This window comes from Nelumbo lutea, chromosome 3 (assembly GCF_056320005.1).
Source record: "Nelumbo lutea isolate HS-2025 chromosome 3, American lotus-T2T, whole genome shotgun sequence".
NCBI classification, from domain to species: Eukaryota; Viridiplantae; Streptophyta; class Magnoliopsida; order Proteales; family Nelumbonaceae; genus Nelumbo; species Nelumbo lutea.
The window spans coordinates 9,553,397-9,624,262 of NC_142686.1; the positions used below are offsets into that span (position 1 = coordinate 9,553,397).

Here is a 70,866-nt window from a genome sequence, read left to right on the forward strand (position 1 = left end):
TGTCATCCTCAAACAATTGTCGTTTGATATTATTTATGCCATGTAAGCTGATTTTTGAGAAAAATTCTTTGAATCTGTTTGGTTCTGATTTTCAAGGGCTGATTATTTTTGTATAAATTATTATTCAATACCATGTTGTATGCCATGTCGTCCGTAAACAATCGGAATCAGCTAGAAATCAAGAAATCACCAAAAAAGGTGACCCCTGGAAAGGGATAATTTCAATAATCAATTTCTGGCCAATTTCCTGAAAATCACCAAAATCAGTCGATTTTTCAAGGATTCGTCATCTTGCCAAACATTACCTTAATTACCTCAAATGCGCAGACCCCCCCCCCCCCAATTCACATCGCATGCATTTCAATCGTATTGGGTCCCATTAATTTGAGTACTTATATGCAAGGTTCATTGATACGCCCCTGTGTATCGGCGAGGCATATTGGTACTTAAAACATATGCTTTTATGTTTTTTTTTTTCCAAAATTTGGCTTTTGAGAAGCTTTTTAAGCATATTTTTTATTAAAAAAAGAGGGGTCTTGACTGTAAACAGCTGTATTGGAACCCAAAGATACGATATAATATGTTTGATACAAAGCGTATCATATCGGTACTTTGAACCTTGCTTATATGCTATAAAAAGCCCTAAGTTTGTGGTTTAAAACCGAGGTTCAAAGTATTGAGACGTATTGGCCCTTATTGGCTGATACGTATTGTTTTGGGACCCCTCCGATATGTCCTTACACTGGGTGTGTTGGAGGTCTGATCGGTTCAGGGGGTGGAAGAGCCTTAAACTGATTCCCCTGAACCGATTGCAAAAAAAAAGCAATAAAAATGAGTATCAATTCATCCGATACACCCCTACCAGTGTATCGGACGGATAGATATTTTGAAGCTTATTTGAAACCCTCTTGTTGCTCTACTTGAAGAAGGACGTGAATGATCAATTAGGGATAAAGTCCTCAAAAGAAGAAAATAAGAGAAAGAGAGGAGCAAGAGAGGAGCTCCTCTCTATAAATAATGTACAACTATCCTCCCCTCGCTTGGCTGTAATCTTTCCCTTAAAAATACATGTGCAATTTATTTTATCAAAAAAAAATCATCTAATTATTCATTTTTGTCATATTCATACCCTGTATTTATGATGGTATATGCTACTTCCACACATGTACCCAAAAAAAGTGTAAATAAGATATACCAAAATATCAATTAAAACTAGTGAATGGAAAACAAATTGCATAAATAGAGTTATTTCATCTGGATTAAGTTATAAATATACTTATAATTCAAAATAGAAAATATCGACAGCCTCACATACAAGCATTTCGTCTCTCTCTCTCTCTCTCTCTGAGTGGCTTCTCGAACTCTCACACTACCTATCAATTGACAATTGGCTACACGTTCTGTGGTTTCTCTCTCTTAGCCGTCAAGGTATACATTAATTTTCAATAGGTTCAATGTAATGCATGATAATTTGTTGTGATCAGTTCATGCGTATTTCACTTAATATATAAATATTTTATTTTATATAAATTATTTTCAGTATAATATAAATGTATACGTTATAGTGTGTCTATGGCATTTTTTTTAGCCTAATACGTCTCTTGAAATTGCCTAAGATTCAAAAGTGTTAAATAGAGACATGAATAAGGTTAAAGTGGAACATTTGCCACATGGAAAAGAAGCCGTAAAATCACCAAGTAGCAATTCCAACATAAACACAACCTTATCATGGAATGGTCTAACTTTCACCATATTCTTTGACCTATTCTCCAAAGATAATTCATCTCAGCTCAAGCTTAAACCCCAAATATTTGGGAGTCTCCTACACGAATCCTCATACTCCATGGATGATAATATACATAATACTATCCGGGGCAGGCATTTGCCCAATGCCCGAAGCTCCCGCCAATGCAGGGTCTGGGGAGAGAATTCATTAATATAAATTGTTCACAAAGTAGATGGCTCAGTTAACAATGGCGACCTTAGACAGCTCTTGTGACGTTTTGCATGTCTCCTTCGCCAGGCCCATCTTTCTTTGACATCTCGCAGTGCATCCACAGTATGCAGATCAGTTGCAGCTGGGGAAAAATCTACTTGTTGACTACACTTTGCCTTGTCAGGATCTCCCCTAATTCTAGCAGCCTCTTCTTGCAGATCGGTTATCAACATCTCTGTGGTCCTTGCAGTGATACCTCGTAAATACCAAGAAATTGGTGGAGGAGGAACAAGAGATGGCTGGACTAACTGCTCTAAGCTCACAATTGACCCAACTCTTCCTTTGCCTCCAGTACATGAGTTGTACTCCGCCAAAGTTTTGGGCTTGAAAGGAAAGCAGGATTTTTCATCAACCAATAGGGGCTGTAATGTCCAGCAGCCCTCGAACCTTTTCATAAATCCCGTCTTCCCTTGCTTGAACTTCACCTGAAAAATTAGCAGCTTCTTAAGGATGATGTACAGTGTTTGTCTTGTAGCCATTTAATGGGGATTCTATAACCACTTTCTCTGAATATATGTGGTTGTGCACACCGAAAATCTGGAACCAATGATCATATGGGTAACTCTAGTGGACTAAGGTTTATCCACTAGCAATTTGTAGAGCTCAATTTACCTTATAGTCCATCTGAAATCGACAAGTAACATCCACTCTTTCCAGGTTGATGCATTTTCAAACTTAAGGGGCAGTGGTCATCTCTAAGCCTCGTCAGCTTAGTCATGAAAAGTGAAAGTGGTGATTTTGAGAGAAACCAGGTTAGGGAGGAAAAACTTTAGTGCAAACAGTCAGCACAACATGACACTCACTGTAGGTTGGTGTGGACTATTCAGTTGGTTCACACTGAAGTGAACCAAATGGATGAGGTGAGGGCGGGGGGAGGACTACTAAAAAGTATCAATTATAAAGGAAACTACAGCTTTTCTTACCGAGTGATCTTTTCTATTCTGATCCACGATAACATGAACTGAAATGGTCCCCGACCACCAAAGAAACTTCCACAAAGCCGCTTGTTCCACCTCAACCACCTGTCTTAAGCCTTCATCAACCAAGACTCTCCTGGATATAACTTCCTGATAAAGGGATGAGCTTTTGTTAGGATGGGAAGTGGAAATTCCTTTCTAGTCTTTCTAATACATCAATAAATGATGTATATAAGGCGGAGTTTGGAAGGAGTACAAATACAAATATGTAGAGTGCAAAACCTTGTATTTTGTACTTTTTTGTATGTATTTGCACTCTACATATTTGTATTTTTACTCCTTCCAAACTGAGCTTAAATTCATCAAGGATAAAATGCTCATTTCTGATACTAAAAGCATATGACTATTAGAAAGATAGACTATCCAAACAGAGGAAAAAAACGCAATAATAGGTGTCAAATGCAAGAGAAAAACAGCATGAGGAAAGAAAATGCTTTTGCATATATAACACACGAAGAACGCATCTAACAGGAATGCACATTCATATCACCATCAGTGTCTTTGCATCTGGGCATTCATGTGTGTTGTGTGCGCACTAAGATGTCTTTTTAAATTTATTTAACTATGGAAAAAAAAAATTAATTGAAGAAGGTTTCTTCTCTCAGTTCATCATCACCAACCTGTCGTAGTCAAAGCATTTAGCCATTTAGTGAGGAAACCTGATTTTTGAAATGTGATGTAAACTCCCAGTCTTTGACTCTTGCAATCATTTCCCCTCATGGATGAATAGTCTCTCTAACAGTGTATACATATAATGTTTTCATTATTCCCAAATATATGTGATGTGGCTGTACAATCATTTCCCCTTAAAAAACAATGCACAGTGTTCCTTAGAACAGAAGTTGGAATACCCCTGCCCCACCTACACATGTATATAGCCAACTCCGAATAGTCGGGATTATGTCCAAGTTGAGTTGAGTTCAACACACAAATACATATTCTCTGTATAATAAAATTTTAATTTTTATCCAAGCATGAAGACAATGTCAAAATCAATATTGGAATATGAAGATATTGGTTACCTTGATATTTTTGAAGACTCTTTTATTGTCCGGATCAATAACAATATTGTATATTGCATCTGGGGGCAAGCCAACATTGAATTTTACATCAAGGTTGCAAAGAGAACCTTTTGGTACGCTTACCTGCCAAGAATCAACATCAGATTCCTTTCTTCCTGAATGAAAGCAGCTTTATGTTTCTGTCTTTCAAATCAAATAACTGGATAAGTAATATCAACCCAAAGAGGAATTTGAGAAAATGTTAGGGTTCATTGTGAGGATGTATCACAGATTAGTTAAGCACAGGAAGCATATGCAAGGGAGTGGACGTAATCCATGGGGCTACTGTGACTAACTCTGTGATTATCTTAACCATGTTGTACATGGGCTTTCTTTTGGAGCATTTAGAAGAGCACCAAGAGGTTCAGTGGTTAAACATCAAAATTCACCTATAATAGTCAGTTTTCAGCCAATAGAAATCTCTTAGGCTCAGTTTAGGGAGAGTGCAAATACAAATATGTACAGTGCAAAACCTTGTATTTGCTTGCATTCTACATATTTGTATTTGCACTCTTCCCAAACTGAAACTTAGGCTCAGTTTGGTAGAAGTACAAATACAAATATGTACTGTGCAAATACTTACAAAATAATACAGAAGGAGTACAAATGCAAATATGTAGAGCGCAAAACCTTGTATTTTGTATGTATTTGCACTGTACATATTTGTATTTTTTGTATTCCTTCCAAACTGAGCCTTAATCCATACTTTGAAGATATAGTTGAACTCACATTTATACTAATTCAAAGAAGAATACTAAATGGGTTAATTACTTAAACAAATCCTGTGGTTTGACTAAACTACTTAAAATATATTCTGTGGTTTCCAAAACTACGTAAATATACCTAGTTAAATGGCACCATGCCACCACTTGACACAACTAGGCCCTTCATTAGTAAAACTTTTAGGACCGTTCACATGTGATATTATATTTTATCATCATTCCAGTTTTACCCCTCCATGGTTGATAATACGCTTCTTCTTCTTCTTCAAAATGTGAAACCCAAACCTCCATGGCCAAAACTTATTCATCCTTTTCCTCTCAAAAGTCAAAACTGGCCCACCTTCTCTCTTTCCAACTAACTGCAGTTACAACACCCTTCAGATTCACCTCAGCTCTGTCTCTTCAAAGTCTTCAACTCTACTCACAGACAATGATTATTGAAAATCTGTGCATCTCCGATTGTTGAAATTTTCTTTCATCCATTTTCAATTTATTGAACTTGATCTTAAAAAACAGTATCCAGGGTTGCATATTCATTTATGAATCTCTCTTAACAGTGCACTTAGATATGTCCATCTTTTGCATTCACCCGGGACCCTTTTATTTAATTATTCCAGTCAGACCATCTCTGAACATTGGAAACAGCATATCTGTATGTGCAGGGTTAAGGTTGCGTACATCTGTCCCTCCCCAGACCCTGCATTGGCGGGAGCCTCACACACTGGACTGCCCTAGACTATCTCTAAATGGTCAGATCTGCTGCACATTTTCCATTTTCTTTTGCCACTGGGAAAAAAAATAATCTTTACTCCAACTATCTTTTTACCACATTAGCTGTTTTTTCCGCTAAATACTTCACAAATCCACTACATTTTACTAGAATTACGTTGATCCTTGTTTTTTCATCCCACCTTTAACGTCTTTGGAGTCTTTCCTGGGTTACTGCCCCAAATCAGGTAGCAAACCTGATAGAGGAGTGGGCGATGCATGTCCTTTAACAAAAGCACTTAGTTTCTAGAATCAAGTGTGTGTTTGAAAATTAAAAGAACAGTTCAGAACATTTTTGTCCTTTAATTTTTTCCACAAATCTTAATGGTTAAATGCTTTAACAAGGTAGATTTAAGTAATTAGCCCAAACCAGAAATAGATTCCAATAAGAGAACAGAAGAAAAGAAAGAAAGAAGGAAAAAGAGCTTTTCATTTAAACTTATTTAAGGAAGAACAATAAATAAAATAAATCAGCATCAGGTTCTATCATGGAAAAGCAAAAGAGAGAAAAATCAACCTTTCACTTTCCTGAATTGTTTTCTTGAGAAAATTCCTCAACTTAATTCTTTTGTACCTTTAAATGTGGAGGTTGATCAACCCAAGTTGGATTTTCTTTCCAAGCCTGCAGTTGCTTCTCCAAGTTGATGTTCAAAGCAGCATATGACTCTGGGTCCTTCTGTACACCAGAACTTAGAAAATCTGCTTCCTCCTCAGATTTCACATTCTTCTTGAGATGCATCTACAACCAGCATAAAAGAAATCCCCTCTAATCAACAGCTAGAAAATAATTATTTCTGATGAGGTTGACAGAACTGGCTGACCTTTAAACAATTTTGAAGCTTCTGAGGAATCTGCACCAAGAAATTGGGAAATTCTGGCTTGAAGACTTTCAGTTTCCCATTTTGTTTCTTGTTGTGAATATCCAGGCTTATCCTGGTCACCTTGTTGTGGTCCATTAAAGCTTGGATTGATTCCAAATTTTATTTTGGAAACAAACTGATTTTATGCTTTTCCTGCAAATATAAGCACAATTAACTACTTTCACTTTTAATCATTAAGAATTTTTCCAAAGTCATAACCCCCCCCCCCCAAAAAAAAAAAAAAGAAAACGAAAATATAAAATAGACAAAAGAAAGGAAAAAGAAACAAAGAAAAAAAGTATGAAGTATAAGAAACAACATATGAAGGACTATTTCTTCTAGTTAATGAGTCGAAGAAATAGTTGCATCTCTAGGCATATATATAAGGGGAGAACATAAAAATCTAGGCAATCATAGTTTTTTTTTTGTTCTTTTTTCTTTCTGTTTTTAGTATTCTTCTTTATCCTTTAGTATGCAGTAGTCAGTGGTTAGTTGTTGGCAGAAAGTGGAAATAAGGGTGAAGATGGATTAGAACCCAACTCTCATGTATGACAAATAAGAGATTTATCAGATAGCCAATGGTGGCATCTTTTAGGAAATAAATACCAAAACTCCTCTGATATACCCTAGCCTACTTATTGAGGGTCAGCTGCACAGATTCCTTTCTTCCATTAAAGCACACAACTGCAAATCATTTCTTTACTATCTTATCCTTCTCCATGTCCTTTTATATGTTTTCTTACACTTATCTGCGACTATGCTTTTACTTTCTTTTTTTTTCTTTATTAAGTAGATTTTGATTTAGTGATCGGTTACAAGTTGAAGGAGCGAAAAGAACTAGGGGCAGACCAAAAAGGACTTGCGTGGAAGTAGTAAGAAATGATTTAAGCACCCATAATTTGACGATGGATATGGCACTGAACAAAATGAAATGGTGAAACAGGAGTTATGTAGTGGCAAGGCTTTGATGATGATGTAGATTTTGGTTCACCTAAAGGGTTCAATTATGATATCGGAAAAACTTGTAACCAATGAACCGGTATCATGAAAGTGGAAACCAATCAGGTGGTATTTATCAAAATTCACTGGGAGGGGGTTGATTGGTCAAAGCCCTTCTGGTACGATGTCTTTCTGGCATCATAAATTTTCCCTTACCTAAAAGTTCTATATATGAATTCCATCCATGAGTAGCCCATTAGGTGATATCGTCAGTCCTTGTACACAGTTAACAAAGATCTAGATACTTAATTCTTTCTCCAAACTAAGAATATGAAGTTTCCAACCATACCAAACCTTTCTTTCCTACTTATCTATTTATTAACCAAAAATAGAAAAAAATTGTATGCTACTGCAGACAAGAAGCATAAAAAATGTGGGGCATAATTTGCAGTAAAAAGACAACAAGAATCCTCAAATTTTAAACTAAACCCGAGATTTACCACTATCATACTGCATCAAATTGAACCAGTAATCAACAAAAACTGAGAGAACAACATTATTATATTAAAATGTACCAAATATACCAAATTGATTCCGAGAGCTACCAAAAACAAAAGAAAATCTTGCCAGTTTGGTGCTCAGAACCAAAGCACTCCGATCAACCAAATTATGTCGCAAATCACAAGCCCGAGGAAGGCCCATTTGAAAAAACCAAGAAGCTCGATAAGAAACACAAATCATAGGCCCTGCCCGTGAACAATGGCTAAGATTCAAAGCTAAAATTGCATACCAGATCATAAAACTAAGAAGAACTCACTAGGAAAAAAAACAGCATTTTTTTTCAGAGAAAAAACACCAAATTAAGCCCAAACAAATGCAACTTGAACAGACTTACAGCGTAACTGAAACCAAGAGTGATAGTGGAAATTTCAGAACCTTTAAATCCCCTCCCCCCCCCCCCCCTAACCGAGCTCCAGAGAATAGAAGAAAAAAACAGAATTAAAAGGACTAAGGAAAAGGGGGGTGGGATTCTGCTATGACATGTATACAACAGAGCAATTTACTTACAAAGGAATCAGATTTTTGAGATACCGAGAATATGAAGGCAGAGGTTGTTCAGTTTATCGTAGCAGTAACCCCTATCAATCTGAAACCGAAATTTGTTTCAAAAAATCTCTATTTTTCTTCGTCTTTTCTTCGATGCCTTTCTTCGTTTCCAACTTGTAAGCAATTAGAAAAGAAGAAGAAAAAACGTGATTGAGACATCAGTGCAACGCGGTCCATAGATATGTATACACGTGCTTTGGACATTTGACGCAGACTCCGTTTCAGAGGTAATGTGCAGTGGCTGGCTTTGGAAAGACTGGCTGTTTAGAAAAAACAGCCTAGGCTGTTTGAGAGTTTCTTACACATGACACTCTACCATGAAAACGGTTAATCTCATCTCATCTCATCTCCAATGTATCTCCGTGTAGCTTGTCCGTAGGAGCTCAAGTCAAAAACCGCAGTAGGAATGGCAACGGGGGCGGATAAGGAGCGGGGCACCCCTCCCCGTCCCCGCCCCGAAGTCAAGATGCTTTACCCCTTCCCTGCCCCGTACCTAGTGGCGGGGCAGGTTTGGAGTGCGGCATCCATTCTCTATTGGAGATGGTTTCTATTTTAATACAATTTCTTAAAATTTATTTATTTTGTGAATAATTTATACATATAATATAAGAATTTAGGGGTATCTTAGGAATTGAATCATAATATTTTAGGGGTATTTTGAAAATGGAATTATGGGATTTTAAGATTTTAAAAATTTAGGAAAAACTTAGAGATATTTTAAAAAGTCAATATTAAACCTAGAGATATTTTACTAATTTTACCTTTGGGTTCGGGGTAGGTTTGGAGAATTATATACAAAATCCATCCCCGCCTTGTCCTTGGTTTGGGGAAAAAGTATTTCCCATCCCTGCCTCATCCCCGTTTAGGGTCGGGGAAAACCTGCCCCGTTCAGGGCAAAACGAGGTGGAGCCCCGGTTTCAAGAAGAAAATTGCCATCCCTAAACCACAGTTCAATTAACCTAATTCATCTCTGATGTAACCGTTTTCGGCCACGTACCAATGTTTTGTGATGTAAAATTTTTTGGCAAAGTACCTCGTTATTCGACCTGGTGGTGGCGTGCCTTAGTGACGAGCTACTTGGTGGCGAACTCCCTGGGGGAGAACTGCTTGGTGACTAACTGCTTGGTGGCGAACTGCCTTTGTGGCGAATTGCCTGGGGGCGAACTGCCTTTGTGGTGAACTGCCTGGTGGCGAACTGCCTGGGGGTGAACTGCCTTGGTGGCGAACTGCCTGGGGGCGAACTACCTTGGTGGCGAACTGCCTGGTGGCGAACTCCCTGGTGGCGAATTGCCTGGGGGCGAACTGCCTGGGCCAACTGCCTTGGTGGCGAACTACCTGGGGCGAACTGCCTTGGTGGCGAACTACCTGGTGGCGAACTCCCTGGTGGCGAACTCCCTGGTGGCGAACTGCCTGAGGACGAACTACCTGGGGGCGAACTGCCTGGCGAACTCCCTACTAGGCGGCCGATGCCTTAGAGAATGTTGGAGCTCCCTAGTGCGGCGCAATCCGACTGCCCTCAGCATGAGGTGGTCTTCTTTCCTTTGTAGGTTGTGGGAGATGAGGGACCTGCGAGAACTTCATCTTTTCCACCTCTTTGTAGGTGGCGGGAGCTGAGAGACCTGCGAGAACTCCATCTTTTCCTCCTCTTTGTAGGTGGCGGGAGCTAAGGGACCTCCGAGAACTCCATTTTTTCCTCCTCCTTGTAGGTGGCGGGAGCTGAGGGACCTCCGAGAACTCCATCTCTTCCTCCTCCTTGTAGGTGGGGGGAGCTGAGGGACCTACGAGAACTCCATCTCTTCCTCCTCCTTGTAGGTGGGGGGAGCTGAGGGGCTTCCGAGAACTGCATCTTTTCCTCCTCTTTGTAGGCGGCGGGAGCTGAAGGACCTGCAAGAACTGAATCAGAGGTCCCGGGGGTACTTTCCCGGTGGGGGCTCTCTGATGCTTAAGTTAGCACTCTTATTGTAGAGAGCTTTGAAGATAATATGAGAGAGCTAGAGAGCAGGGTTACTTCCCTCCCTTTTTCCTCTTCCTCCCCTTTGGGGGGTGAGGTCTTTATATACCGGAGTCCTCGTGGGTTAGGTGGGTGAAAAGCCTCCAAACGGTAAGACTCATCGCATCCTGTTAGAACCGGGGTACGGTGGTGAACTCCTCGAGGTCGTCGGGCTGGTGCTTGTGTCAGGCGGCCAGGTCGGCGCCTGGGCCGGGTTGTCAAAGGGGTGCCTGCGTCAGTCGGCGGGTTAGTGTCTAGGCCAGGTCGTCAGGTCGGCGCCTGTGTCAGTCGGCGGGTCAGTGCCTAGATCAGGTCATCAAGCTGGCGCCTGTGTCAGTCGGTAGGTAAGTGTCTAGATCAGGTCGTCAAGCTGGCGCCTGGCCGGATCATGCGCTAGGCGCAGTTCGCGCAGGTGCGCGCGCGCCGCGCAGGTCGCGTGTGCCACGCGTAGGTCGCGCAGGTGCGCGTTAGGCCGCGCTCAGGTCGCGCCATGCCGGCCAGACTGGTGCCCAGGTGGGTCACCAACTTCATAAGTTTGTTGGCTGGGTGTTTTCCTAGTTGTCACGAGGTGCCACGTGTCACAATTTTACTGGAGGGACAAATCTGCCCTCATCAATCTCCGATTTAGAAACCCTCCCAAATGGCTCTTAATATAAATGGGGGCAAAAGAATAGTTACATACTTACGATTGTGTTTGGAAATGATACAAATAAGTGTGAATGTAAATATGTAGATAGGATGCCTACGGTTTGATGGGGCATTTTTTGTAACCGAACTGGTAGTACTGGCTTTTGAAAAACCGGTAACGGTAACCGAACCAAAACCTATCGGTTTATCGATTGACCGATTCAGTTAACCATCGACTTGGTTCATTGATTTTTGGTTTTTTAATTTTTACAATATATATTAGAAAAATATATATAAATATATAATAAAAAGTATAAATATATAAAATATTATTTTAAATAATAAATAATATATCATATATTATAAATATATATGTATATATAATACATATTTATTAATTTATAATATATAAATATATATATATATATATATACCGTTCGGTTTGGTTAATTGCCAGTTTTCTATATTGGTTAATTGAAACCGAACCGATACCTTTGGTTTTTAAAAATACCAAACTGACTAGTTCAGTTAACCAATTTTTCAGTTCACTTTTTTTAACCGTAATGGATGCAAACACGAATTCCAATAAAGCATATACCTTCTTTTGTCAAAATCCCACTTGAATACAAATTTACTTCTTTTTTATTGATGTACTTTTACATCTTATTATCAATGTAAATATGTATTGGAAAATATGTTTTTTTGTCATTTGTCAATGCACAAATGTAATATTGTCAAACACAGACATAATGCAAATTTACCCTGAACTGGGATTTACACTCCATTTGCATCATTTTCAAACGCAGCGGACGTTACAATCAATAGACCAACGAAAAAGGAATTAGGGAAGGCGGGCAGGCTGGCCTGTTGGGTAGTGCTTCAAAGCAATTAAACCAGCTAGCTTACTTGAATCTTCAGCTCATCCCTCCCAAAGGAGGTTGGATTAGCTGAATGCAATGGCTGGTTAATGATATTTCTCCATGCAGGCATTATAATTGGTTCAAAGGGTGTTAATTAGACTAGATTTGGTCCAATGAATCCATTACAGATGGACTAGGGCCAATTCAACCTGATGAATACTCTGAACCGTTTTGCACCAATCCAATTCAATATCTGAACCATCTAGTCTGTTCAAATTGATTTTAATTTACATTGGTTCCATATCAAACCTGATCGGTTGACAGATGCATTTTTATCTTCTATCAAAGAAGTAGATGTTGCTTCAATCTGATCCAATGCATTGAGAATGGATCAGATCCAATCCAATCCAATAAATACTTTGAGCAATTAAGTCTGAACGGGTCCAATTCAACATGTCTTATTGGTCCGTCCAAATTGATTTTGATTTATATGAGATCCAACCCAAAACCGGTCCACTAAGACCCCTAATTGGTTCCACAGTCTGATATACAACCATAAGTCCATAACGTTCAGCTAATAACTGAATTTCCAATTCTTTCAGCAAATGTGTCTCAAGTAAATCAGTTCACAGTTCACCCACTTCAATTGTTATCAAATGACAGCCAAAATAGCTCTCTTTCTCTCCATGGAGTGATAATGAGCTGGGTCCAGGTCGGGTTAATATACCTGCCCAGGCCTGAAAATTTGCGGGCTGGGCCACGCTAGAATGATCAGTTGATCAATGACATGGTGGCAATGAGGTACCATGTAAGCCGCCTTTGTGTCTTAATAGTGGGGTCTACAACGAACCTTTTATATACTTGCAAATTCAGGAGGTGTAGACGAAACCAAAGATGTAGAGATGTTACGTTCCACTTTGGTTAAAGTATGGGCCACACAATTGCCTCTACATCTACAATGGATAAAGGAGACAAGAGATGAGTAAAAGAGCATAAAAGTTCCTTACAATCTGCGATGATGGTATACAATCGTCAAAGAGCTTCAATGAGAGGGTCCGACAAGGAAGACACAATCTTTTGTGCGTCTCTTTCAAGGATAATATGAGAAAGAAAGAAATCTTTGGCCCTCTGTAATCCCACTCTAAAGCTGTGTTTGGTTTGAAAGAAAAGATAAGGAAAGGAAGAGAAAGATAAGAAAATTTATACAAGGTCTGCACAGGTTTTCCAGACTTTCCTTTTTTTTCTCTACCTATTCCTTCAAACCAAACATAGCCCAGGAGCTTTGGCCTCCATAACTTCCGAATCAATAAGTGGAAGACAAATAAAGCGTGGAAGTGGGCTGGTGATCAATGAGCTTTGGCCTCCAGAATTCTGAGGCCCAACTGCTCCATCAACATTAATTTTAATGATATGATGAAGAGGTGCATGCCAATGAGTGGAACTGGGCTGTTGGTGATCAATGAGTTGGAGAGGTAATCTTCTCTGCTCCTCTTTAAAGTGTGTCAATTCAGAAATTCGGACAAATACGGATACACACCATGCAGAATTCTGAATTCCAGCCCCCCTATAAACCACATCCTGTCCGAATTTGACATAAATTGATGGTCAAGATGCATTTCCCCTATATTTAGGGTTATAAAATTCTGATTTAGGCTGATTGGTCATTCTCCCTCAGAAATTTGAGTTTGGACAGCCACTGGTACGGAAAGGGGATTGAAAGAAAACTTATTCCATAATTAATTTACACCGAGCTTTTTGATAATGCCACATGATTGTGTATATTGAGGATTTGAGACCACCGATTTGCAAAGCTTGATGACTCCCAATGTATATTTATACTACTTATAAAAGTATGAATAAAGGTTTTGATTTCTAAAATTTTCATTGAACAGATTTAACCGTTTATCTTGACGTTTTTAGAGGGCATACATGTAATTATGATTTGATAAATGCTTCACACTAATTGACACAATTGAAGAATGAATATACTTGACTTTCGATTTTGGCTAGGAAACAACTAGCTAAAGAAGATAGATAGCCTAGATTTCCTACTAATCAAACTCTACTATCCTTTATGATGAAGGAAGATTTGGCCCGACCTCGTAATTACGCAACACGTGGCAAAGGCAACAGCTCGACACAACAGCACGCCTAAGGTGCGAGCACCAAAGGGAGGAACCAGCGGTCCGAACTCCCTACCAGTAGCCCGAACTCGCTACTGGGAACCCAGACTCTCCCTTGGGCCCCCAAGTCAAACCCGAACTGGCCTACTCTATGGCAGTTCGGAACACACCCCGTCAAACTGGCTTGCCTTATATCAGTTCGGGACTCACCTCACCGAACTGGCCTGCCTTATAGCAGTTCGGGACACACCTCACTGAACTGGCCTGCCTTAGCAGTTTGGGACTCACCTCACCGAACTGGCCTGCCTTATAGCAGTTCGGGACACACCTCACCGAACTGGCCCACCTTATGGCAGTTCGAGACTCACCTCACCGAACTGGCCTGCACTATGGCAATACAGGACATACCTCCGAACTCAACACTTCACCACACTCACCACTCCAGCACTTCGCCTCCAGGACGCCAAACTGAACAAACCGTACAATACCTGACACCGAGGAAGTTCGTACCCAAGGGTAGTGCACCCGACTGACTTGGGATCTAACGCTTGATGACCGCACTTCAAACGGCCACCTGCCACCGCCACCTGCCACTGCCATCTCCAGTTACAGAGACGGCCCCGACAAGGAGCAGTGGCGGTTCTGTCCCAGCAGAAAGGATGACACCCGAACAGGCAAAAACAGAGATAATCATACCCGACCTGATAGAGGCCTCGGAGTGAGTGCGCGAAGTGGTTATAAAAGGCCCCCTACCCCCAACAAGGTATGTGAACTTTGCGCCATCTAGTCTTTACTTTGCCTTTGAGAGAATACTAACTTGAGCTTCGGAGTTATCTCACAGGGTCCCCCCGGAGTTCCCTCGTCTTCTCTGTTTCAAGCTCCCCGTTGCTCCAGTCAGAGGCAAAATCATAGACAGCTAACACCGGTCGGATCACGCTCCATCAATTGGCGTCGTATGTGGGAACGCTTCTAAAAGTCTCCCTCTAAATCTCTCTTACCTACTCATCCAAAAAGCTCCAGCACCCATGGCTTCCTCCAACAATGCCGGACGTGGAATAGAAACAACCACCACCAGAGAGCAACTCCAAGTTCTCGTGGTGTGCATTGGGCAATTCACCATCCCTCTGTCAGTGGATGGGATCCCCAGTTTGAATGTGCCACAAGTAGTGGCACCCCTGAACCTTCCTTTGTTGACACCCCTCTTCAACTCCCTATTGAAACAAACTTCGCTGAACCAATTGTTGTCCCACTGGCGACCCGCCAGACTAGCTAGACGACCTAATGCAATGCATGCGGGGAATGCAAGCCCAAATGCAACAATTCCAGCAGCACCAACTCCAGCAACACCAGGTACTACACCACCTATCCCAACATCATTATCAGCAGCAGTTCCCTCAGCTACCCCCCGGCACCCTATTTCGTAGCCGGTTAAGGCCTCTCCTCAAGGTGGACGCCCTCACCGAGGAGAAGCTTCCTAACTTCAGAACCCCCCAATAGCCAGGCCTCATCCCCAAGCCGAAAGCAAAGAAAAATTACACCTGCCTCGCAGCCCGCAGGTGGATCGAGAACCTCGCCCACAAAGTCACTTCGGCGCTCCAAGCCTGAGTTCCCACTCACGGAGAACCGGTTCAGCGCCCTAGAATCAGACCAACATTTCGGGCCCATCGAGCTCGGCAACACGGAGGCCAGCAGCACCAGCACCAGGCCCGCTCAAAGAAGGCATCGGCGAAGTCGCCGAACTACTACCCGTGTCCTATTCGGGCTCAGAGGCAAGGAAGAGACGAGCTCGGAAGAGGTAAAAACTATCCCAATTCTCTCAGTTCCTTTCCCCCTCGCATCAGAACTTCTGGCAGTCCCCATAAACTTCAAACTTTCATCTCTGGACAAGTATGATGGGTCATTTGACCTCAACGACCACGTCGATGCATTCCAGTCACAAATGCACCTCGATAGGTCCAGTGAGCCCTGCATGTGCGTGGCCTTCACCACCACCTTCAAGGGGGTGGCCGCACCTGGTATCGGAACCTAGCTTTCGGGTCAATAATAAGTTGGGCCCAGTTCGTGCAGATCTTCACCGCACACTTTGTTACCAGCAAGCGGTGCCCCAGAACCGAGGAAAGTATTTTCGAGGTAATCCATAGGGAAGGAGAATCCATCCTGAGCTACATCAAGCGGTTCAATGAAGCATGTTTGTAGATACCGCGATTAGACCCCGCGGTACAGCTCACGGTGGCCAAAAGAGGGGTAACGCACAAAGAGTTCAAATGGCACATGGTGGCCAGCTAGCCAGCAATTGTGGCCGATTTCCTAAAACTCGCGGACAAGTTCATGAGTACAGAGGAAGAAATCAACCAAAGAACCGAAGGCGGGGTCGAGAAAAGAAAAAGAGAAGGTGAGCCCTCCAACCCAGGCGACAGAAAAAGCCGGGCCCGAGAGGCAAAGCCAAGCCAGCCGTTCCGAGCTCCCTTAGCAGTTCGGACGGATTAGATGCCGTTGAACACAAGACGGACCGAGATCTTGATGACGATCAAGGACGCTCCATACATAAAGTGGCCACCTCGCCTAAAGAGTAATCCAAACGAGAGAAATAAAAATCTGTACTATAGTTTTCATAAAGATCACGGTCATAGTACTGAACAATGTAATAATCTCTGGGATGAGATAGAAGGACTCATCCGTCGCAGATACTTGAGAAATTTTGTACATAATGACAGTAATAATAAAGTAGGTCGGCAAGGGGAGCATGAAAAAGATGCCCCCGAGTCCAGTAGCAGATCGGCGCGTACTTGTGGACTCAGGCAGTTCGGCGGACATCCTCTTCAAATCGGCGTTCGACCAACTACAGTTGCAAAGAAGTGAGTTGAAGCCCGCGCACACTCCTCTAGTGGGCTTCAGCGGAGAGGAAGACAGGCCCCTGGGAAAGATAACAGTACCCGTGGAAGTCGGCACATGGCCTTGTGTGGTAAGACTCAACCATGATGTCATGGTGGTCGCGACCCTCTCCCCATATAACGCCATAATAGGGTGGCCAATTACGCATATTCTACGAGCAGTGGTCTCCACCTACTATCTGGCAATGAAGTTCACCACGAACTTCGCTGTGGGGGTAGCGCGGGGCGACCAGCTTGAGTTCCGCAAATGTTATGTTGCCACCCTAAAGGGAAAAACCAAGGCAGCCGACAACCTCGAACTAGAGCGGCCTACGGAGCAGGGCGAGGAACGAGCTTCACCCACTGAGGAAACGGTCGCGATCCCGACCTCGGCTATAGATCCGACGTGAATGCTACAGATCGTTGCTTCCGTCAAGGAGCCTCTACGAACTGAACTGGTGAGTTTCTTACTTCAAAATTTAGATATTTTTGCATGGTCCGCGGCGAATATGCCCGGTATTGACCCTGGCCTTATAACTCACAAATTTAACACTGACCCTGTAGTCAGACCCATTAGACAAAAGAAACACAACTTAGCCCCGGAGTGCTGGAGGGCGGTCGACGAAGAAGTCGAAAAGCTCCTCGCAGCAGACTTCATAAAGGAAGTTCATTACCCAAGCTGGGTAGCCATCCCAGTGCTAGTGAAAAAAGCAAACGACAAGTGGTGCATGTGCGTCGACTACACCGACCTGAACCGAGCTTGCCCAGAAGACTGCTTCCCCTGCCCTGAATTGACCGCCTAGTAGACGCGACCTCGGGACATGAACTGCTAAGCTTCCTGGATGCCTACTCAGGCTAGAACCAAATCAAGATGGACCAGTCCGACGAGAAAAAAACCAGCTTCATAACCAAGTTCGTCCTGTACTGTTACAAGGTCATGCCCTTCAGACTAAAGAATGCTGGGGCGACCTTCCAAAGACTTGTAAATAAACTTTTTCAGCCCTTAGTTGGCACGAAAATAGAATGTTATGTAGACGACATGGTCGTCAAAACACAGTTCTCGTAGGAAATAATAAAAGACTTAGATTCTACCTTCCAAATTCTGCGTCAATATAGAATGAGACTTAACCCAAACAAGTGTGTCTTCGGTGTCACCTCAGGTAAGTTTCTAGGGTACATTGTCAACCGGCGCGGTATTGAGGCCAACCCAGACAAGATAAAGGTCATCCTAAATATGAGACCACCCCGAAAAGTAAAAGAGGTTCAGAGGCTAAACGGCTGCATAGCCGCTCTGAGCCACTTCATGTCCAAATCGGCAGACTGCTGTTTGCCTTTCTTCAAGGCAAACAAAGGCAAAGGGTTCAAATGGACCCGAGATTGTCAGCTCGCGTTCGACGAGCTAAAGACCTATCTCGCCAGTGTGCCAACCTTAGCCAGACCCAAGGAGGGCAAAGTCTTAGAACTATACCTCTCGACGAGCGATGAGGTGGTCAGTTCAATACTAATAAAGGAAGAAGATAGAGTCCAACGACCCGTCTATTGTGTTAGTAAAATTCTGCAGGGAGCAGAGACGAGAAACCCACAGATAGAAAAAATAGCGTACGCACTGGTGATTTCAGCTTGAAAACTCCACCCGTATTTCTAGGCTCACACCATCGTCGTCTTGACTGACAAACCTCTGAGACAAGTCTTGCTCAAGCCCGAGGTTTCCGATCGGTTGACGAAGTGGGCCATTGAGCTCAGCGAGTACGACCTCTAGTACAAACCACGGACCGCCATTAAGGCCCAAGCCTTAGCAGATTTTATCGTCGAGTGCACATTCAGCCTCGAAGCCCCCAAGCAAGTTGAGCCTGAGATCCCCAGTTCGGGTGAACCCGGAGCTCTCAAACCAATAAAGTCTGAACCCCGTGAAGTAGCAGCCAGTGTGGCATCTCTCCTGGTTAGGCCGAGTGTGAACTGGGATGAGGAGCCCTAGATCCTTCACGTAGATGGCTCCTCGAACCAGTAGGGCAGTGGGGCTGGAATAGTCTTATGCGGCCCGGGTGGCACAAAATTAGAATACGCACTACGCTTTGAGTTCGCGGCATCCAACAACGAGGCAGAGTACGAGGCACTGATAGCTGGGCTGAACCTAGCGCAAAAGGTAAGAGCAAAGCACATAGTCATCTGCAGCGATTCTCAGCTCGTGGTCAACCAGGTTACGGGTGAGTCCGAAGCGCGCGAGCTCTCCATGATCGCATACTTAGCTAAAGTAAAAGAGGCCCTACTCAACTTTCAGTCACACTTTATCAGGCAAATCCCGAGGTCAGAGAACATTGAGGCTGACGCTTTGTCCCGGTTAGCCAGCACAAGTCACAACACCATGAGAACTGTGTACATAGAGGACTTACCTCGGCCTAGCATTCTCGGTGGGGCAGAGGAGGTCACTCCCGTCCTTGAAGCAGAGCCGAGCTGGATTGACCCACTCGCGAGCTTCTTGCTAGATGGAACCCTCCCTGCGGACCGCAATGCAGCCAAGAGGGTGCAGCGCCAGGCAGCCAAATACGTCATAATAGACGAACGGTTGTACCGATGGTCCTACACACTCCCCGACTTGCGTTGCTTGCGACCTGCCAAAGCCGAGCTCGTACTCCGTGACACTCATGAAGGTTTGAGCGGCGGACACTTAGGGGGCAAAGCACTCGTCCAAAAGGCACTTCAATAAGGATACTACTGGCCAACGATGAAGGCAGAAGTCGTCGAACTCGTTAGAAAATGCGACAAGTATCAGAAGCACGCCAATATCCACCATCAGCCTACTTCCAACCTCAAGTACCTCACCAGCCCATGGCCCTTTGCACAATGGGGCATCGACCTCCTGGGGCCATTCCCGCTAGCAACAGGTGGGAGAAAGTTCCTACTGGTGGCAATAGATTACTTCACAAAGTGGATAGCAGCTGAACCTCTGGTAACAGTTACAGCTCAAAACATATAGAACTTCTTTTGGAAGAACATAGTATGTCGCTTCGGGTTACCTCGGGTACTGATCTCCAACAACGACAAGCAGTTCGAGGATATCAAGTTCCAAGAATGGTGCCAGAATATGGGAATTCGTCAGAACTTCACATCAGTCGTGCACCCGCAGGCAAACAGTCAGACAAAAGTAATGAATAGAGCCATCCTGTGCGGACTGAAGGCACGTCTAGACCGAGCTAAAGGGTTGTGGGTGGACGAGCTACCAAGTGTTTTATGGGCTCACCGGACTACAAAAAAAACCGCCATGGGAGAGACCCCTTTCAACCTCACCTACGACATTGAAGCAGTAATTCCAACAGAAATAGAAGTACCTACACTGCGACTAGAAGTATACGACGATCAGACAAACGGAGACGAGTTATGTACCAACCTCGACCTACTGGACGAGGTAAGAGACCTCGCGCACATCCGAATAGCGGCCTATCAGCAGCAGGTAACTCGGTACTACAACGCCAGAGTAAAGAAGTGAAGCTTTCGAGTCAGCGACCTGGTTCTCCGTAAGATTATGGTGCCCGAACCCGGCATGGGCAAACTCGGACCAAATTGGGAAGGGCCCTATAGAGTAAAGAGAGTGCTCCAGGGGGCATTCGAGCTCGAAACCTTAGAAGACAAACAAGTACCCCGAGCGTGGAACATCGTTAAGTTAAGGCGATACTACCTATAAACCGCCAAGTGAAGTGGACGAAATCACTACAAGAGCCTAAGGGCTAGGATGCCGAGCTAACAAGAAGAATCTCGACAAAGGCAAGCAAAGAAAAGTCAGCCAAAAGACTAAGGCGAAGCGGAGACTAAGTATTAAACACTGAAACAGGTCGCGCGAGTGCAATAACCCGGGCAAGAAACAGATCGGGCATATTATCAGTTCGGGAAAAAGAACAACACTTAACCAAAAAGATTGTCTATTCCATTGCAAGATAAGGAAGTGTACATTAAAAAAAAGAAAAAAAAAAGAAAAAGATATTCACAAGACCGGAGCTACTTCTTCCTCATCAGAAGGTACTTCAACGACACCCGAAGGTCCTGCCTTGCCCTCGGAATCCGGCTCGCCATCAGCAGCGTTGGCCATCTCCTGAGTTATACGCGAAGTGGATATGGCACTAATATTGAGATTGGGGTATGTGTTCCAGATCATCCACCGACTCAGTTTGAATCCCCTTCTGTAAGAATCCACCATCAGATCGTCAAAATGCGGCGAGGCGATGTAGTCATCAACGACCTTCTTCTTGGCATCTTTCATACCTTGGGAAAAGATCTGCATTTTCTCCCTTATGTCCTCCTGAAGATATTCGACCTGATGCTGCAGTTCCAGCCTCAGGTCCGCCATATGCTTCACGACCACCCCATGGCCTCGGCATCCCTGTGAGACATCGCCTGCCTGACCATAGCAATGCAAGCAGCCTCTTCGGCAGCATGAGCGGCCACCTCAATAGCTCGGGTATTCGCCTCGGTGGCACGAAAAGCCTCTTCGGCAGCTCGCGCCTGCCTCGAGCTCCTCTCCACCTGAGCCGCTAAGGCGTGAATAGAAGAGTTCACCTACCAAAAGGAACAAGTGATTAACGAAAGAAGTATGAAAACAAAGAGGACTGACAAGAAATTTGACTCACCACCATAGCAAGAGTTACGGCACGACAGGCGATCTGGTTCAAGGGAAGATCGGTCCACGCCGCAATCTCCTCGGGGAAAGTCGCCTCTCTACTCTTATGAAGAGCGTAGTTCGGCGACAGCACGCTCCTGAACTCCCCTTAAGCTCCCAAGCCCGAGGGTCTAGAGTAAACAGGAGCACTAGAGTAGGCGGGAGCACCCGTGTGAGTGGTATTGACGTAAGGGGCCCCTGCCGCATCCTGCATTGAAGGAGCCACCTCGGGCTCCCTGGGCTGATCCTCCAACGTGTGGTGTGGAACTTGAGGCTCCTCATCCTAGGGCAGCTCGGTACGAGTTCGCTTGGCAACCCGCTTCCTCCTCTTCATGCCTTGGAACAGGCGCCCCCGCAAGTCCTCTCTGTGTCCATCACACCTACAGAAAAGAGTTCGGCATCAGAAAAAATGAAAGAACAAAGCGAACAAGAAACCTCTGAGCAAGGAACCTACTCGAACTCAAGCCGGCCGTAATAAGCTTGGCCTCCGTTAGGTACTGATGGCATTTTAACCCTTGTCGTGCTCATTGCCAGAGGCCCTTCACCGTCTCTTTATCGAAAGTGACACCAGAATCAGGGGTGGCCTCCCCCCACCCGGTCTGAAAAGGCCACCCTTGTGGACTTTGCACCCCGAAGTATTCCTACTTCCACGCCGAGACCTTGTTGGGAAGTTCGTGCAGAGGCTTAAAACCCGGGCGAGGAGATAGGTAATACGCCCGCCTGCCTCCGGAAGAGAACCCGCTTGTTTCTTGAGCATCAAAATGGAGGAGAATATATCTCCAAGAGGGAAGCCCTATTCGCAAAAAAGGGAGGTTGTCCCCACCAAGTTCCGAATAGAGTTCGGATGAAACTGGCCAACGGTAATGCCGAAGTGGTTTATGATCTCGACGAGAAGGGGGTGGAAAGACAATCGCAGCCCCGCAGCGAGCTGCTCCCAAAATATCACCATCTCATCAGGACAGTGTTCCCAAGGAAAGATACCCGAAGGAATGAAATAGGCGTACCCCCCAAGCAAATTAGAAGAGATAATAAGAGATTGGAGCCCCTCAGGCGTCATGGTCGAAGGACCAAACTTGTCTAGCATCCGACCTCGACGAGAGGTAGACGCCAAATTGTCCGAAGCGGCTCGACCTACAGGTTCGAAATCTTCCTCAAGTTCCACCTCAGGATCACTAAGGCCATCGGGGGATGAGACTCAGTTTGTATAACCTACATCAGACCTACTTGAAGAATCGTATGAGCTATCTAAGCTAGACATCGAGAAGAAAAGGTGGATTCAGGAAAGTACTCACCCGAAAAATGTTTTGAAGGCTCCGGAAACTGGTACAAGCAAAAACCTTGAAGGTGAAATAACAAGCCTAGGCACGAACTAAAAGGCCTAGACGCGAGCTGAAAAGTTGGACGCGAGCTCAAGAAGCAAAACACAGAAGTGACAAATCGACCGGGGTACCCTACTATTTATACCCACAATAACCGAGAATCAACAGTGCAGATCAGAGCCAATCCGACGGCCCGCATTCACGCTAACCGCACATCCCCCGAGACCGAGACGTGATTGGCGCACGTCTTTCTGAAATTGATGAAACGTCAGCGCATGTTTTTTTGAAACTGACGATGCGCCGGCACACGTCTTTCTAAAACTGACAATGCACCGTGCACGTCTTTCTGTAACTAACAACTGCCAGCACACGTCTCCTCGCCTTCCAAACGGCAGTGGCGCGCTTTTTTCAAAATCAAAAGACCCGCTGTCACGTCTCCTAGCGGTGCGCTTTTTTTGAAATTTGAACTAAGCGCGCGCCACCACATTGTCAGCATTTGTAAGTAGGTAGGCGCGTCTCCCGCCTTTTGGGACACTTGAGAAAATCGAAGAACCTTGACAAAGTACCTCGCGCTATCAAGATCTGAAGTACGTGACAAATCTACCTACCACCTCGCTAAACTCCCCGCGCCAGGGCAGGACCCTTACCACGAGGAGTGGGGGCAATTGATGAAGGAAGATTTGGCCTGACCTTGTAATTACGCAACACGTGGCAAAGGCAACAGCTTGGCACAATAGCACGCCTAAGGCACGAGCACCAAAGGGAGGAACCAGCGGTCTGAACTCCCTACCAGCAGCCCGAACTCGCTACTGGGAACCCGAACTCTCCCTTGGGCCCCCAAGTCAAACCCGAACTGGCCTGTCCTATGGCAGTTTGGAACACACCCCGCCAAACTGGCCTGCCTTATAGCAGTTCGGGACTCACCTCACCGAACTAGCCTGCCTTATAGTGGTTCGGGACACACCTCACCGAACTGGCCTGCCTTAGCAGTTCGGTACTCACCTCACCGAACTGACCTGCCTTATAGCAGTTGGGGACTCACCTCACTGAATTGGCCTGCACTATGGCAATACAGAACATACCTCTGAACTCAAAACTTCACCTCGCTCACCACTCCAGCACTTTGTCTCTAGGATGCCAAACTGAACAAACCACACAATGCCCGACACCGAGGAAGTTCGTACCCAAGGGCGGCACACCTGATTGACTTGGGATCTGACGCTTGACGGCCGCACTTCAAACGGCCACCTGCCACTGCCACCTGACACCGCCATCTCCAGTTACAGAGACGGCCCCGACAAGGAGCAGTGGCGGTTTTATCCCAGCAGAAAGGATGACACCTGAACTGACAGAAATAGAGATAATCATACCTGACCTGACAAAGGCCTCGTAGTGAGTGCGCAAAGTAGTTATAAAAAGCCCCCTACCCCCAACAACAAGGTATATGAATTTTGCGTCATCTGGTCTTTACTTTGCCTTTGAAAGAATACTAACTTGAACTTCAGAGTTATCTCACCGGGTTCCCCTGGAGTTCCCTCATCTTCTCCATTTCAGGTTCCCCGTTGCTCTCGTGAAAGGCAAAATCATTGAGAGCTAATATCGGCTGAATCACGCTCCGTCACTTTATATTAAGCCGGTGAAACAATTCCACTTGTCTATAGTGGTTGTTCCTCTGCAACAATTGACCTGGTGCGTTACGCTAATTCTCCGTTGCATGCATAAAAAGATAAAATAAAAATATCAACCTTTTAGCATAAATTATAGGATATGAGAGATGAGGGCAACTTTTAGGCCTTAATAACAATACAAATAATATTTTTAATAAAATTTAAAAAATAGATTAACTTTTTTAAAATATTATGAAATAAGGGTAAAATTACCGTTCATCCCCTACCTTCTTCCAACGAACAACCAGCGGCAGCACACCCCTAACTCCGGCCCAATTTTCTCTCTCTTCTTCTTCCTTTTATCTCTTCTTCTTCTTCTTCGAAATCTTCTTCTGCTTCGGTCACCGTTGCAACTCTTGGCAGCCGTGATCTCATCATCCCTCTTCTTTTCTTCGCCGTTCTTTAGTCCACTTCCGTCCGCCCTCTCTCTCTCTCTCTTTTTCTCTTTCTCTTTTATTCCCTTTCTACTCCTTCTTTCTTTTCGTTTTAGGCAGCGCTGCTTTGCAGCGGCGGATCTGAAACCAGAGGTGGCGGCGTTTTCCTCCTTTCACCGGTAACTGAGAAACCTTATCTTTCTCTTTATGGTTTTCCCCGTATTCTCTCCCACCTACAACTCTTCTTACTCGTCCCCATCGTCTCTCTGTCTTACCTTAGGCCCAAGCTGAACGTCATTCTTCGCCCTCCATTTGTGACCGAACAGAGCGACGGCGACGGCGGCAGCCGGATTTTAGCGCATTGTTCACTTTTCTTTCTCATCTTAGCACCGAACAGAGACGGCGGAAGAACTACCACCAGAGCAGCGGCAGATTTGAACCCTGTTCCTTCAACGCTGCTTTCCTGTTCATCACCGAGCGAATCATCGTAGTTAATTCGTCTTGCTTCTAGTTTACCTCTGTCAGCATCTGTAGAACCCATTACTGTTCGAAGGGAAGTAACTCGTGACTGAAATTGTTTGAAAACCACTGTCCCGTCGATCATTTTCAGTCAGGCCGACATCCAAATCCAGATAACTTCTTCTAATTCTTTTTTATTCTTCTTAGATTTTTCTCTTCAATCATTTTTGTGGGATGATTTTCTGATGAATAAATTATAAGAAGAAGATGATAGAATAATAACTTTGCTCCTTTTTCATATTATTTAAAAAAATTAATTTATTTTTAAATTTTATTAAAATTATTATTTTTATTATATTAGGGCCCAAAAGTTGTCTATTAGGGTTGTTCATGGGTCGGGTTGGGTCGGTTTAATGGTGTTTTTCCAACCGACCCAACCTAGTCGGTTTACCTAGAAATGAAACCGAAACTGACGCAGTATTAAGTAAAACCGACCTAGTCGGTTTTGTGAATGATTCTCTCGGTGTGAATGGTAAAGGATTCAAGTCTAAGAAAGCAAAGGTTGGATGCCTATAAATTAAAATTGATTTGATGGATTAAAACTGATATTTTATATATCAAAAATTTTATATATAATATGTATATTTCTAAAATAAAGCTGAAATATATATATCCACAAATATAAATTAAAATTGAAATAAATCAGATGTATTATATATATATATATAAAATCAAAACCAAACCGAACCATCGGTTTATGTTTTTTTGTAACCCAAAACTGATCGGTGATGAAGAAAAACCAGCCAACTCAGGTTGGTTCAGACCGGATTGGTTGGTTTGGGTCTTGTTATGAACAACCGTATCTGCTATAATCCCTATTATTTTCACCAGTGACCTACTACACCCCCTTCTCTAATCTCCTCTAATCTTGTGGCCATCCTTGCTTGCAGATGACTAAATCCCAAAACATAGCTCATTTTTGCTCTCTCAACAACTCCCCATCAATTCACCTCTCCTTAGATCCAACAAGTTTGACTTTTGGTGTAATCATATATATGTTGGTGGTCCAAATTGTTGAGACATGAGACACGCATAGAATATTTATTGAATAGCAATTATAGCAATTTCTAGACCTGGCAATTGGGTTGGGTGGGTTGGGTTGGGTTCGGGTTGATTTCGGGTCGGGTCATCAAATGCTAGACCCTAACCTTAAATGTTCAAGTTAAGGTTGACCCATGGGTCAATTCGGGTTATCTCAACAAATAATTGAAATAAAGAAAAATTGCATAAAAATGTCAAAATTAAGAGAATTAACTTTAAAATTCCAAATATAAAATAAAAAACTTGAACAGAACATTCAAAGAGTACACAATAAAAAGTAAAGACCAAATAGAAAAAATTAAAAAGTGAACTTCTAACAATGCTTAATAATCCCAATTAAACTTGACAATCGAGTTAGCGAGTTGACTCATGACCCAACCCGATTTTTTCGAATTGGGTCATTTCGCATCCGAGTAGCTAAATATGAAACCTTAACCCTTGTTTTTTTGAGTTGGGTTGGGTCAGGTTCGCGGGTTGAATCAACTTTTTGCCAAGGGCTAGCAATTTGCTTATCTATGATAGTAGTGGTCATGATCACGGCCATAGGTCTGCATGGTAGCGTATTTGTTCCACTTTTACTACATGCATATGCTTTTAGATATCAATAAGAAACACCTTGCACCAGTCAATATTTTGATCAAATTAATTTGGTTTAAAATGAGTTGCCCATACTCAGCATGAGGCTCAATTTGGATGGAGTGTAGTGTTGAATTTCTATGGATGCTCAGAATATCAAAAGTTTCGATGAATCAGTTTTTTCGGTGGGCGTTTGGTCTAGTGGTATGATTCTCGCTTTGGGTGCGAGAGGTCTCGAGTTCGATTCTCGGAATGCCCCCAATAGAGTTAATTATTTTATATTTTGATTTTCAAATTTCTAGTGATTGGCCTCAGTCAGAGCAAAATCCGTTCAAACGGGGCTGAATCAGCCCTTGAGTGCTTGAAAGGACTGTACTGCCTTCAATGTATAAATGGGAAAAGGAAACGTGGTTCGGGGCTATTTTGGTAATTCAGAAGGGTGTAACGGTCCAAGTGCCAAAGATCGATTCGAATGGCGAATGCCACTTCCATGGATTTGGTTCCTATATATACCTTATCCTATCCTCCATCTCTCTTTCTGCATCCATAATAACCCAGTCCCCGTCTCTCCCTCCTCTTCGCCCAAGTAACAAGGGGAAGAAGAAGAAGATGGCAGCAACGCTCTCCACTCTCAGCCTCTGCTCTCCCTCTCTTTCTACAACCTCATCTTCTTTTCCTGCGCACTCACCCTCTACTTTTCCTAAGCAAAACCTAGAGTTCCCTCTCTTCCGAAGCCCTAAAATCTCCCGCAAAGGCAGCTTTCTTCCCCCCATTTCCGCAGTCGCCGTCTCCGAGAAGATTGAGAAGCTGGGGTTAGATATCGCAAACCTCACCCTAGAAGAGGCTCGCAACCTCGTGGACTATTTACAAGACAAGCTAGGTGTCTCTGCGGCCGCCTTCGCCCCGGCAGCAGTGGCCGTAGCACCTGGCGCTGCAGCGGAGGCGGGTCCCGCGGTGGTCGAGGAGAAAACGGAGTTCGATGTTTTAATTGAGGACGTTCCCAGCAACGCCAGGATTGCGACGATTAAGGCTGTAAGAACACTGACTAATTTGGCCTTGAAGGAGGCAAAGGAGTTGATTGAAGGTCTCCCCAAGAAATTAAAGGAGGCTGTATCGAAGGAAGAGGCGGAAGAGGCAAAGAAGCAGCTTGAAGAAGCCGGAGCGAAGATCTCCATTGTTTAGAATGATTATACCAGCGGTGAATTTCTCTGATTTTCGCTTTTCTTTCTTTTTGAATAAATTTAGGATTAGAAGTTGGTTATATCCTAGCAATTTCTGTTCCTGTTGACGTTATGTTCTATTTCTTGTGAAATTCGCCTCTTCTTTTTTCTTTTCTCCTTAGTGAAGATCTTTAATTAATTAAAGTAATTTTTGTGCCACCATTCTCTGAAATTTGAATAGTATCTCGATGAAACCTTACCATTCTTCAGACTTCTTTTCTTGAGTTTAATTTGTTGTTGCCAAGAAGTCTGTTGGTGTTGGAGGAATCACTTGGCCGCTTGGATTTCTCCCTTATCTTCGCATCCAAAAGCGCTCAAAAAAACAACGGATGAAGACAGACCCAAGTGGTCCATTTCTGAATACGTGGTTAGTCTCAAAGGGTTTCCTATCTGATGTGGACGGCATGCCTTTGCCACATCATCCATGGGGTAGCTCGTACTTTCTAGCCTAATGGAAAACCTAACAAAAAAAAAAAAAAAAAAAGTTGTTAAGACTGTGAATGGTTTATCAGAAAATAAGAGAGAAAACAGAAAGTTGAGACAAATCCTTGAGGCCTTTCCCTCAACTTTCTACAAGTTTGCTTCTTCTCATCCTCTATATATATATCTAGCTATTTTTCCACAAAGAAATTTCATTCCTTCTAATGCTTCTATAAAACTATAAAAAGTTCCACCATATAAGAATTTCCCATTAAACTCCCAATAAAATTCCCGTTTTCTAAGGATAAGAATTTCGACTGAAACTGAAGTTGCTTACCTTGTCATAGATGGGATTCTCACCCTTGGTATATTATATCAATATTGTACAAAAAATAGGAAATTGGTTTCATGCTCGTTCTAAGTGATTGAAATTGGATTGCTTTAAAGCAGATACCATTGCAGATTTGTAGCCCTAGTAGGAAGGCTTTCTCCCATGAACTTGCATATTATCATGAACATCAAGGATGCCACAATGGTCTTCATATCCAATTTGGCTATTTTACTATCTAATCAAAATATGCAGTTTATCACCATTATAACCGATCCAGTGAACATGACAGCTCTTATTCTACCTATAATCATAGATAATATCCAGAGTTGTAGACGGGAAGCAAAAGGAAGGAGAAGAGAGGGAAAGAAAACGAAAAACAGGTTGCACACCACAATCAGTTTCACGTTTCAACAAGAATAAAATGGATCGCCATGATCCATTTTCCTCTTTAGCATTATATTTGGCGCCTTCCCCTGCCTGGAGGTGGAGGGTACAATTAATTGGGACCGACACCATTGCCCCCCATTCCTTGCAAATAGAAAGACTACCCGTCTCTCTCCTCCTCACGCCTGTCACATATGTAAATCCTCCGACGGGTGAGCATAAAGATCATGTTCATCATGGAGCTGGTGTTCTACATTCTTATTTCTTAGGCCACTCCTTTCCAATATCCTCTCTATCTCCTTCACTCGTTCATCAGTGAAGGGATAGGGCGATAGGCATCATCCCCATGAGCCACCAGAAGATCTCTTATCTCCGTCTGGCCCGTGGCTGTGAGTCCATTGCCTATAGCAGTAGGGATGTCAGTAACTTTAAATCTGCGACTCAGGGACTTTTTCCTCTCGTCACCAAAGGGGAGTGCCAACCAAGGCATTCCAGAAAAGAATTCATCAAAGCGAGAATGATCCCTGTAATTTGACATCAAAGTTATCTCGAAAGCATCGTCCTTTGCTTTAATCTCACGATATGCCTTACATTAATCAATTTGGGCACAAAAGCCATTACATGGAGGACATCAAGCCAGGAGAGTGTGAGCCTGTGACTAAATTAAAAATAAATAAACATAGAACACTGTATGCATACCATGGTTTTCAAAATTGGACCGGACCAGCGGTCGGACCAGAAAAACTGGGAACCGGTCACCTGGCCGGTTCCGTTTTTCCCCAAAACCGGGATTTCTCAAAAAACCGTGATTTTGGTCAGCAAACTGCTGACCCAGGTGGTTAACTGTTCTAATGGTTTTGACCGTTTTTATTTATTTTTTGTCAGAACGGACCGACCATTAACTGGACCCCTGATCAGTTCAGTCTCTGGGTCGATTTTAAAAATCATGATGCATACATATACACACACAAATCTATACAACGTTCTTCTGTTTCTTCTATGCAGTTTCTATTCATGTGGGAACCCACCCAAGTTTGAATGAATATGCGGAAATCGGATTAAGTCCTCACTAAACAGTGTTCGCACCATACTCGCCATTTCCAATTGTGCATTGTGAATATCTACTCATGAATAAAAACATAGAAGTATAGAGATATTCCCAAAATATAGAAATACTGAGAGCCTATAATGTTTGATTGTTTGGTGAACCCAAATCTAGGAAAATTGTCTAAAACTCACTTAAACATTTCTCTTAAACTCACCATAACTTTTCAAAATATCCGGAGAACCCCATGCCAATAACTTGACATTAAACATACTAACAGGTGTTAGTAGATTATCATTTTACCCTATGTTATATTCAACCCATTTTTCAATATTCTAGAAAAAACCCCTGTTATTATTTTTTTTAAGTTCCTTGGAATAATGGAATACTTTTCAAGCAGCACAATGAGATTTAAGTGTCTCTCAATGAGTAGAAATCCTATATATAAGGCAGTTGGGCATTTAAGGGCATTTTAATCATAAAAATATGTTTAATAAGGTGAGTAGCCATTCAGGAGCAAATCTGGTCATGAAAATTGTTTTTACGCTAACTTGGACAACTTTTGTCAACACCAACAGTGCTCTAATGGATGATGAGTTTTTAGAAAACAAATCTCACTGATACGGGGTTCTTTTGACATTTTGACAAATTATGATGAGTTTAAAGAGAAACACTGAAAAGTAACGGTGAGTTTTAGATAATTTCCCTTCTATCTATAAAGCCAAAGTCCATCATCGTACAGTCATTTGTGCAAAACCCAAACAAGGCGCACTCTCATGCAAAGCAACTACATATGAACCTAAGCCCTCCCACTCGAGTCTGACTTCTATGGTCCCAAGTATTCCACTATATGACTAGCTTGTCCACTAAAGACCAAAGCGGTAACTCGTACGTTCAGTCACTTCAACTATTAGATGGTCCATTCTAAGAGTTAAATAAGGTGAGAAACACACTATGGCTGGGCCCAAATTGCTCAGTTCACTTGGCCTAACCTAGCCCAGCTATGTAAAATAATTCAAGCTAAACAAAACTTATGCACTGAAAAGAATCATGTATCTAGCACATTTTATTTTAGGTAAATCGCAGGTTAGTATCTTTTACTTTGGGTTAGTCTAATTTTGGTATTCCAACTTCAACATGTGTCAATGTAGTACCTGAATTCCCAAAAATTGCAAGTTTAGTACTTGAAAATATATTTATAAGTTGGCTCTCAAATTAAAATACATTAAAATGGTACCATGGTGTATGTTCAAAACAAGAGAGAGAGAGAGAGAGCTATGCTAACAAACCCGGATAAGATGAACCTGATGGCTATATTAGGGGTTGTATAGCCAATAATAATACCCCACCACAGCTATATACTTAAAATGAGGGATTGAGAGGAGACCGGATCTGCTTCTCACACATAATGCCTCACATGCACATCCTATCATGCATTGGGAGCATCTCCTGTTTTTATTGGTTATTATTCATGGGAGATGTTTCCAATACATGGTAGATGTGCTTGTGAGGCGCCCATTTTTGAGGAACAGATCCCATCACGATTGAGAGGTTGTAGGGAATATACACTTGATGTCCCGTAGCATTGTCATTGGTTACACATTTCCTAACACACCCATCACTTTTGATTCATCCGGATTCACTATTTAGGAAGTTGTAAGCTCCTAAATGACTGAAATTGAAGTTGGGAATATACACTTGATGTTCCGTAGCATTGTCTAGGGATTGATCCTTACATTTAGGAGGCATTATTTTTTTGGATTTGGAGAGGGGAGAAAGTTGGTCAATGGGATTTTAGTTTCCATTGATCAAGAATCCCATGCTCTTTTTTTAGCTTTATGTGAGGATCGGGGAAAGTTTATTTTCGTGGGTATCACTTGTCTAGGAAAGTGATGCCCATCTCCTAGGTGGGTAAATAACTTTCCCACATAGGAGAAAGCTGCCAATAATTGAATGGGACCAAAATGCCCCTTTTAATAAATGATTTCTATGGCTAAAATGGCCATTGCCTTATTTACTTGGGAAATAAAAAGAACATAGGTAAATGCACTTACCTAGGTAAGTGTTTCCCAGGAAAAACTTATCAAGGTAATTGCATTTACTCGGGTAAATAACTTATCGAAAAGCAAATAGAGCTTTAGAGACGAACTCAAATTCATTTAAATCCATTTTTGACAATATTTATATATATTATTGGATGTAGAACTACTACTAGTAATACTAATTGATAGGGTGGGTCGAAAATGCCCATCGAATTTGAAGTAGTTTTGGTAGTGGAGATCAGCTTTTGTTAGGGCAAGCTCATGCCCACACAGTTCCAATTGCCATTTGCAACCTTGCATTGGGAATATCTCCTTGTGAAATAAAGCACATAAACAGGGAGATATTCTCAATGCAAGACAGTAAAAACTACTCGAATGAGCTTTGCCCCGACTGAAGTCAAATTCGACAGGAGGTGCATTAACAACATGATCGCCATTTAGGGGTGGTAGTGTTATCTATACATTAACTTTTAGGGGGTGTTCTTTTTTTGGATTTTGAGGGGGGGAAGTTGGTCAATGGGATTTTGATTCCCATTGACCAAGAATCACATATTCATTTTTCAGATTTATGTTGAGATTAGGGAAAGTTTATTTTCTTGCTCTAGGTGGGTAAATAACTTTCCCACTTAGGGGAAAAGTTGCTAACACTTGAATGTGACAAAAATACCCCTTCTAATAATGGATTTTTATGGTTAAAATGGTCATTACCTTATTTACCTACGAAATAAATTAAAAGAACATGGGTAAATAGACTTACCCAAATATATTTCATAGAAAAAACTTACCCAAATAATTGTATTTACCCGAATAAATAACTTATCAAAAAACGAATGAGGCCTTAGGCTATATTTAGTTTGAAGGAAAAGATAGGGAAAGAAAATGTAAAGAAACATTTACAAATCTTGTATAAGTTTTTTTTTTTTTTTGCTTTTTTTCTTCCTTTTTTTCCTGCTTTTTTTGTTTCAAACCAAATACAGCCTTAAGACATGACGGTGTGAATCAATCCAGATTAGCTGGGTTCTATTTGCACTTTGCACATGTTTGAAATATTCCGACCGGACTGGGATCTATAAATCAGAGTTTAAAAGACAAAGAAGCTCTCTCTCTCTCTCTCTTAAGTCGGGCCAGTTGTATCTAAATCAATACATTCCTATCAGTATCCTCTTTTCCGGATATCATGGAAACCGCAAACCGGTCTATCATTCATGTACACAGTGTCACAGTGTCCAATTTTACGGTCAGGCCCGGCCGATTCAAACTGACTTGTCCAGTCAATCAAGACTCATGACTCAAGACTGTCATGGATCATAATCAGGACAGCAGTTCAGGAATCAGGATTACCAGGCCCAGGGAATCATCAATCGACACGAAAGGAGTTCACATGCAAAGATACCACTCGAAATAAAAAGAAATTTCCGCATAGAAGCCTGAAGCCTCTTCTTTCCCCCACCCCACCCCCATCCCCACTCCACATACACATAGAAATGAAATGATAGAATAGAACCATAAAAAAAGATGTACTAAAATTTATTATTCTTCTAAAGGAATATTATATCTCCCTCGTATGACAACAAGATCCTACAACTTTGAATGTCTTTTACTCCCAAGACACCACCTAAAGAAGGGATAACCCAAAGAAAAAGATGGAAGACCACCTCCACAAGAAACAACGGCACGAAAGCCTATCCTTCGGTAGTAGGAAAAATGCTAACAAGTGGTTGGATTGATCTACACTAATGGATTTGTTGCAGAAGATCCATAACCATTCATCACCCCAGTCCATGAGCCAAGACTGTTGATATACCCGAATGAATCTTTACCAACCTCGGAGCAACCTTGATCTTGCCATTCAAGGGTCAGGAGCTTGTTGTTTGGCTTCACTTCTATAGCGTTTGGATCCTCACTGCCTCCTAATGGAAGCATTAGCCTCTGGCAAGTGTCCATAAACGATCCCCCGCTGCTCCCTTCAAGGGAAAACCCAAATGGAGAACTAACAGCATGGAGGTTATTAGAAGGTGTGAACCCATGACCAACATCTCCAACTCCAAGGCCGCCCACAAGACCCAGTTCACTGTTTCCCATGAAATCATGGTTTCTAGAGTTTCCCAGTATGGCATCAAATAACTTGCTGTTCTCCATGAAATCGACCGATCTAGGGTTGTCTAGCACGGCATTATTGTACTTGTTCAGGAAATTAGGGTTCCCGAGACTTGCAGCAGGATGGCCAAACAGCTGGTTGGTTAGGTGTGACAATTGCACCTCAGGAAACGAAAGTTGCAGATCTGTAACGTCGTGAGATGACGAACTGGGGTGTTTGTTAAGTAGTGATTGATCAGTATCAGATTTCTTAACAGCCACCCTCTTGTTCTTTCTGCATCCACCGCCCACAGGAATGTTCCTGAGGGAGCCTCCTTTGGTCCAATACCTCCTACATGTTTTGCAGAAGTAGCGTGGTTGCGAGAGGCTGTAATTGTTGTAGTAACAGAACTTGGTATGCGTGGAGTCACACCTCGGGCACTTGAGTGCTTGATCATGTTGGGGCCTCAGCCTCCTCTCCAGCAATGGCCTTGAGCATGTAATAATGGAGTCCCCGGAAGGCGACGAAGCATCCATTCCATTTTCCTCGTGAGTCACGCCCTAATTAATTTCAGAGGACAAGGAAATATAAGAATGTGCCAGATTGGCGATTACAGAGAGATAATCTGGGATTAGACATTCCATTTCTTTACAATATCAACTCCATCAGAATGTCAGAAATCAAGCCAGATGCTCAAAACATGCATGTATGGGAAGTTGGAACTGGAACACACTGTTCTTGAACATGTCTAACATTAGGAGTTCCATTGCTAGCTTTTATTAGATTAATAAGTATGTAAAACATTTGTCATTCTATCTGTCACAAATCTCTTCCACTCCCCTACGTTTACGATTCATCCATTGATTCCATGCCGCACTACAAGTATAAGCTCACTACTTACCAATCTAATTTTTCCTACAATTCTATTATATATGCAGCTAGTTTATATCTATCTAATCAATTTATTTATTCTCTCTCTCTCTCTCTCTCTCTCTCTCTCTCTCTCTCTCTCTCTCTCTCTCTCTCTCTCCCTGTGTGTGTCTTAAGTTTTGTGTAGTAATGTTACACATGAAGGAAGCATAGATATAGTCATTTTTTGTTGTTTATCATGAACTGTACATGATTTTCTCTGGTTTTTCGTAAACCCTAACCTTCAATGTACAACGGGCTTAAGGGATAAAATGGATCTGTTAACTCATTATTATACCTTCTCCGGATCGAAACGCTAGCTTAAGAGAAACATGGCTAGAAATTTGTAAAGAATGAAAAAATATAAAACCTTAAACGGAGGAGGAGGGAGGATAAGGAGGTTGTCATGATGAAAACAAAATTAGATTTTGTAAAGATAGGCAAACAAATGAATCGATACCTGCAACCAGTCAGATGTGTCCATGCAGACCTGCAGAGAAGTAAGACCCATTCAACGAAGCCAAATGATCAGAAGAAGGAAAAATAAATTAATTACAGCCACTCCCCTTCTTTTCAGAAGAACCTCATTTTAATTTCACCAGAGCTAGCTGCACTGCAAAAGGATAGCAGAGAAGGAGAATAGTAGGTAATACTCTTGGGGAAGCGAAGGAGTAGTGTTAAAGGAGTAAGAAGTGGTAGTGGGAATCAGGAGGGAGGGGGGAGAGAGGGAATAGATTGGGGGAATCAGGAGGGGGAGAGAGAGAGTAGATTGGTTGATATGCTTGAGAGGGGTTGTCATGTCATCAATAAGAAGGAAGAAAAAGGTAGTCCGGGGGGGTGGGCTCCCCTCCTTTCAGGCTTTCATCCCTTCTCTGCTGCTTGTACTGTTATAGTGGTATAGTGGTCTTCTTCTCTTCGTCGGTGGTTAATGAGTGGGGGGAGGGGAGGGCCCACCTTGTCCGTCAGTTGGGTCAGCTTGACCAAGACTATTACTACGGTTTTGGAGGCAACGGTCCTGATGCGCGATGATATCATGATCAAAGCCTGGTTATAAGAGAACAGGGTGGGCCGTTGGCGTTGGGTTGATGGTCCCTGTGGGCTGTGTGGGTGGGGTGGGGGAACGGGGATTGGATTCTTTTGTTGAAGAAACACGTCAGATATCACGGCGTTGTCAAATGTCACGTTGACGAGACAGCACTGGGAATATTTGGGTCCTTGAAAAAGAGCAAACCGAAAGCAGCACTCCTCCATCTTGGACCCCACAAACACTCTCTCTCTCTCTCTCTCTCTCTCTCTCTCTCTCTCTCTCTCTCTCCACTCCTCCAGGCTCCACCCAGGCAACCCAACAGGCCAGCACAACACCACAACTGAGAACCCCTGTCTCTCCTTCTCCTCCCTCTCCAAGCAAAGGATAAATTCCCTCTCACGTGTGACGTATCCTCTCTCTATGGCCCAATTCTTAGGCACGTGCAGCCTTTGTCCTGCCTGCACCAAGAGCACAGTGCACATACATTAAATAAAAGGACTCTCAAAATACTGTTCAATGGGTCCCACTCCCATCAACCGGAACGATCTCAACCCTCCGTTCTCTTGCATCCTTTTATTACCGTAATACCAATAAGGAGTCAGCAAATGAAATGAATGTATCAAGTATGAAACGGGCGCGGTAACCTTTGGGGTTTGGTGATGTGGTAAGCCGTAAGCCAAATTCCAGTATTCAATGAAGCAGCAGGAGGTGTCAGGTGTGTGCTTGTGACAGTGATCCATGTAACACTCAACATGTCTGGGCTTATCAGACTCCCCACTTGTTGTCGAGTCCGAGTCGGTCGATTGATACGATAGTACGGCATATAAGCACGTGATTTCATATTCTCTATCCCTTAGTTGCAATGATTAGATTATATTGTGAAGTACTTATTACGGTTTTTTTAGTTGGAATGAAAAAGGTAAAGGTAAATTAACTGCAATCTCTCTCCTCTCCTTAGTTTCTGAGAACTGATAAAACCTCTTCCACACTGCACAGCCAAAGGCTATAATTTGTTCATGATTTCTCCTTCACGTCTCTGAAATTGGACCAATCACATCCTTTTCGTGAAGTTGGCGCTCATTTTTGTATCTGATCTTATCCTTCTATCAGATTCATCGACTCAAAAAGCAAAGTACGCTTTAATTTTACTCTTTCGCCTTGAATCATCTTCCCGTTCAACGGTAATCACTGTTTCTTACTGAACCAAGAAACTAACAAGTTCTCAAAGCCAAACCACCTCTATTCTTGTTGTTCCGTACTTGGGTGGTGGACAAGAAGATTATTTCGTTAAAAGAGGGCAGTATGTATGGGAAGCACCAGCTTACTAAAGCCTACAATCACATTCTTCTTCTACTTAGGCTCCGTTTGGAAACGATGGAAATAGAATGTAAACCTCGGTTTAGGTTAAATATATATTCTGCTTCAATTTTTCCGGTGTTTGGCAATAATACAATTATGCATTGATAAATGATAGAAAATACATTTTCCAATGTATATTTACATTCAAAATGAGATGTAAATGTAAATCGATATAAAAAAAGAAGTAAATTTTCATTTAATGTGGACTTTTGTTAAAAAAAAAGGCATATATATTTTATTGGGATTCATGTTTGCATCCATTCTGGTAAAAAGGTAAATCTGTCAATGCAAGACTAATCCAACTTTGCATTTACATGAACCATTTCACATTCAGCATATTTGCATTCACACTTTGTTTGCATCATTCCCAAATGGAGTCTATGTGGCTTACAATTGTAGTCGATCATTTCAGTGTTGCCACTGTGGCTTACAATTGTATTCAATCCTAAGGATCAGTTTGGAAAGAGTAGAAATGCAAATATGTATAGTGTAAATACATACATAATATAAGGTTTTGCACTCTACATATTTGCATTTGTACTCTTACCAAACTGACCTTAAGGCTCAATTTGGAGGGAGTACAAATAAAAATAAATAGAGCGCAAAACCTTGTATCTTGTATTATTTTGTATTTATTTATACTGTACATATTTGTATTTGTATGCCTCAATTTGGAAGGAGTATAAATATAAATATGTAGAATGCAAAGCCTTGTATTTTGTATTATTTTGTATGTATTTATACTGTACATAATTATATTTGTACTCTTTCCAATCATACTCCAAGGTTTAAAGTAATTGAAATGTCAAGAATATCCAAAAAGTGATCTTAAGAGAGAAATCGAGATATGCATATTATAGATAAAAACAATGTAATTCTTCATGGGGCTACATCAAGAGGGTAGCCCATCCCCTTCCCTTAATCCCCCAACTCCGGTGGCAATGGGATTTAATCCCAGGTCTCTACTTTGACGAATCAAAGATCATACGATCCACCATCAATTGCTAATTGTTTTTATTTTTGAAAATAAAAACAATGTAATTCTATGCGGCAGTTACTTTTATTTTGAGGAAAGCAAAACCAACCATATTCTCAAACACCCCTTAAGATGCCTATGGATATGTTAGGGGAAAGCAAATAAAATCCAAAACGCATTAATAACACTAAATGTAAGTCTCAAAGGACCATAAAAAATATAAAAATATTTTTTTCTAGTTTATATATAAGAGGTGTAAGTCCGAAACACTTTATTTTCTTTTCTTTTTTTTAAATTTTCTGGTTTTTATAGGTGACTAAGTTAGAATAGTGCATGTTATAAGTACTTGTAGCTAACCCCATTTAGTTGGAACAAGACTGAGATTATGATAATTTTAACAATTACTTGTGATATAGCTTGATGGTAAGGATTTCGGTCATTTAAATGGCAAACCTAGATTTCTATCTTGCTGATTGTATATGACTTTTTATTTAAATTTAAATAATGGACTTAGTGGTTTTTTTTTTTTTCAAACAAGCGGACTTTGTAATAGGCGAGGCCTTGTTTGCTGACAAAAAAAGCGGTAGTAGAGTGTTAATGGGAGTTATATGATTCAATGGGGGAATTAAGATGTCAATTAATATGATAAGAATATTATATCAACAATATGGATCGTATTGACTTCCAAAAAAATGGATCGTATTCCGTCCATATTGGTAAATACGGACCCAGTGCATGTAGATTGATACATACCCATGCCATTTTGTATTAGTCAATTTTTTAAAAGAAAGAAAAGAATTTATTATAATTAAAAGGAGGGGACATAAGACGTAATCCTCAAAACAAAGCTATGAGCCGAAGTTCCATATAAAAGAAAACAAACTAAAAAAAACAAAAGAATAAGAATAATTTAAAAATAACGGGGTGATAGCCTTTGTTTTGTTTAGAGGATCTACAAATATTTCCCAAATGAGACATCTCTCAATCTTCTTAGATTTCAAATTCTTTTTCTTGCTTTTGCTTTTCATTGTCACTTAATCCTGATTTGAGTCATTTGTCTCCTTGGGTATGGCGGTTTCAATTGGATCCTCACCAATTCGATTAACTTTCTTTGCACGAATGGCCATATGAATAGAGGTTATCACACATATATTATCAAGAACACCCTTAATTAGCTTTGTGATTGATGACACACTCATTAGGGCATCGTCCTCTGTCATTAGAGATCATCTAATGAAGCCATTGTTATTGACATCGGTTGCAACCAAGTCTTCAATTGTGATGTCCCGATATTGTGTTAGGTTATATCTTTAGTTATTTACTCTTTAATTACTTGCACTTGTGCCCCTATGTACACTAGTGAAGAATAAAGTAAACAACTAAAGAGAGTGTGCAAATAGCAAATTCCTACATATAGTTTGGTATTGTGCTGAACTTGAATACAGTACAGTTTTCTATGACCCCCTATTTCCTAGTATGCCATGGGATTTGTTGAATGCAAAAAGCGTGCAAGCCCTGTGAGTGTATGGATCATGCCACATATTGGTTTCTAAAAATAACAGTGATACATATTGAATTGTATTAGTTGATAAGTATTATTATAGTTGTTGATTAGGGGTGGTCACGAGTCGAGCTTCTCACGAGCTATTCGAGCTCAGCTTGGCTTGGTTTAAATTGAGTTTCGAGTTAACTTCGAGTTTGATATATAGGCTCGTTTGCTGACACACACATACATACACACACACTTCGAGTTTCGAGTTGACCTCGTGAGGCTCGTGAGCTTAATATAATAAATAAATATTTTTTTATTATATAAACACACACACACATACATACATACATACATACATACATACATACATATACATAAAAATATATAAATATATATTAAATAAATAATTTTTATTATATATAATAATATTTTTATATAATGTTTTTATTTTTTATGTATAATAGTAAATAATTTTTATAATTCTTATTTGTTGTATGTAATATATATATATATATATATATATATATATATATATATATATATATATATATATATATATATATAAATTTTTATTCTTTAGAAAAAACTTGGCATGTAGTCAAGCTCGAGACAAGCCAAGCTCAAACTTGTGAGCTTTGAACCGAGCTAAGCTCGAGCTCAAGTCTTTATCTCAAATCAAGCTCAAGCTCGAGCTTGAGCCTAAGACTATTTCAGCAAGCCGAGCTCAAATAGCTAAATATTCAGCTCAACTCGGCTCAAATCAAATCCAACACTATTGCCAATGAACTCTGAAAATTCGATTTCCAATTTGATCTTTTAGATTTGGAACCTAATGAAGGGTGATTTGGCCCGACCTAGTAAAGAGGGGACATATGGATAGAACCTGACCAAGAGATGACACTTTAGCTTAACGTAACCAGTCCATAGCAAATTGAGCTCAGGTACCCAACCACCCTGAACTAAAATGACCTCGAGATGAGCTCACCTTGAGATGAGATCGACTCGGTACCAGATCGCAACAAGAACACCTCGATGCCAAGGCACTTCGGCATTCAACCTAGTTTGGGACTTAAAGACATCAGTTCGGGGATACCGACACACCACTACGTGGTGGTCCCAAAAACCCCTCCAATGGATCCCGGGTCTCATGAGATCACACTGTGTAACAGCTAGCATTATGTCCCCGCCCGATTAGGGCGGAATTGATGAACCTTATCGGTTGACAGCATTATCTTCCAACTTACATGGAAGCGGATCCTATCGTGACGATGATCCCGGAACCGATCCGTAAAACCCGCGAGGACTCCATTATATAAAGGCTCCACCCCCGGTGGTTCAAGGTACGCGTGATTTATATGCTCTCTAGCTCTCTACATTCTTAAGCTATTTTTATCTCGCAACAAGTATACTGACTTAAGCATCGGAGCGACCTCGTCGGGCTAGCAACCTTGGGTTCCCTAATCCTCTTGTAGACCAATTGTTCGCCATCCGCCTAGACGCCATATCACCTCCAGTAGGGAGCAGCTAGTTCGCGCAGCATCAAAACCTACATCCATTTAGTAATAATTGGATTTGTTGTAGATTAATCCCATCCAACTAAAATAATAGTCCAACAATTATATAATAAAATAATGCACACACACAAATATATATATATAATTATTTTTATCATTTTTCTTTATTTTAATGATAATAGAATGGTGACCCTTCAATCATTTATTCAGAATGACAATGATGCAAAAGTAGATCGCATAATGTTTTGAATTTTAACAAATGGTTGAACGGTCGTGATTAATTGGGGTGGTTGCAAGGAAGTATTGGCACCACAGTGCAGATGTGATCTCACTAAATAGAGGTTATAGTATAGGAGAGGTCTAAGCAGTTTGCAAGAACAAAAGTAATTTTTGCCAAGACCAAATTGATGATAGATTATTTTTTTTCTTGAATAAATTTTATCATATTATTTATAGCAAATGTCTTAAATTGTTCCAAAGTTTTAGGAAATTGACTAATTCTAACCTTATTGTTTATAATATAGTCTTAAATTATCCCTAAGTTTTATGATAATTGACTAAATTCTCCACTATCATTAATGCCCATTGGTGCTCCATCATAATCCATTCACATGTGGCACTACTGACATATGAATTTTTTAAAAACCCAATATTACCCTTTTGTGGTTGATTTTGCCATCTTTATTCTTCAAATTTTCAAAATAAAACTCAACCTTCACCTTGCAGATAAGAATACAGCCTTCAACCTTTCCCATAATCCTTCTTTGTTGTGAAAGTAGTCTTGTTCTGAAGCAGGTTATATCGAGCCTTGCCACTCCTCAATCCGTAGCAGCCGGATCAAAAACTTCAGTAATTAGTGTTGATAAACAAAGTAGGTTATCCAAACCTGCACAGATTTTCAGCAGTCATATGGGTGACAAAGATGATTTTTTTTTTTTCTAATTGCAAAGATAAACGACACCAAAATCCATATTACTCCAACGCATCCCCAGCCAATGGCCAGTGATTTGAGCAAAAGGTCACTTGGCATAGACAGCAATGTGTGGCCACCAACTGAGCAATAAGCAAGGCAACAACTAGCATAAGACCTGGGCCTTCAACGAAAGACCAGATCCTTGAATGGGTGATAAAGATTATGAGTGACTGGCTCACAATACTCATAACGCTACCGCTGAGAAAAACATATTGCATGGTTCTTGATAGAAGGTTGTCAAAAGTAGGGAGGTTGTTGTGGTGGGTAAAATAATCTTTTCCATCTTTGACGAATGAGAACAATTTAATGAATTGTCAGAAAATTAGTCAATTTCCTAAAACTTAAAGATAGTCTAAAAAACTTGTCATATTTAACTAGAGTACACCGACACCAGACCAAAGTTCAGTCCAACCCAAGAAATTTAAACCTTTCTGGTCTGTTTATCCAAACAACGACTGACTCAAAGAGTCCATATGCTAAGGCATTTATGACCCATGCAGCGGCATCTCCGGGACCTGCAGGCTTTCCAAATTTACTCGCGATGATGATAAACCAACCACGAATAAGTGAAGAGAAAAAAACGAGTCTCGTATCAAACTGATTGAAACCAACATCCACGATGACGACGTGATGGGGCCGGAAAGGCCATTGATTCTTATTTCTTAGTGTTAGATCGATCTATAATAAAACTCATCACTAAAACACTTGTGTTGTGTCCGCTTTGCCACCTTTCCGAACGGCATGTTGTTCCAAAATCTACCATGCAACCAGGACAACAGAGTGTGTATATGAAAGCTCTATTGTCCGGTCCAAAGGAAGCATGGACACGGTACTTCCGCTTGAAAGTTGAAACTGAAGTCTGTAACGTCTGGACGGACCATTGACCGTAGTAATCGCTGTGCTCCAACCGAGGACATGAACACAAGGAATGTTTAGTAATAGGCCTGGCAATTCGGACTGGATGGTCAGACCGCAAATCCCGCCACCACCTGATCTTAAAGTTAAAACTGAACACTGGGCTGGGCAGCTGGACCATGAAATGATGAAGTTCAGATTCCAGGCTCGACAAAAGGTACAGAGCCCCGGTCTAGCTAAAACTCTTAGTGATCTCTGATCTGGTGTCACAGCTGACAGCCCTTAGATATATGGAGCTGGACCGACTACAGACCTGGACGGCATTCTTTTAACAGCTCCAGAGGGGCATCAGGCAGTAGCAGTATTTGGATCACGTCCTGCCCAAGCAGAGAGGCGAGAGCGCCTGTGAACTGCTAGTTTAATTTTGCCATTTAGCAGTAATAGTTACAAGACAAGGCCATCAGATCTGATGTGTCCGTCAATAGATTAGAGATTGAAATTAACCATAGGCGGTAGGCCCCCAGATCTGTATCGTCAGTCATCTAAATATTTTGGGCAATGTGCCATCCGAGAGGTCGACATTTTACTGGTTGGGATCCAAAAGGAGATGATGGACCATATATATATATATATTGGCGTAGGGGCTAAGGGGAGGAAGCATGATCACCTTTAACCAGCAGATCTACGGTCCATACAGAGATTGTGCAGTTATCAACAGAGTCCAACCAACAGAGCTTCATTAGCTTCCAAAGTTCCACAAATAATGGAGGACCCGCCTATGACCTGTCCTGTATACGTATAGTTAGTAAATGAAGCAAGGCAATAATAGTTTATGGAACTGGACGGGTTGTTAATTGGACTGGAATTGGTCCACTCCAATTCAGTCCAATGTGAGTCCATTATAAATGGATCAGGTTTAATCCAATTTGGACCGTCCAATCTATTCAAATTCATTTTGATTTAGATTGGTTTCAATCCAAATCCGGTCCATTGATACATACATATATTTTTATCTTATATCAATGGACAAGATATTGGCTTAATCCAATCCAATCCAATCTAATATAAATTTGTTATGGACGGACTATGTCCAATATAATCTAATAAATATTTTGGACTAAATTGATCCAATCCAATATGTCTTGTTATCTAATGGAGTGCAATCCGGCTGGTCTTAGCTGTCAACGATTTTGCTTCTGACTGAAGCGACGGGGATCCTGAAACGGAAAAGATGAGGGAACTCCGGGGGGAACCCAGTGAGATAACTCCAAAGCTCAAGTTAGTATTCTCTCAAAGGCAAAGTAAAGACCAGATGGCGCAAAGTTCACATACCTTGTTGTTGGGGGTAGGGGGCCTTTTATAACCACTTCACGTACTCACTCTGAAGCCCCTGTCAGGTCAGGTATGATTACATTTGTTTCTGTCAGTTCGGGTGTCCTCCTTTCTGCTGGGACAAAACCGCCACTGCTCCTTGTCGGAGCCGTCTCTATAACTGGAGATGGCGGTGTCAGGTGGCGGTGGCATGTGGTCGTTTGGAGTGCGGCTGCCAAGCGTTAGATCCCAAGTCAGTCAGGTGCACCGCCCCTGCGTAAGAACTTCCTCGGTGTCAGACATGGTACGGTTTGTTCGGTTAGGCGTCTTGGAGGCGGTGCTGGAGTGGTGAGCGAGGTGAAGTCTTGAGTTTGGAGGTATGTCCTGTATTGCTAATGCAGACTAGATCGGTGAGGTGAGTCCCGAACTGCTATAAGGCAGGCCAGTTCGGCGAGGTGTGTCCTGAATTGCTATAAGGCGGGCCAGTTCGGCGAGGTGTGCCCCGAAATGCTATATGGCGGGACGGTTCGGGGTACTGTCTGAGTGGCTTGGGGTTGAAGGGAGAGTTCGGGCTCCTAGTAAGGAGTTCAGACCGCTGGTAGGGGAGTTCGGTCCGCTGGTTTCTCCCCTTGGTGTGCGCGCCTTAGGCGTGCTTTTTCTGTCGAGTCGTTGCCTTTGCCACGTGTTTCGTAACTATGAGGTCGGGCCAAATCTTCCTACATCAATTTCCCCCCACTCCTCGCTCCAAGGGTCTTGCACTGGCGCGAGGAGTTCGCGAGGTGGTAGGTGGATTTGTCCCATTTTTCGAATCTTGATAGCGCGAGGTACTTTGTCAGGGTTCTTCAGTTTTTTGGAGTGTCCAAAAAGGTGGGAGACGTGCCTACCTGCTTACAAATGTTGACAGATGGGGCAGCGTGCGTTTATTTTAAATTTCAAAAAATCGTGTCACTGGGAACGTGACAAGGGTCTTTTGATTTTGAAAAAAGCGCGCCACTGCCATTTTGAAGAGACGTGCGCTGGCAGTTGTCAATTACAGAAAGACGTGTGCGGTGCATTGTCAGTTTTAGAAAGACGTGCACCGGCGCATCGTCAGTTTCAGAAAGATGTGCACTGACGTTTCATCCATTTCAGAGAGACATGCGCCAATCACGTCTCGGTCTCAGGGGACGTGCGGTCTGCGCGAATGCAGGCCGTCGGATTGACTTGGTTACTGTAACTATAAATAGTAGGGGACCCCAGTCGATTTGTCACTTTTGTGGTTTGCTTCTTGAGCTTGCGTCCAATTTTTCTGCTCGCGCCTAGGCCTTTCAGTTCGCATCTAGGCTTGTTATTTTGCCTCCAAGGTCTTCTTGCTTGTTTCAGTTTCCGGAGCCTTCGAAACATTTTTTCGAGTGAGTACTTTCTTGAATCCACCTTTTCTCCTCGATGTCTAGCTTGGATAGCTCAGACGATTCTTCGAGTAGGTCTGATGTAGATTCTACAAACCGAGTCTCATCCCCCGATGGCCTTAGTGATCCTGAGGTAGAACTTGAGGACGACTTCGAACCCGTAGGCCGAGCCGCTTTGGGCAATTTGGCGTCTACCTCTCGTCTAGGTCGAATGCTAGACAGGTTTGGCCCTTCAACCATGACGCTCGAGGAGCTCCAATCTCTTATTATTTCTTACAATTTGCCCGGGGAGTACGCCTATTTCATTCCTTCGGGTAGCTTTCCTCGGGAACACGGTCCTGATGAGATCGTAATATTTCGGGAGCAGCTCGCTACGGAGCTGCGGTTGCCTTTCCACCCCCTTCTCGTCGAGGTCATAAACCACTTCGGCGTTACCATTGGCCAGTTTCATCCGAACTCTATTCGGAACTTGGTGGGGACAACCTCCCTTTTTTGCGAATAGGGCTTCCCTTTAGACTTGGAGATATTCTCCTCTATTTTAATGCTCAAGAAACAAGCGGGTTCTCTTCCCGGGGGAAGACGAACGTATTACCTGTCTCCTCGCTCGGGTTTTAAGCTTTTACACAAACTTCCCAACAAGGTCCCAGCGTGGAAGCGGGACTACTTCGGGGGGCGAAGTGCACAAGGGTGGCCTTTTCAAACTGGGTGGGGGGAGGCCGCTCCTGATTCTGGTGTCACTCTTGATAAGGAGACAATGAAGGGCCTCTGACAATGGGCGCAGAAAGGGTTAAAATGCCATCAGTACTAAAGGGAGGCCAAGCTTATTGCGGCCGGCCTGAGTTCGGGTAGGTTTCTTGCTCAGAGGTTTCTTGTTTGTTTTGTTCCTTCATTTTTTTTTATGCCGAACTCTTTTTTGTAGGTGTGATGGACTCAGAGAGGACTCGTGGGGGGCGCCTGTTCCAAGGCATGAAGAGGAGGAAGCGGGTCGCCAAGCGAACACGTACCGAACTGCCCTAGGATGAGCAGCCTCAAGTTCCAGGCCACACGCCGAAGGATCTGCCCAGGGAGCCCGAGGTGGCTCCTCCGATGCATGAAGCGGTAGGGGCCCCTTACGCCGAGACCACTCACACGAGTGCTCCCGCCTACTCTAGTGCTCTTGCTTACTCAAGGTCCGTGCATACGCGGGCTGGGCCCTAGGGCTCAGGAGCTCAAAGGGAGTTCAGGAGCGTGTTGTCGCCGAACTACGCTCTTCAGAAGAATAGGGAGGCTACTTTCCTTGAGGAGATCGCGACATGGACCAATCTTCCCTTGAATCAGGTCACCTGTCGTGCCGTAACTCATGCTATTGTGGTAAGTCAGATTTCGCCTGCCTTCTTCATTTTCTATCCTTCTTGCTGTTGTCGCTCACTTGTTTTTTCTGGTAGGTGAACTCTTCTATTCACGCCTTAGCGGCCCAGGTGGAGAGGAGCTCGCGACAGGCGTGAGCTGCTGAGGCGGCCGCTCAAGCTACCGAAGAGGCTTTTCGTGTCACCGAGGCGAATACCCGAGCTGCTGAGGTGGTCGCTCATGCTGCCAAAGAGGCTGCTCGCATTGCTATGGCCAGGCAGGCGATGTCTTAGTGGGATGCCGAGGCCATGGGGGTAGTCATGAAGCATATGGTGGACCTGAGGTTGGACCTGTAGCATCAGGTCGAATATCTTCAGGAGGACATCAGGGAGAAAAAGCAGATCTTTTCCCAAGGTATCAAAGATGCCAAGAAGAAGGTCGTTGAGGACTACAACGCCTCGCCGCGTTTTGACGACCTGATGGTGGATTCTTACAGAAGGGATATCAAAACTGAGCCGGTGGATGATCCCGAACACGTACCCCAACCTCGATATTAGTGCCACATCCACTTCGTGTATAACTCAGGAGATGGCCAATGCTGCTGATGGCGAGCTGGATTCCGAGGGCGAGGCAGGGCCTTCGGGTGTCATTGAAGTGCCTTCTGATGGGGAAGAAGTAGCACCGGGCTTGTAAATTTTATTTTATTTTATTTTATTTATTTTATTTATTTTAATTTTTTTGTACTCTTCCTTTTCTCGCAATGAAATAGACAATCTTTTTGGTTAAGTGTTGTTCTTTTTTCCGAAATGATAATTTGTCGAACTGATAATATGCCTGATCTGTTTCTTGCCCAGGTTATTGCACTCGCACGACCTGTTTCGGTGTTTAGTACTTAGTCTCTGCTTCACTTTAGTCTTTTGACTAATATTTTGTCGAACTAATAATATGCCCGACTTTTTTTTGCTTGCTTATGTTGAGGTTCCTCTTGTTAGCTCGACATCCTGGCCCTTAGACTCTCGTAGAGATTTCGTCCACTTCGCTTGGTGGTCTATAGGTAGTATTGCCTTAAGTTAACGATGTTCCACGCTTGGGGTACTTGTTTACCTTCTAAGGTTTCGAGCCCGTATGCCCCCCCGAACGCTCTCTTTACTCTATAGGGTCCTTCCCAATTTGGTCCAAGTTTGCCCACGTCGGGTTCGGGCACCATAATCTAACGGAGAACTAGGTCGCCGACTCGGAAGCTTCGCTTCTTTACTCTGGCGTTGTAGTACCGAGCTACCTATTGTTGATAGGCTGTTGTCCGGATGTGCGCGAGGTTTCTTACCTTGTCTAGTAGGTCGAGGTTGGTGCATAACTCGTTTCCGTTCGTCTGATCGTCATATGTTTCTAGTCGTAGTGTAGGTACTTCGATTTCCGCTGGGATTACCGCTTCAATGTCGTAGGTGAGGTTGAAGGGGGTCTCTCCTGTGGCGATTTTTTTTGTAGTTTGGTGAGCCCAAAAAACACTTGGTAGCTCTTCCGTCCACAACCCTTTAGCTCGGTCTAAACGTGCTTTTAGTCTGCGCAGGATGGCTCTGTTCATTATTTCTATCTGACCGTTTGCCTGTGGGTGCGCGACCGATGTGAAGTTCTGTCGAATTCTCATACTCTGGCACCATTCTTGGAACTTGATATCCTCAAACTGCTTGCCGTTGTTGGAGATCAGTACCCGAGGTAACCCGAAGCGACATACTATGTTCTTCCAAAAGAAGTTCTGTATATTTCGGGTTGTAACTGTTGTTAGAGGTTCGGCTTCTATCCACTTTGTGAAGTAATCGACCGCCACCAGTAGGAACTTTCTCCCACCTGTTGCTGGTGGAAATGGCCCCAAGAGGTTGATGCCCCATTGTGCGAAGGGCTATGGGTTGGCGAGGTATTTGAGGTCGGAAGCAAGCTGATGGTGGAAGTGCTTTTTGGCCAGTAGTATTTGAGGTCGTGCTTCTAACACTTGTCGTTGGCCAGTAGTATCATTGTCGAAGTGCTTTTTGGGCGAGTGCTCTGCCCCCTAGGTGTCTACCGCACAGACCTTCATGAGTGTCGTGGAGTATGAGCTCGGCTTCGGCAGGTTGCAGGCAAAGCAAATAGGGAGCGTGTAGGACCGTCGGTACAACCGTTCGTCAATTATGACGTATTTGGCTGCCTGGCGTTGCACCCTCTTGGCCGCATTGCGGTCTGCAGGGAGGGTTCCATCTAGCAAGAAGCTCGCGAGTCAGTTAATCCAGGTCGGCACTGCTTCAAGGACGGGAGCGACCTCCTCTGCCCCACCAAGAATACTAGGCCGAGGTAAGTCCTCTATGTACACAGTTCTCATGTTGTTGTGACTTGTGCTGGCTAACCGAGACAGAGGGTCGGCCTCAGTGTTCTCTGACCTCAGAATTTGCCTGATGAAGTGTGACTGGAAGTTGAGTAGGGCCTCTTTTACTTTCGCTAAGTATGCGATCATCGAGAGCTCGCGTGCTTCGTACTCGCCCATAACCTGGTTGATCATGAGCTGGGAATCGCTGCGGATGACTATGTGCTTTGCTCTTACCTTTTGCGCTAGGTTCAGCCTGGCTATCAGTGCTTCATATTCTGCCTCGTTGTTGGATGTCGCGAACTCAAAGCGTAGTGCGTATTCCAATTTTGTGCCATCTGGGCCGCATAAGACTATTCCAGCCCCGTTGCCCTGCTGGTTCGAGGAACCATCTATGTGAAGGATCCAGGGCTCCTCATCCTAGTTCGTGCTTGGCCTAACCAGGAGAGATGCCACACTGGCTGCTACTTCACGAGGTTCAGACACTATTGGCTTGGGAGCTCCGGGTTCAACCGAACTAGGGGTCTCGGGCTCAACCTACTCATGGGCTTTGAGGCTGAATGTGCACTCGGCGATAAAATCTGCTAAGGCTTGGGCCTTAATGGCGGTTCGGGGTTTGTACTAGAGATCATACTTGCTGAGTTCGATGGCCCACTTCGTCAGCCGACTGAAAACCTCGGGCTTGAGCAAGACTTGTCTCAGAGGTTTGTCAGTTAAGACGACGACGGTGTGAGCTTGGAAGTATGGGTGGAGGTTTGTCAGTTAAGACGATGACGGTGTGAGTCTGTAGAATTTTACTAACATAATAGACGAGCCACTGGACCCGATCTACTTCCTTTATTAGTACCGAACTGACCATCTTGTCGCTCACCGAGAGGTATAGTTCTAAGACCTCGCCCTCCTCGGGTCTGGCTAAGGTTGGTACAGTGGCGAGGCGGTTTTTAGCTCGTCGAACGCAAGCTGACAATCTCGGGTCCATTCGAACCCTTTGCCTTTGATTGCTTTAAAGAAAGGTAGGTAGCGGTCTGCCGATTTGGACATGAAGCGGCTCAGATGGGCTATGCGGCAATTTAGCCTCTGAACCTCTTTTACTTTTCGTGGTGGTCTCATATCAAGGATGGCCTTTATTTTGTCCGGGTTGGCCTCAATACCGCGCCGGTTGACAATGTACCCTAGGAACTTACCCGAGGTGACACCGAAGACACACTTGTTTGGGTTTAGTCTCATTCTATATTGACGCAGAATTTGGAAGACGGAATCTAAGTCTTTTATTAATTCCTATGAGAACTGTGTTTTGACGACTATGTCGTCTACATAACATTCTATTTTCGTGCCAATTAAGGGCTGAAAAAGCTTATTTACAAGTCTTTGGAAGATCGCCCCAGCATTCTTTAGTCCGAAGGGCATGACCTTGTAAAAGTATAGGCCGAACTCGGTTATGAAGCTGGCTTTTTTCTCGTCGGACTGGTCCATCTTGATTTGGTTGTAGCCTGAGTAGGCGTCCAAGAAGCTTAGTAGCTCATGTCCCGAGGTCGCGTCCACTAGGCGGTCAATTCGGGTTAGGGGAAAGCAGTCTTTTGGGCAAGCTCGATTCAAGTCGATGTAGTCAACGCACATGCGCCACTTGTCGTTTGCTTTTTTCACCAACACTGGGTTGGCTACCCAGCTCGGGTAATGAACTTCTCTTATGAAGTCCGTTGCGACATAGCATTTGTGGCAACATAGCATTTGCGGGATTCAAGCTGATCGCCCCGCGCTACCCCCACACCGAAGTCCGTGGGGAACTTCATTGCCAAATAGTAGGTGGAGACCACTGCCCGCAGAATATGCGTAATTGGCCACCCTATTATGGCGTTGTATGGGGAGGGGGTCGCGACCACCAGGAAGTCATGGTTGAGTCTTACCGCTCACGGCCATGTGCCACTTTCAACAGGTACTGTTATCTTCCCCAGGGGCCTGACTTCCTCTCCGCTAAAGCCCACCAGAGGAGTGTGCGTGGGCTTCAACTCGCTTTTCTGCAACTGTAATTGGTCGAATGCCGATTTGAAGAGGATGTCCGCTGATCTGCCTGAGTCCACAAGTATGCGCCGTACTTCAAAATCGCAGATCCTTAGTTTTATGACGAGCGTTTCGTCATGGGGATAGTGAACACCTCGCGCGTCGTCTTCTATGAAAAAAGATCGGTTCTTCCGTCTTCGGCCTCTTTGGAGGGTTCTGCTCCTCTCGGGCCGCCTCACGAACTGACGTCCGTGCTGCTGCCGAAGTGCAACCTGCTACCACCGAACCGCCCACTATCACGAGGATAGTTCCCCGAACTGGCCTCTCTTCTGGGGGAGGTCGCTGCAAGGCTTTGGTCGGTCTGCTGCTCGACTCAGGGGCATCCTTTCTGTGTTCCCCTTGCTGACCTGCTTTATTATTATTGTCATTATGTACAAAATTTCTCAAGTATCTGCGACGGATGAGTCCCTCTATCTCATCGCGGAGATTATTACATTGTTCGGTACTTTGACCGTGATCTTTATGAAAACTACAGTATAGATTTTTATTCCTCTCATTTGGATTACTCTTTAGGCAAGGCAGCCACTTTATGTAGGGGGCGTCCTTGATCATCATCAAGATCTCGGTCCGCCTTGTGTTCAACGACGTGTAATCCGTCTGAACTGCTAAGAGAGCTTGGGACGGCTGGCTTGGCTTCGCCTCCCGGGCCTGGCTTCTTCTATCGCCTGGGTTGGAGGGCTTGCCTTCTCTTTTTCTTTTTTCAACCTCGCCTTCGGTTCTTTGGTTGATTTCTTCCTATGTTCTCATGAACTTGTCCGCGAGCTTGAGGAAATCGGCCACGGTTGCTAGCTGGCTAGCCACCATGTGCCATTTGAATTCTTTGTGTGTTACCCCTCTTTTGGCCTCTGTGAGCTGTACCGCGGGGTCTAACCGTGGTATCTGCAAGCATGCTTCATTGAACCGCTTGATGTAGCTCCGAATAGGTTCTCCTTCTCTCTGGATTACCCTGAAGATACTTTCCTCGGTTCTGGGGCACCGCTTGCTGGTAACAAAGTGTGTAGTGAAGATCTGCATGAACTGGGCCCAGCTTCTTATTGACCCAGAAGCTAGGTTCCGATACCAGGTGTGGGCCACCCCCTAAAGGTGGTGGTGAAGGCCATGCACATGCATGACTCACTGGCCCTAGCAAGGTGCATCTGTGACTGGAATGCGTCTATGTGGTCATTGGGGTCAAAGGAAACATCATACTTGTCCAGAGATGGAAGTTTGAAGTCTCTGGGCATGGGGACTGCCAAAAGTTCTGATGAAAGGGGGGAAGGAACTAAGAGAATTGGGACGGTTTTTACCTCATCCGAGCTCGTCTCTTCCTTGCCTTTGAGCTCGAGTAGGACATGGGTAGCAGTTCAGCGACTTCGTCGGTGCCTTCTTTGAGCGGGCCTGGTGCTGGCGCTGTTGGTCTCTGTGTTTCCGAGCTCAATGGGCCCGAAATGTTGGCCTATTTCTAGGGCTCTGAATCGGTTCTCCGTGAGTGGGAACTCAGGCTTGGAACGCCGAGGTGACTTTGTGTGCGAGGTTCTTGACCCACCTGCGAGCTGCGAGGCGGGGATGATTTTTCTTTGCTTTCGGCCTAGGGATGAGGCCTGGCTATTAGGGGGTTCTGGGGTTGGGAAGCTTCTCTTCGGTGAGGTTGTCCACCTTGAGGGGAGGCCTTAACCAGCTTTGAAACAGGGTGCCGAGGGGGGGGGAGCAGTGACTGGTTTAGGGGTAGCTGAGGGAACTGTTGCTGATAATGGTGCTGGGAGAGGTGGGGCAGTACCTGGTGTTGTTGGAGTTGGTGTTGCTAGAATTGCTGCATTTAGGCTTGCATTGCCCGCATGCATTGCACTAGGTTGTCTAGCTGGTTCTGGCGGGTTGCCAATGGAACAGCAGTTGGTTTAGCGAAGTTTGTTTCATTGGGGAGTGGAAGAGGGATGTTCAACGAAGGAGGGTTCTGAGGCGCCACTACTTGTGGCACATTCAAACTGGGGATCCCATCCACTGAAAGAGGGATGGTGAACTACCCAACACACACCACGAGAACTTGGAGTTGCTCTCCGGTGGTGGTCGTTTCTGTTCCACGTCTGGCACTATTAGAGGAGGCCATGGGTGTTGGAGTTTTTTGAAAAAAGGGTAGGTAAGAGAGGTAAGAGAGCTGAGAAAGATTTAGAAGGAGCTTTTAGAAGCATTCCCACAGACGGCGCCAATTGATGGAGCACAATTCGACCGGTCTTAGCTGTCAACAATTTCGCCTCTAACTGGAGCAACGGGGAGCCTGAAACAGAGAAGATGAGGGAACTCCGGGGGGAACCCGGTGAGATAACTCCAAAGCTCAAGTTAGTATTCTCTCAAAGGCAAAGTAAAGACCAGATGGCGCAAAGTTTACATACCTTGTTGTTGGGGGTAGGGGGCCTTTTATAACCACTTCGCGTACTCTCTCTAAAGCCCCTGTCAGGTCGGGTATGATTACCTTTGTTTCTATCAGTTCGGGTGTCCTCCTTTTTGTTGGGACAGAACTGCCACTGCTCCTTGTCGGAGCCGTCTCTGTAACTAGAGATGGCAGTGTTAGGTGGAGGTGGCAAGTGGCCGTTTGGAGTGCAGCCGCCAAGCGTTAGATCCCAAGTCAGTCAGGTGCGCCGCCCCTGCGTACGAACTTCCTCAGTGTCAGGCATGGTACGGTTTGTTCGGTTTGGCGTCCTGGAGGCGGTGCTGGAGTGGTGAGCGAGGTGAAGTCTTGAGTTCGGAGGTATGTCCTATATTGCCAGTGCAGGCTAGATCGGTGAGGTGAGTCCCGAACTGCTATAAGGAAGGCCAGTTCGGTGAGGTGTGTCCCGAACTACTATAAGGCGGGCCAGTTCGGTAAGGTGTGAGCTGCAGGCGGGCTAGTTCAGCGAGGTGTGTCCCGAAGTGCTATATGGCGGGACAGTTCGATGTACTATCTGAGTGGCTTGGGGCCGAATGGAGAGTTCGGGCACCTAGTAAGGAGTTCGGACCGCTGGTAGGGGAGTTCGGTCCGCTGGTTTCTCCCCTTGGTGCACGCGCCTTAGGCGTGCTTTTCTGCCAAGTTGTTGCCATTACCACGTGCTTCGTAACTATGAAATCGGGCCAAATCTTCCTTCATCAATATCTAATGTCTTATTAGTCCATTCAATCTATCCAAAACCAATCCATTGACACCCTTACCCTAATGTGTGTACGATAGCAACCGGCCAGATGACAGTACATGTAACTGGATACTATACAATAGTAATCATGCAAGTGAAGTCACTTGGGCTTCGCTATCATGAGCGTGCCCGTGAATAGCAAAGGGTCCAGCGGGAAGTATCAAGTTAAAGCAGCAGCTGTTGCTTGTTGGATCAACAAATCAAATGTGCAAAGAGGGCGCGCGGTGGACAGTAGTGGAGTGGAGAAGTGATATGACATCGTCTGTAAAACTTGTAGCCCTTGTTGTAGTTTTTGCTTATTCTTCCAACATCCAAATTGTCGGTCGTCTTGCTTGCTGCACTGCCTCTGCCTCTGCCTCATATAGTAATGTTTTTGTTACTTAGTTTAATAAGCTATATCTATATCTCTCTCTATATATATGATCGATCCCGCGGTCCCATGCATGGGCTCCACCATTGGCATTTGGTTTGGCTATATTATATAATAATGATTAATGATTCACCAGTCCACCATCTCTAATCCCTTGTCTATTTCCTTTGCTTTTAATATTCCTTTTTCTCATCTGCCCAACATACATAATTAGCTGGCCCCTTGCAACTCCGACAGCAGACCAAAATTACTGCAGGTTTAATTTATACGTTCTCAGAATATCAGTTTTCTTCACTTTTCGTTTTGCAGTTCACATTGTACTTAATAGTTATGTATAATTTGAATTTCTTATTTATTTTGATTTAAAGGGTGAAAAGGCCATGTCACATCCTTTAAGATTCTTTAAATTCTAATATATATAAAAAATATATTACTACATATAAGTTATAATACTCTCTCTCCCCTTTCTATCTCTCTCTTGTTATTTTACTTACAAGTGTTTTGCCCAAATTAAACAACAACATTTATAAACCATGCAATACCGGATGATGAATCCGTGACCATGTTAAATTTAAGGAAAAATCTCTATCCTGCCAGAAATGCATAATAATGGAAGAGCTTTGACCAATCCTCCCTCAGAATTTTCATAAATGTGATTGGTATCGATCATGTATTTTCGGTATCATAGTTAAATCCTAAATTTAGGCAAAATCTCAAATAGAATTGTGGAGCTAGTTACATTTTTCCAATTGAGATGAGGAAATATTTCTTTGATCAATTAATAAGGAAAAAAAAAAAGGCACAATCAGAAAATGTCGTTGTTTTCATTTCGTTCAGAATGAGAAATACTTTTTGATCCATTGAAAAAATAAACAAGACATAAGTGAAAAGGAGCACTGAAACACGACTTCTGAAATTTCATTTATCTAAAACAAAGCCTAAATCCTAGAAAAAACAGAAAGAAAAGATATGAAAAACATGAAAGAAAAATGTTGTAACCTGTTACCAAGCATGTCAAGTTATAAAGAGGATGAAACTTAAGGCTAAGAGAATCTGCCCTTTCCCTAAAGTCTCCCATCAAATATCCCTGCAGCCAATATTAAACCTGTAAAAAGGACTATTGAAATCTTTGACGAATTTCTGATCTCGTACGTACCTCAAAACAGACTCGGTTCAGATGGTTGCTTCTTCTGCAATCTGGATATAGCAATGTGTCTCTGCAAGAGGGAGAATCTAGACTAAAATTTGTGCTACGGAGTAATTGATGAGTAGGTGAGGCGGATGGTGTACAGATCAGAGAGAGAGAGAGAGAGAGAGCGAGCTGGTGACTGGTAATGCCGATGCATCAAAGCTAGACAGATTTGAAAACTGAATAGACCGGAGAGTAGAGATACCACGTAGGTATTATAATCGAGTGGATGAGACTCCCCATTTCCATGGTGCAAGAGTTGCAAAATAAGCTGCAACACCTGATAGCAGAAAATCAAGTGTGAAGGGGAGGCAAAGCTGAGACAATGTTGTCCTGGCAAGGGAAAGCATACATAAGATGAAAAAACAAAAACGGGGTATTGGGTGGGTAGCAATGCATAAAACTGGATTTGTCTAGTGCTTATGATCGGTTGAATCGAAGGTTCCTTTTAAATGTCATGAAGAAAATGGGATTTCCAGAAAAGTACTGGTTATGTCTAATTGAAACCTACATCGATACCCCCTTCCTTTTCTGTTAAAGTTAGTGGAGTGTCAACTAAATTATTTCACCTCATTCGGGCTTAAGACAGAGGATCCTCTATCTCCCTATCTTTTTATTATTGCTATGCAAGTCCTCTCTACCATGCTAGCTATAACAAATATAAGCAAAAGGAAAAATTCAAGAGATTATATTGGGTTAGCAAGGTCTCCACCCTCAATAAATCACCTATTATTTGCAGAAGATTGTTTATTAATTGTTATGCGAAGCGGAACCTCAGATGTTGAAGGAACAAATTAACAACAGTAAGTATTCTACTCTCCTTCAATGCTAACATGCATAGGAGGACGAGAAAGTTCATCACTCACTTATTGGGGATGAAAGAAAAAGAGTTCCAATGACAAATATCTATGGTCTACATTATGGGTTGACAGAAGAAAAATGCAAGCCTTTAGGCTAGGTTTGGTTTGAAGGAAAAGGTAGGGAAAGGCGGAGAAACCTATACAAGGTTTGTAAAGGTTTCCCTGCCTTTCCCTTCCTTTCCCTACTATTTCCTTCAAACCAAACGCAGCCTTAAGGATTTGGTGGATAAATTAAAAAATAAAATTTCCATGTGGAAATCTAGTCTCCTGTCACAGACAGGAAGGACAACAATGGGTAAGGCTGTGGCACAAGCCTTGCCAGTCTATTGAATGTCTCAGCTGCCCTAATTCCTAAAATGATCATCTTTGAGATGGAAAACCTATAAGGAGCTTTTTTGGTGGAAAGGAAGGGAATGCACATTATTGGGTGGAGCAAGATTTGTAAACCAAAAAAAGAAGGGGGACTTGGAATTAGGAGGTTATGGTAAATGAATCTAGCTTTCTTTGGGAAGCAAGTTTGGAGACTATTAAAGGAGCCAAATTCTTTCATTCTTTGTGGGCTACTATCATAAGAACAAAAATACCTCAAATCAGGGTCTATTTTCAAGCAAAAACCAAAACCATATCACTCTACTTGGTGGAAACAAGTGCTCAAGGTAGCTCAACTCTTAAAAACTGATCTCTTATGGCAGGTTAAAGATGGTAGTATCCATGGGTTCCCACATTGTTTTCTGGTTTTCCAATTGTCAAGCAAGAGCATCTCAGCTTAGTTGAAACTTTGAGAGTAATAGACTTGTTATTGTTGAATGGGTATTGGAATGTAAAACTGATCAAGCAATTGTTTGAAGAACAGATGTTAGATCATATTCTTAAAATACATGTTTTTTCACAGCTTCAGCAAGATCTCCTGCTATGAAAACCCTCCAATTCCCACCTATACAGAGCGAAATCTGTATATCAAAGCTTCTTAAAATAACAACAGTCATCCTCTTCTTCTACCATTCATTGGCAGAGTATTTGGAAAATCAAGATTCCCTTCAGATATGAATTGTTTATGTGGAAGCTGTTTTGGCGAGGAGTGCCAATAAAAGATCGATTAAAATTTATGAAAAAGGAATACAAAATATGCAACCTATGTGCGATGCAGCTGGAAACTGCTCACCATTTATTTATTTTTTTACATGTAATTATGCTTCAATTGTTTGGTTTGCATACATCCCACATATACGCTCTATGTGGATGGATCATACATACATGCCAACCATCAAAATGCATCGGCTTTTGTTCTTCTAAATCCACATGACAGGGTGATATATAGCAGTAGAGGCATCCAGAATAACAGCTCAAACTCCCTCAAAGGCAGAATGGAGTGCTATTTTGCTGGGTATAAAAGAAGCTTACAAGAGGAACATCTCTCAACTACATGTTCTCTGTGATGCTAAAACCTAAAAGAATTGTGGACATTATGACAGAGTCACTCACCCTTGCTCTTGGAAGGAAAAATTATATAGGGAACAAGTGTTGGAGCGTTCATATCGTGGAGCGAGGGGTAGGTACTGGCGTACGGTCTCTATACTAAGACAATCCATGATTGTTACTTGTTAGGATTAGGATACCCTATAATTTGAACAAACCGGCAACTTCAATCCTGTTCCTCCATTCGAATTCCATCATTCCATGTTATTTAAGGCACAGGCGCACGGCTTTTGTTACATAATGACATGTCCTGGGCACTCGCTCTGATTCTGTTTGATAAAATTTCCCAACCGTTTACTTTGTTGTGATTTTCTGAAATTTGGGAAAGCACTACTGTCATCTTGAAAGGAAAATTTGTAAAACGTGTTCTTGTTTGTGTGTTACTAGGGCTGTTAATGGAACAAATGTTGGTCAAACCCAACCTAATCCAATGTGAGTTTGATGTAACCGTATCCGGTCACGTATCCTTTTTGTTTGGTTAAATACCTCGTCATCCCGTCAACTCTCAAGTGGCCGATGACTCAGGGGCTGAAGTGGAGCTCCCTTGTGTAGCGCATTCCGGCTGCTCCTTGTAGGAGATGATCTACTCATCCTTGTAGACGGTGAATCTGGTAGATCTGCAAGATTCGAATCAGAGAACCCAAGGGTTTTTATTCAGTGAGGTCACTCCGATGGCTAAGTCAGCACTTAGTAGTAAGCTGAGAATGATATTAGAGAATGAGAGAGCTAGAGAGCAGGGGTTACCACCTCTCTTCTGGCCTCTAGGGGGTGAGGCCTTTATATACTAGAGTCCTCGTGAGTTTGCTGGAGCAGTTCCTAGATTCCCACTGTGATGGGACCTGCTTTCGTGTTAGGTGGGTAAAATGCCACCAATCCGTAAGATTGCCCGCTCTCGTTTGAACCGGGAAGTGGGTGAGCTAATATAGCCGTTATGAGTCATAATCCCGTAAAATGCGGAGTACGGGGGTGAGCTCCTCGGGGTTGTCATGTGGTGGTCGGTTTGACTAGGAGGCAAGCTGCCTGTGCAATGCCGAGTTTTCTAAGCTTCCAGGCTACACGATGACTAGCTGCCTAGTGGTGAGCTGCCTATGAAGTGTTGCATGGTGGCGAGCTGCCTATGAAGTGCTGCATGGTGGCGAGTTGCCTAGTGGCGAGCTGCTTGTGAGTGTTGCATAGTGACGAGCTGCTTGGTGGCGAGCTGCTTGTGAGTGCTGCACCTAGTTGTCACGAGGTGCCAAGTGTCACAATGTCACTGGAGGGCCAAATTCGGCCTCATCATTTGCCCCCCACTCCCGAGCTAAAAGTAACTCGATGAAGGGAGTAGATTTCTCCTTTTGGCCCGTAATTCGACGAGCTCGTAAGCGTTGATTCAGTTTCTTAGGCTCTGGGAGTTGCTTGGAAGTGAGCTGCCTGTAAGGCGTTGATGTCTCTACTAGTTCGGCACTTTAGTCCTTAGATTTTGGGAGCGACTTGTAGTCCACTCTCCTTGACTTTGCCCATGTCAACAAGGCGGCTGGGTCTTGTGTAGTATGGTGGCCCTTAGGCTTTGGGAGCGACTCGTAGTCCACTCCTGGACTTTGCCCATGCCGAAGAGGCAACTAGGTCTTATGCAGTATCAAGCTGCTTGTGAGGTGCTGGGCTGACCAGGTGCCGAGCTATCTGTGAGGTGCTGGGCTGATCAGGTGTTGAGCTGCCTGTGAGGTGCTGAGCTGATCAGGTGCCGAGTTGCCTGTGAGGTGCTAGGCTGATCAGGTGTCGAGCTGCCTATGAGGTGCTAGGCTGATCAGGTGCCGAGCTGCCTGTGAGGTGCTGGGCTGATCAAGTGCCGAGCTGCCTGTGAGGTGCTGGGCTGATCAGGTGCCGAGCTGCCTGTGAGGTGCTGGGCTGATCAGGTGTCGAGCTGCCTATGAGTTTGGTATTTTAGCCCTTAGGGTCTGGGAGCGACTCATAGTCCACTCTCCTTGACTTTGCCCATGCTGAAGAGGCGACTGGGTCTTATGCAGCAGTGTAGCCCTTAGGGTTTGAGGAGTGACTCATAGTCCACTCTCCTTGCCTTTGCCCATGCCGAAGAGGCGACTGGGTCTTATGCAGCAATGTAGCCCTTAGGCTTTGGGGAGTGACTCATAGTCCACTCCTGAACTTTGCCCATGCCAAAGAGGCAATTGGGTCTTAGGCATCTGTGTAGCCCTTAGGCTTTGGGGAGCGACTCATAGTCCACTCCTAAACTTTGCCCATGCCGAAGAGGCGACTAGGTCTTAGGTGGTGAGGAAGTCTTTTATCAGTTCGTCAATTCGCGCCTGAGCCAGGCCGCCAGATCGGTGCCCATGCCAGGTTGTGCCAAGTCGGCGCATGTACCAGGCTGCCAAGCCGCCGGGCGGGCGCCTTAGAGCTATGATTGCGTTGCATCCGCCTCATAATGCGAGAGTTTCAGTTTCTTTGAATTCATAAAAAATGGAAACTATAAAGTGAGAGCTTCAATTTCTAAAAAGTGAGGACTTAGCTTTCTAGGAGAACTTAGCTTTTTGTAGTATGTTCCCATAGACGGCGCTAATTGATGTAACCGTTTCCGATCACGTATCATTTTTGTTTGGCTAAGTACCTCGTAATCCTGTTTGCTCCCAGGTGGCCGATGACTCAGGGGCTAAAGTGGAGCTCCCTTGTGTAGCGCAATCCGGCTGCTCCCTGCAAAAGATGATATGCTCATCCTTGTAAACGGCGGACCTGGTAGATCTGCAAGATCCGAATCAGAGAACCCAAGGTGTTTACCCAGCGAGGTCACTCCGATGGCTAAGTTAGCACTTAGTAGTGAGCTAAGAATGATATTAGAGAATGAGAGAGCTAGAGAGCAGGGGTTACCACCTCTCTTCTCACCTCTGGGGGGTGAGGCCTTTATATATTGGAGTCCTTGTGGGTTTGGTGGAGCAGTTCCTGGATTCCCGTTGTAATGGGACCTGCTTTCATGTTAGGTGGGTAAAATGCCACCAATCTGTAAGATTGCCCGCTCCCATCTAAACCGGTGAGTGGGTAAGCTAATATAGCCGTTATGAGTCATAATCCCGTAAAGTGTGGAGTACGGGGGTGAGCTCCTTGGGGTTGTCATGCGGTGGTCAGTCTGACTAGGAGGCGAGCTGCCTGTGCAGTGCCGAGTTGTCTAAGTTGCTAGGCTACACGATAGCGAGCTACCTGTAAAGTGCTGCATGGTGGCGAGCTGCCTAGTGGCGAGCTGCTTGTGAAGTGCTGCATGGTGGTGAGCTACCTGTGAATTGTTGCATGGTGGCGAGCTGCCTCTGAAGTGTTGCATGGTGGCGAGCTACCTCTGAAGTGTTGCATGGTGGCGAGTTGCTTGTGAGTGCTGCATAGTGGCGAGTTGCTTGTGAGTGCTGCACCTATTTGTCATGAGGTGCCAGGTGTCACAATATCACTGGAGGGCCAAATCCGCATTCATCAGAGTTCATTACAGATGGACCAGGTTTAATCCAATCCGATAAGTTTTCTGGACTAGATTGTGTCTAATTCAATTATTTATTTGACTGTCCAACCTGTTCAAATTGGTTTTAATTCAGATTGGATCCAATCCAAACCCAATCCATTGACACCCCTACTCTTGATATTGGTTCAATCAGATCCGGGCCAATATAAATGTATTAAAGATGGAACAGACATTAGGTCTAAACTAGTTCAAATCAATGTGTAATTGGACTGCCCAATTTTGGACCCATTCATATTGATATTTGATTCGGATGGCATCCAACCCCCAAACTTGATCCATCGACACCCCAATGTGCGTTGTTTTCTTCCTTAGGCCAAGTGGGTTTGATATGACTAGGGGTGTCAATTGGATTGGATTTGGTCCAATATGGTCCAGTCCAATGTGAGTCCATTACAAATGGACCTAGTCCAATCCAGTCCAATGAATATTTTGGACCGGTCCAGATATTGGCTCAATCCAATATAAATTCATTATGGACGGATCAGGTCCAATCCAATATGTCATATTGGTCCGTTCAATCCATCGAAATTCAATATGTCTTATTGGTCCATCTAATCCATCCAAATAGATTTTGATTTGGATGGAATCTAACCCAAAATCGATCCATTGACACCCCTAGCCACGATACCTGTCAAGCCACCTATATATATATATAATATCTCAACGAAAACAGATGCTTGGGATGTCATGAGGCTAACAAAAGAGATGGCTTCAAAGAAAAATTGGGGCAGGAGATATGTGAAGTCAGTTGACTCAGTTCAGGTTAGTGCTTCTAATCTGCCATGTATGTTCAACTATTGGTGACTCAGCCAAGGATGATTCTCTCATTTTCCTCTGGTTAGCTTGTTGAGTTGTTGGTTGCACTTGCAGCTTCAATCACTCCAAAGTTGCTTGTGCAGTTGTGCCAAATGTTCCTGGATGGGGAGCTTGGTTCGATCGAAAAGGTTCAATCGTCTTGGCTATGATATTTGGTATGTATATATGTATATTTATAATAAAAATTATTTATTTATTGCTCACGAGTTTTACGAGCCCAGCTTAATTCATGGCCACCCCTAGATCAGGTTTAGGCAATGTCTGGTAAGTTGGACCCTCACACAAGTAGAAAATATTCAAACCTGGGACCTGATAGCATTGTTTATGGGTTGGGTTTAGGTAGATTTATTCTGATTATTAATTGGGACAAAATCACAGACTCAGAATTGTTCTATTACTAATTAGACCAATTATATTGAAAACTGTATTTGTTTATTTAAAGGATAATTTAAATTTTAAATTTTGAATCTTTGATAATATAACATTTATAAAATAATAGAAAAATATTAAATTATTTATATGTTAATAAATTAAACATTTTTAACTAATACTATCTTATTTATAATCTATCAAATATATCATTTCAAGCATAAAATATGATAAAAAAATTAAAATAGTATTATATGTATTTAATAAAACAATTGATTCGGGATCTGAATTGGTCGAAACAGGCAAAAATTGGAACTGACTGATGCAATTAGTAATCAGGGGAAAACCATATTTTGATTGGGACAGGAAAAAAAAAAACGAATCCGACCCAATTATAAATCGAAACAAAATCATAAAACCGAAATCGCTATAATTGGTTCGGTCGATTCGGATCCGTCGGATATACTCGATCTATTGACATCATACTCGGAGTAGTTACAGGATCTTTTCGTCATTTTATTTTATATGCTTAGGAACATTTTAGGAAATTCAGAAAAATAAAATGTGATAACGCACGGTATCCGGTCAACTATGAAAGGCTAGGGTTTATAAGGTCATCTTCTTTCTGTTTTCTCCCTCTGCCAAAACCCTAACTGGGTTCCTCGCCTTTAGTCGAAGAAAAAGATAGGCGAATCTCCGGCAGCCTAAGTCAGGATGGGGTAGATTTCTTAATGCTATTGTTTTTCCTTATATGGTCTGAAAGTTGTTTACATATGCTCTTAAATTTCGTTTCTGACTGATTCAATAAAAAATTTATGTTCCGATCTGCCAACTTGATAGGTTTTACTTTTATGTGCTATTTTATTTGTTTTTTGGGGGCGAAAAGATTTTCTTTTACCCGACTTTGAATCGCCAAGATATACTAGTGTTCTGCTTCAAAAGAGTGTCTTAGCACTTAGAACTAGTTTAGTTTTCGAAGGGCGATCGGGCTTTGAGGTTAAATGGTCCATGTTTGCTCAAAGAACGTTAATTGGGAATACTCCCGTTTCCATCGAACACCAGAAACGTTCCAACAGAACCTTTACCTGCTCTGCCTCAATTATTTGCGCGAGTGTATGTGGCCAAGCATCATGCTTTTCTGTTATGCCTCTGCTTAAAAATTTTCACTTTCGATAATGAACACAGCATCATAGTAAACAATGAAGAAGCCTCAAAATTTAAAGTTGTCATTATTTTTTTTGTTTCGGAACTTGAAAATATTTAGGCAACTAGCTTTGGATGTCAATCGCATTAAATGTTTTAGTGGCTCTATTTGTTTTGTTTGGACACACCAAGCTATTCTCTGCTGTGTTGTGGTTATCTTGCATTGTAGACATATATTTATCGAGTTTGAGGACTGAGCAGCATGTGCTAAATGTCACCACAAAAATTGAATTCTCAAGGCATGTGATTCTTTCTTGGCAACAGGAAAACCCGTGGTATGGGAGCTGGGCGCAAGCTCAAAACACACAGGAGGAGGCAGAAGTGGGCAGATAAAGCCTACAAGAAAAGCCATCTTGGTAATGAGTGGAAGAAGCCTTTTGCTGGATCTTCTCATGCCAAGGGAATTGTCCTCGAGAAAATGTAGGGCCAAATTTTTTTCCTCTAGTCGTTATATTGCTTCATTTTTTCTTCTCTTTTGTTACGATTACTATCATCTGTTTTTTCCTCTTGAATCCCTTCTCCTAGATAACAGCTACTACTACATATGTGAGACCTGTTCATGGGCCGGGCCGGGCTTTTACTGTGTATTAACAAATTTTTCTAAGGCCCGAGCCTGAGCCCGGCCTGACCATCAGGCCTACAACTTGGGCCCGAAGCCCGAGCCTGGGTCCGGCCCCGAAATTTAGCCTATACTATTATTATTATTAATGTTGAAGTGGCTGAATAGAGAGAGAGATTGAAATTATGAAGAAAAGAATAAATATATATATATATATATATATATATATATATATTAATAAATATTATATTATTTATATATTTTATAAAATATATAATACTGAGTCGGGCCAGGCCGGGTTTTTTTGACAAATCCCGAGCCTGGCCCGAAACACAGTCAGGCTTACTGTGTTAGGCCCAAGGTCAGGCCCGCGGGCCTAATTATATGACCAAGCCCGGCCGGGCGTTGGGCTACCTGGCCCATGAACAGGTCTATATGTGACACAGAACCAGAAGATCTTGGGAGTCACCATCCATTGGGTCACACCAAGACCAAGATATCATACAAGTGTTTTTCTTATTCTAATCAAATCACCAGACCATACAGTTCTTGTTGGTTTTTTGGCAGACTCAAACATAATAAATGACCAAAACCTATAATTGTTATTATGAGTTTATATTAATCGTTTACTTGTTTAATGATCTATTGCTACTTAGTAGTGTGTGCTAATCCTAATTATGTGGTTTGTGACATAGTGGCATTGAGGCAAAACAACCCAACTCTGCTATCCGAAAGTGTGCCAGAGTGCAGCTTATAAAGAATGGAAAGAAAATTGCAGCATTTGTTCCCAATGATGGTTGCTTGAACTTCATTGAAGAAAATGTGAGTTTGAACTAAGAACAAGACATTATTCATTTTCGCATTCAATGTTTGTAGACAAGTTGCTTAGCTGAGCCATTGGGCTTGTTTTTTCCAGGATGAAGTTTTGATTGCTGGGTTCGGTCGTAAGGGTCATGCAGTTGGAGATATTCCCGGTGTTAGATTCAAGGTGGTTAAGGTTTCTGGTGTTTCACTGCTTGCTCTTTTCAAGGAGAAGAAAGAAAAACCGCGTTCTTAAATATTTAGTAGTTAGACACGAATTGAGGTATTATAACTTATTTGTTTTATTATTTGTGATTACAGATGCATTTAGACTCCTTGTAGTTCATTACATTCCATTAGTAAATTGGGATGCATATAATCTTTGAAACCACCATTGATTATTAAGCTACCTATTTTAATTTTCTCGTGAGATGTTGAATTGATTTACGCATCACCATTGGAGGTGCTTCAGTCTTAAAGAGAGAGAAACAGGAGGGGTTTGGATATTATATTGTCAGGAGATTCAAAAGCACTATAGCAGGTAGGTAGGAATTTGGTATTAGGATTAGCTGAACGTGTTGGCTGTGTTCAGCGGGCTGTGGAAGTAAAGATAAACCCATGCTAGTTATACATGGAGTCGACAGTGAGAAGTTAAATAGTTGCAAGTCCCATATATTTTATTACTGGCGTGAAGCACTATCATTGGTTCCACAGTAGAATTGATATTGCAAAGGAGTTGGGAGTTTTAACTTCTAATTTTAGGCACCAAGCACCATAAACCAGCAAAAAGCAACGTTCTGGAGGGTGTATTTGAGATTCCAATTTTAGGCTCCAAGCACCATAAACGACATGTCGGATTTGAGCCCAAGACCATAGGCTTTCCACTGACAACATAAATGATCCCGCGCGGGGATGGTCCGAGTAGGATTCTAATTCTATGCATAATTCCTTTTCTTAAAATGCTAGAGGATGCTAGGATCAGCATTGAATGGGGATGCGCATGCGATTGGATTTCAGGAGGTTGACAACATTGAATAGTGGATGGTGAGAGCTTGTGTTGTAGGCTTTTATATAGCTGATGATGAAGTGTGAGATAAAAACGGGGTCAGAACTGGACTTTCTCTCAAATGGATGTACCTGAAATGCCTTAGAAGTCCAATTGTCCAATAAAAAAACGAATTAGATTTAAAATGCCAAAAATCCATATGAATCTATGCGGGATAGTTGGGTCATGCAAAACTTTAAATATTACATGTTACAGATACTCAGCAGTTTAATAAAGTATTTTGTATGGTGATACGAGGATCAATTTTAGGTTTCCCTTATTATTCTTAGGAGAGGAAAGATTTATATTTCCCTCAGCTTTCCCATTTGAATGACCTGTTTCTTAGTCGGTGTCCCATGTAACAGCGTAGAGATATTCTGGTGCGTTGCATGCTAGTAATATGCCATTGAATACCCATTCACCCTGCCCCCAAGACAGGTATTTTTTGTTCTGTATTTCTATAACCATTAGTTCTACATCTACATGTTAATCCATGTGTAATAATGACTCGCTGGTTTGAAAACATATTTTTAAATAGCATAATAGAGCAGTGTCATATTGAATGTAAATATTAAGTTTCATGTTGACGATTTGACATAAAATGACATTGTCTCTAAACGCTTGAACTACCTGAGTAGATATGAAACAATCCGGCGTGGGGGTTATCATTGCTGTATCAAACTGGAGCAACATCACTTGAGTCCTGCCCCTGCACCACTAAAATATTTCTAATGCTACTATCGAAAAATGCCTGTTCGAGTTATTTTGCGCATTCGCAAACTAAAATCCAACAAAATTAAGTCCGAAGCCATCATTTAAAATTGGACAGCAAGGTCCTGGCGGAACATGGAAACGTTAAACAACTCGGAACATTTGGATGCCGATACAGATTGTCTGTGAGTGAAAAAAGCTACGACCAGCTCAGAAGGTTCCCGGCCTTTTATGTGTCAATAGTTTTATACCAGCAGTAGCAATAGGCAATGTTCCTTTCTTTTCTTTATTTTTTTCTTTGGTTACAAATGGGATCACGCAGTGTAGGCATTTGAAGAACTCTTTCTAATGGTTAAAAAACAAAGTTTTAGGTGGCTTTTACAGAAAGAAAAAAGAAAAAGATAGAAACTCCCAATACCAACTAATCTCTGTATATAAAATGGCCCATGTCCAATATCCAATATCATGGAGCTTGCAGAGATCCTTCTTTGGGAGTAACGAAAAGAGAAGGCACAGTATTTGCTTCTTTGGCAAATCTCCCCTCCCATCATTATCATTAAAACGCACACCCCTCCAATACACATCCGTCTTGGGAGTTGGGAAGATAGACATGATACATTATTAAGTGGATGAACCATGAAACAGATCCCAAAACAGTTTTTATTTTCTTACATCTGAAATTAGTGGAGGCGTGGAGCCTGGGGAACAAACTTGATGTAGAGGGAGCTTGCATATGTGATCCATCACAAGCGTATTGGGCACAAGCGATTGAAGGAATCCCCTATATGGTGTTGACAATCGGTGCAATTTCAGTTGTATGGTTGCATCCAGAAGAAAAGTGGGCCATTGATCTGCAGCCCCAGATCAGGAACGCCTCCCCTAGCAATTCTAGTAGAAAATGTACATTTTCTTTCCCGCAGAATTAAGTTGTGAAGACATACACTGTTACACCATACTTTATTCATCCCTTACCTTGTCTCTAATTATACTAATCATACAAAAAGTTTCCCCCATTTCAATAACTCTTTGAAGACTACTTATTTTTTAGGCCTTGGAGGTGGAGGTGCTCTAGAGAGGCTGCAAAAATTTCCTTTCTCTTGTTCCTAAGTAATCATGGGACACCCTGTTACACAATAAAGTGGAAGAGAAGGAATATCTTTACCTCCCGTCTTTATGAAAAGAGAAGCACCCTAACTTTTGAATTCAAAACTCGGTGGCAACTGATTTATTAATAAGCCATCCCTTCCTTCCCAATGTCATTGTTTCTTATTGCCTTTTATCCTAACTCAAGGAACCGGAGAACCCCGATACCAAACCAAGCAGCCGTGCCTTCACACTGCCCTGAAAGGCTGAAACGAAGAAACTGAGCTGAAAATGTCGCTCTCTCAGTCTCAGCCTGCGGTTGTTTACCCAACAACTGTCTCACCACACCCTCCTTCACATTCCAGGGGCTCTTTTGGGACAGTTTTCATTGTCTTGGCCGTGATAATAGTTATCTCAACCATTGCTTGCTTCCTTGGCCGGCTCTGCAACAGCCATTTCTCCAGCAAAAAACCCAGAAGAGACCACAAATTCCACCCCAAAGAGCGAGACCTGGAATGTGGATTCAATAAGGGTATGCCAACAGCAAAACCAACTCGCCATGGAGACCAGGGCGGAAACGGAGAATTCAAAGAATTTAAACCTGCAGACAGCTTTGAAACCAAGGGAGAGACAAAACCAGCTGAAAATGGAGATGCTAAAGCAACTGCATGATGAGTAAAAAATAAGTTTCTTCATGTACAACACAATATCCTCTACTTTTCCAGCAAAAGCTTTCTGTTCTTAATTTTCTTCTTTTTGAAAATCTGACCGTCATTTTCACATGTAATATTGTCTACATGATGCTACATGATGCTACGCAAAAATTCAAGTGCTCTCTAGACACTGGTCAATCGTCAACAGGGTCCTGTGGTGCCTGATCTGCCTTGCGTTTGATTGTGATGACAGGGCACTCTGCATGTTTCGCACAAAATTCGCTCACTGTCCCAACAAACACCCTGCAAGAAGGTTAACCATAACCATAACAGTTTGTTAGATGTTCCGAGATATTCCTATCAAGTTGATTGGGCAATAGCTAATTCAAAAATAGCAATTTCTGTAGCAAGCCGTAGAATAAGAACTTTCACCAACAAGCAAGATAATGAAAAAACCAACATGGAGCCAGTAAAAATAGGAAGAGGACAAACTATAACTTTTTCCATCAAACTTTCAACCGTATATGTGATAAATAGATGTCATGAGTTGGAACAGGGCAAACAGAGTAGGCACAATGAATGTTTTCAACTCAAGTGCTAGACATACTTTTGGAAAGGCCCAAGCCCACGACTTCCCACAACTAAAAAATCTGGGCGAACCTTTATCACCTCATGGCAGATCACTTCCTTGGGATCACCTTTCTTTAACCATGCTTCACAAGAAACATATAAACATAAGCCAGACAAATAACTTAAACTAGCAGCCAATTCATCAATACTATTCTACCCATTATATGAAAAAAAATGTATATTTAGGAGGGAAGAAAAGGAAAATCTGAAAGTCTATCAGCCCTAAAAGGAAATCCTTAGATACCCCAATTTCTTCACATCTACCAACAAAGTACTCTAGCAAGTGAAGCCCTCTTACTTTGTCTCTGTTCTTCATTGCTTGAAAATCTTCAGGTGATGCATAAATACTGTCCATGTCATCAAACCCTACCATGAAAATAACAGAATA

The 70,866-nt window shown here is 42.9% G+C and overlaps 5 protein-coding genes and 1 non-coding gene across 11 annotated transcripts in view; 3 read left to right on the forward strand and 3 right to left on the reverse strand.

Annotated features, from left to right (window-relative positions):
- Positions 1–1,644: 1,644 nt before the first annotated feature.
- LOC148862814 (uncharacterized) lies at positions 1,645–8,979 on the reverse strand. Of its 3 annotated transcripts, none has more exons than XM_088977752.1 (6): positions 8,392–8,979; positions 6,346–6,537; positions 6,099–6,263; positions 3,996–4,118; positions 2,920–3,063; positions 1,645–2,421 (listed from the first exon to the last, which is right to left on the reverse strand). In XM_088977752.1, exons 2-6 carry the CDS (start codon positions 6,478–6,480, stop codon positions 1,948–1,950), a joined length of 1,041 nt encoding a protein of 346 aa, XP_088833878.1. In that variant the 5' UTR covers positions 6,481–6,537; positions 8,392–8,979; the 3' UTR covers positions 1,645–1,947. The 3 variants fall into 3 exon arrangements, with proteins under 3 accessions (XP_088833878.1, XP_088833879.1, XP_088833880.1); XM_088977753.1 differs by having other exon boundaries at positions 8,416–8,956; XM_088977754.1 differs by having other exon boundaries at positions 8,219–8,416.
- Positions 8,980–27,231: 18,252 nt separating this feature from the next.
- Positions 27,232–27,303, forward strand: TRNAP-UGG (transfer RNA proline (anticodon UGG)). The gene has a single exon. It is a non-coding gene; the product is annotated as a tRNA-Pro (tRNA).
- Positions 27,304–27,530: 227 nt separating this feature from the next.
- On the forward strand, positions 27,531–28,436 carry LOC148862816 (large ribosomal subunit protein bL12c-like). Its single transcript, XM_088978263.1, has one exon. The coding sequence runs from the start codon at positions 27,654–27,656 to the stop codon at positions 28,224–28,226; it is 573 nt and encodes a 190-aa protein (XP_088834389.1). The 5' UTR covers positions 27,531–27,653; the 3' UTR covers positions 28,227–28,436.
- A 5,548-nt stretch (positions 28,437–33,984) lies between these two features.
- Positions 33,985–36,256, reverse strand: LOC148862817 (dof zinc finger protein DOF5.6-like). Its single transcript, XM_088979755.1, has 2 exons — positions 35,933–36,256; positions 33,985–35,123 (listed from the first exon to the last, which is right to left on the reverse strand). The coding sequence occupies exons 1-2, from the start codon at positions 35,981–35,983 to the stop codon at positions 34,215–34,217; spliced, it is 960 nt and encodes a 319-aa protein (XP_088835881.1). The 5' UTR covers positions 35,984–36,256; the 3' UTR covers positions 33,985–34,214.
- A 28,173-nt stretch (positions 36,257–64,429) lies between these two features.
- On the forward strand, positions 64,430–66,747 carry LOC148862818 (small ribosomal subunit protein uS12-like). The gene is made up of 4 exons (XM_088978450.1): positions 64,430–64,512; positions 65,261–65,416; positions 66,251–66,377; positions 66,472–66,747. The coding sequence occupies exons 1-4, from the start codon at positions 64,508–64,510 to the stop codon at positions 66,610–66,612; spliced, it is 429 nt and encodes a 142-aa protein (XP_088834576.1). The 5' UTR covers positions 64,430–64,507; the 3' UTR covers positions 66,613–66,747.
- Positions 66,748–69,836: 3,089 nt separating this feature from the next.
- The window catches only part of LOC148862819 (universal stress protein A-like protein), a 4,370-nt gene continuing 3,340 nt past the window's right edge, over positions 69,837–70,866 (reverse strand). For 3 of the 4 annotated variants that reach the window (XR_016109982.1, XR_016109981.1, XR_016109980.1), the window contains 3 exons: positions 70,777–70,844; positions 70,456–70,561; positions 69,837–70,151 (listed from right to left, as the gene is read on the reverse strand). Coding sequence is in view for 1 of the 4 variants with exons in the window: in XM_088978451.1 (XP_088834577.1) it covers positions 70,043–70,151; positions 70,456–70,550; positions 70,777–70,844 (272 nt within the window). In the remaining 3 variants the exon portion in view is untranslated. The remainder of the gene's footprint in view (positions 70,152–70,455; positions 70,562–70,776; positions 70,845–70,866) is intronic. The other variant, XM_088978451.1, reaches the window with a different exon arrangement.

What these genes read in the sequence shown, in the direction of transcription:
- LOC148862816 (XM_088978263.1), top strand. Translation starts at nt 27,654, where the DNA reads ATGGCAGCAACGCTCTCCACTCTCAGCCTCTGCTCTCCCTCTCTTTCT.
- LOC148862814 (XM_088977752.1), bottom strand. Translation starts at nt 6,480, where the DNA reads ATGGACCACAACAAGGTGACCAGGATAAGCCTGGATATTCACAACAAG. An exon ending in GAGTCTTCAAAAATATCAAG is followed by an intron (nt 3,064 to 3,995) that starts GTAACCAATATC and finishes TCCCTTTATCAG; the next exon opens with GAAGTTATATCCAGGAGAGT. An exon ending in AGAATAGAAAAGATCACTCG is followed by an intron (nt 2,422 to 2,919) that starts GTAAGAAAAGCT and finishes CTAATTTTTCAG; the next exon opens with GTGAAGTTCAAGCAAGGGAA.
- LOC148862817 (XM_088979755.1), bottom strand. Translation starts at nt 35,983, where the DNA reads ATGGGTCTTACTTCTCTGCAGGTCTGCATGGACACATCTGACTGGTTG. An exon ending in ACACATCTGACTGGTTGCAG is followed by an intron (nt 35,124 to 35,932) that starts GTATCGATTCAT and finishes GAAATTAATTAG; the next exon opens with GGCGTGACTCACGAGGAAAA.
- LOC148862818 (XM_088978450.1), top strand. An exon ending in GGAATTGTCCTCGAGAAAAT is followed by an intron (nt 65,417 to 66,250) that starts GTAGGGCCAAAT and finishes TTTGTGACATAG; the next exon opens with TGGCATTGAGGCAAAACAAC. An exon ending in TGAACTTCATTGAAGAAAAT is followed by an intron (nt 66,378 to 66,471) that starts GTGAGTTTGAAC and finishes TGTTTTTTCCAG; the next exon opens with GATGAAGTTTTGATTGCTGG.